Source organism: Salvelinus fontinalis, chromosome 14 (genome assembly GCF_029448725.1).
Source record: "Salvelinus fontinalis isolate EN_2023a chromosome 14, ASM2944872v1, whole genome shotgun sequence".
Classification (NCBI taxonomy): Eukaryota; Metazoa; Chordata; class Actinopteri; order Salmoniformes; family Salmonidae; genus Salvelinus; species Salvelinus fontinalis.
The window spans coordinates 10331555-10392502 of NC_074678.1; the positions used below are offsets into that span (position 1 = coordinate 10331555).

Consider the following 60948-nt stretch of genomic DNA (forward strand, 5'->3'; position numbering starts at 1 on the left):
TATGTATTCAGCTCTCCCAGGCTACTGTATGTATTCAGCCCCCCCAGGCTATAGTATGTATTCAGCTCTCCCAGGCTACAGTATGTATTCAGCTCTCCCAGGCTACTGTATGTATTCAGCCCCCCCAGGCTATAGTATGTGTTCAGCTCTCCCAGGCTATAGTATGTATTCAGCTCTCCCAGGCTATAGTATGTATTCAGCTCTCCCTCTCCCAGGCTATAGTATTTATTCAGCTCTCCCAGGCTATAGTATGTATTCAGCTCTCCCAGGCTATAGTATGTATTCAGCTCTCCCAGGCTATAGTATGTATTCAGCTCTCCCATGCTATAGTATGTATTTGGCTCTCCTTTGTTCAACCAGAACCTTGCTTGGGTTGAAATATGAATTCAACAGATGGCTTGACATTGCACTTTAGCATTTTGCCTGTTTGTACAATTTATTATGGATCCACATTACCTGTTGTCAAGGCAGCAGCTACTCTTCCTGTGGTTTATTATGGATCCACATTACCTGTTGTCAAGGCAGCAGCTACTCTTCCTGGGGTCTAGCAAAATTAAAGCAGTTATACAATTTAAAAAACATGACGATACATTCACAAGTTTCACAACACGCTGTGTGCCTTCAGGCCCCTACTCCACCACATGTGTTCAATACAAAATCCATGTGTACGTATGTACAGTGCACACTCTGATAGAGAGACCAGTCACTCAAAATGTCCTCTATCTCAGTATATCATCCGGTCTGTTTCAGAGACTAAATAAAGTCTCTGTCTCTCTCTCTTTATCTCTCTCACTGTCTTTCTCTCTCTCTCTCTCTCTCTCATCTCTGTCTATCTGTCTCTCTCTTTATCTCTATCTGTCTTTGTCTCTCCCTCTTTGTCTCTCGCTATCGCTTTCTCTGTGTCTCTCTGTCTCTATCTGTATTTATCTCTCTCATCTCTGTCTATCTGTCTCTCTGTCTCTCTCTTTATCTCTATCTGTCTCTGTCTCTCCCTCTTTGTCTCTCGCTATCGCTTTCTCTGTGTCTCTCTGTCTCTATCTGTATTTATCTCTCTCTGTCTGTCTGTATCTCTCTCTCTGTCTGTCTCTCTCTGTATATATCTGTCTGTCTCTCTCTGTATATATCTGTCTCTCTGTGTCTCTCTGTCTGTCAATTCAATTCAATTCAATTCAAGGGGCTTTATTGGCATGGGAAACATGTGTTAACATTGCCAAAGCAAATGAGGTAGACAATACACAAAAGTGAAACAAACAAAACGAATTAACAGTAAACATTACACATACAGAAGTTTCAAAACAATAAAGACATTACGAGTGTCATATTAAATATATACAGTGTTGTAACAATGTACAAATGGTTAAAGCACACAAGTTAAAATAAGTAAGCATAAATATGGGTTGTATTTACAATGGTGTTTGTTCTTCACTGGTTGACCTTTTCTTGTGGCAACAGGTCACAAATCTTGCTGCTGTGATGGCACACTGTGGAATTTCACCCAGTAGATATGGGCGTTTATCAAAATCGGGTTTGTTTTCGAATTCTTTGTGGGTCTGTGTAATCTGAGGGAAATATGTGTCTCTAATATGGTCATACATATGGGCAGGAGGTTAGGAAGTGCAGCTCAGTTTCCACCTCATTTTGTCTCTGTCTCTCTCTGTCTCTCTGTCTCTCACTGTCTTAGGTCTGTCTCTGTTCTGGACGTCCGCCAGTAAGAAAGGTTTCACTCTGCCAGACGTGGTGAGGCTCCTCTGCCAGCGCACTGCACAACTCTGTCGCCTTGACAACCAGAAGGGGAGCCTCGTTCCCGGTCACGATGCAGACCTGGTCATATGGGACCCTGAGAAGGAGTTTGAGGCTAGTATTACAGGAGAGGGATTCACTAAAAGACAAAGAACACGCACAGTCTTTCATTTTATCATTACTGTTCATTTGTTGGTTTTGTGCTCAGCTATTATTTAATATTTCCATTGATGACCTTCCACAGGTGAAAGACGCTAGTATACATCACAAAAATAAGGTGAGCAAACATTAAACCATGGGTACAATACCCTACACTATATTAAACTATGAACTATAACATTAAACCATGGGTACAATACCCTACACTATATTAAACTATGAACGATAACATTAAACCATGGGTACAATACCCTTCACAATATTAAACTATGAACGATAACATTAAACCATGGGTACAATACCCTACACTATATTAAACTATGACCGATAACATTAAACCATGGGTACAATACCCTACACTATATTAAACTATGAACGATAACATTAAACCATGGGTACAATACCCTTCATTATATTAAACTATGAACTATAACATTAAACCATGGGTACAATACCCTACACTATATTAAACTATGAACTATAACATTAAACTATGGGTACAATACCCTACAGTATATTAAACTATGACGAACAGTCCAGACTATACCTATAAAGCCTTCATAATCTGTTGAAGGCAATGATCCCGGTTGACGACCCCCCCCCTGTCTCTCTCTCCAGTTAACTCCCTACCTGGGCCTGACGTTGCTTGGGGAGGTGAGTGTCACCATCGTCCGAGGCAGAGTGGTGTACAAGCAGGGTTCCTTCTCTCCTACGCCCCTGGGGAAGCATCTCCTCCTCCCCCAGAGGAAGACCCAGGTCTCCCTGTGTGATGGAGAGAAGAGCGAGGGGACCCAGGTCTCCCTGTGACTGCCTGGAAAACAGTGGCAAGACATGTTACCGAGGGGACAATCCTGGCTAAATAAATACAATACAATGAAATAAATGGACCCAGGGATGTATGTCTCAAAGTTAATAGGCTTGACTGTTGTTGTAAGATGCTTTAATAAACAAAGTCATCTCTTTCAAAAGAAGATGTGTGTCTACATTACATTACTCCCTCCACCTAAATCGAGTAGATTCCATAGTACAACAGTTAAGGAACTAGAGGAGAGTGGTGGTGGTGGTGGTGGTGGGGTGGGGGGGGGTTTGGGGGGGGGTAAATCTCCTGTGCCCGCCCACTGCCTCTTCGTGTCACTGAGTAATCTCTGACCCAACAGACACGGTCAGAAATCTAGGAAGCATATCAGCTCATAAACACCCTGAATCAAAGATGACAGGGCAGAATACCATGATCACACAAACACATGTTTTACTAGTATATATCAAGGTCATCATTTTTTACCATGAGGTTTTAGCACTGAATGGAAAATCAGTATCTGCTGAATATGGCCTACAGTATAAGATATAACTGTATGACCTACTGAAGCAGCAGCGGTCGATGGTTAACCCCATGTGTGGTGAATAAATTAAGGGGAGGGGGTTCTCACTGCAGTACAGCCAGGGGAGGGGGTTCTCACTGCAGTACAGCCAGGGGAGGGGGTTCTCACTGCAGTAGATTCAGGGGAGGGGGTTCTCACTGCAGTAGAGCCAGGGGAGGGGGTTCTCACTGCAGTAGAGCCAGGGGAGGGGGTTCTCACTGCAGTAGATTCAGGGGAGGGGGTTCTCACTGCAGTAGATTCAGGGGAGGGGGTTCTCACTGCAGTAGAGCCAGGGGAGGGGGTTCTCACTGCAGTAGAGCCAGGGGAGGGGGATCTCACTGCAGTACAGCCAGGGGAGGGGGTTCTCACTGCAGTAGATTCAGGGGAGGGGGTTCTCACTGCAGTAGATTCAGGGGAGGGGGTTCTCACTGCAGTAGAGCCAGGGGAGGGGGTTCTCACTGCAGTAGATTCAGGGGAGGGGGTTCTCACTGCAGTACAGCCAGTGGAGGGGGTTCTCACTGCAGTAGATTCAGGGGAGGGGGATCTCACTGCAGTACAGCCAGGGGAGGGGGATCTCACTGCAGTACAGCCAGGGGAGGGGGTTCTCACTGCAGTAGATTCAGGGGAGGGGGTTCTCACTGCAGTAGAGCCAGGGGAGGGGGATCTCACTGCAGTACAGCCAGGGGAGGGGGTTCTCACTGCAGTACAGCCAGGGGAGGGGGTTCTCACTGCAGTACAGCCAGGGGAGGGGGTTCTCACTGCAGTACAGCTAGGGGAGGGGGATCTCACTGCAGTACAGCCAGGGGAGGGGGTTCTCACTGCAGTACAGCCAGGGGAGGGGGATCTCACTGCAGTAGATTCAGGGGAGGGGGTTCTCACTGCAGTAGAGCCAGGGGAGGGGGTTCTCACTGCAGTAGATTCAGGGGAGGGGGTTCTCACTGCAGTAGATTCAGGGGAGGGGGATCTCACTGCAGTACAGCCAGGGGAGGGGGATCTCACTGCAGTAGAGCCAGGGGAGGGGGTTCTCACTGCAGTAGATTCAGGGGAGGGGGATCTCACTGCAGTACAGCCAGGGGAGGGGGTTCTCACTGCAGTAGAGCCAGGGGAGGGGGTTCTCACTGCAGTAGATTCAGGGGAGGGGGATCTCACTGCAGTACAGCCAGGGGAGGGGGATCTCACTGCAGTACAGCCAGGGGAGGAGGTTCTCACTGCAGTACAGCCAGGGGAGGGGGTGTACTAGTTCTGACCAGGGCCCTGTTCCCTATGTAGTGTACTAGTTCTGACCAGGGCCCTGTTCCCTATGTAGTGTACTAGTTCTGACCAGGGCCCTGTTCCCTACGTAGTGTACTAGTTCTGACCAGGGCCATGTTCCCTACGTAGTGTACTAGTTCTGACCAGGGCCCTGTTCCCTACGTAGTGTACTAGTACTGACCAGGGCCCTGTTCCCTACGTAGTGTACTAGTTCTGACCAGGGCCCTGTTCCCTACGTAGTGTACTAGTTCTGACCAGGGCCCTGTTCCCTACGTAGTGTACTAGTTCTGACCAGGGCCCTCTTCCCTACGTAGTGTACTAGTTCTGACCAGGGCCCTGTTCCCTACGTAGTGTACTAGTTCTGACCAGGGCCCTCTTCCCTACGTAGTGTACTAGTTCTGACCAGGGCCCTGTTCCCTACGTAGTGTACTAGTACTGACCAGGGCCCTGTTCCCTATGTAGTGTACTAGTTCTGACCAGGGCCCTGTTCCCTACGTAGTGTACTAGTTCTGACCAGGGCCCTGTTCCCTACGTAGTGTACTAGTACTGACCAGGGTCCTGTTCCCTACGTAGTGTACTAGTACTGACCAGGGCCCTGTTCCCTACGTAGTGTACTAGTACTGACCAGGGCCCTGTTCCCTATGTAGTGTATTAGTTCTGACCAGGGCCCTGTTCCCTACGTAGTGTACTAGTTCTGACCAGGGCCCTCTTCCCTACGTAGTGTACTAGTTCTGACCAGGGCCCTGTTCCCTATGTAGTGTACTAGTTCTGACCAGGGCCCTGTTCCCTATGTAGTGTACTAGTTCTAACCAGGGCCCTGTTCCCTACGTAGTGTACTAGTTCTGACCAGGGCCCTGTTCCCTATGTAGTGTACTAGTACTGACCAGGGCCTTGTTCCCTACGTAGTGTACTAGTTCTGACCAGGGCCCTGTTCCCTATGTAGTGTACTAGTTCTGACCAGGGCCCTGTTCCCTACGTAGTGTACTAGTTCTGACCAGGGCCCTGTTCCCTACGTAGTGTACTAGTACTGACCAGGGCCTTGTTCCCTACGTAGTGTACTAGTTCTGACCAGGGCCTTGTTCCCTACGTAGTGTACTAGTTCTGACCAGGGCCCTGATCCCTACGTAGTGTACTAGTTCTGACCAGGGCCCTGTTCCCTACGTAGTGTACTAGTACTGACCAGGGCCCTGTTCCCTACGTAATGTACTAGTACTGACCAGGGCCCTGTTCCCTATGTAGTGTACTAGTACTGACCAGGGCCCTGTTCCCTACGTAGTGTACTAGTACTGACCAGGGCCCTGTTCCCTACGTAGTGTACTAGTACTGACCAGGGCCCTGTTCCCTACGTAGTGTACTAGTTCTGACCAGGGCCCTGTTCCCTACGTAGTGTACTAGTTCTGACCAGGGCCCTATTCCCTACGTAGTGTACTAGTTCTGACCAGGTCCCTGTTCCCTACGTAGTGTACTAGTTCTGACCAGGGCCCTGTTCCCTACGTAGTGTACTAGTTCTGACCAGGGCCCTGTTCCCTACGTAGTGTACTAGTACTGACCAGGGCCCTGTTCCCTACGTAGTGTACTAGTACTGACCAGGGCCCTGTTCCCTACGTAGTGTACTAGTACTGACCAGGGCCCTGTTCCCTATGTAGTGTACTAGTTCTGACCAGGGCCCTGTTCCCTATGTAGTGTACTAGTTCTAACCAGGGCCCTGTTCCCTACGTAGTGTACTAGTTCTGACCAGGGCCCTGTTCCCTATGTAGTGTACTAGTACTGACCAGGGCCTTGTTCCCTACGTAGTGTACTAGTTCTGACCAGGGCCCTGTTCCCTATGTAGTGTACTAGTTCTGACCAGGGCCCTGTTCCCTATGTAGTGTACTAGTTCTGACCAGGGCCCTGTTCCCTATGTAGTGTACTAGTACTGACCAGGGCCTTGTTCCCTACGTAGTGTACTAGTTCTGACCAGGGCCTTGTTCCCTACGTAGTGTACTAGTTCTGACCAGGGCCCTGATCCCTACGTAGTGTACTAGTTCTGACCAGGGCCCTGTTCCCTACGTAGTGTACTAGTACTGACCAGGGCCCTGTTCCCTACGTAGTGTACTAGTACTGACCAGGGCCCTGTTCCCTATGTAGTGTACTAGTACTGACCAGGGCCCTGTTCCCTACGTAGTGTACTAGTACTGACCAGGGCCCTGTTCCCTACGTAGTGTACTAGTACTGACCAGGGCCCTGTTCCCTACGTAGTGTACTAGTTCTGACCAGGGCCCTGTTCCCTACGTAGTGTACTAGTTCTGACCAGGGCCCTGTTCCTTACGTAGTGTACTAGTTCTGACCAGGTCCCTGTTCCCTACGTAGTGTACTAGTTCTGACCAGGGCCCTGTTCCCTACGTAGTGTACTAGTACTGACCAGGGCCCTGTTCCCTACGTAGTGTACTAGTACTGACCAGGGCCCTGTTCCCTACGTAGTGTACTAGTACTGACCAGGGCCCTGTTCCCTACGTAGTGTACTAGTTCTGACCAGGGCCTTGTTCCCTACGTAGTGTACTAGTTCTGACCAGGGCCCTGATCCCTACGTAGTGTACTAGTTCTGACCAGGGCCCTGTTCCCTACGTAGTGTACTAGTACTGACCAGGGCCCTGTTCCCTACGTAGTGTACTAGTACTGACCAGGGCCCTGTTCCCTACGTAGTGTACTAGTACTGACCAGGGCCCTGTTCCCTACGTAGTGTACTAGTACTGACCAGGGCCCTGTTCCCTACGTAGTGTACTAGTACTGACCAGGGCCCTGTTCCCTACGTAGTGTACTAGTACTGACCAGGGCCCTGTTCCCTACGTAGTGTACTAGTTCTGACCAGGGCCCTGTTCCCTACGTAGTGTACTAGTTCTGACCAGGTCCCTGTTCCCTACGTAGTGTACTAGTTCTGACCAGGGCCCTGTTCCCTACGTAGTGTACTAGTTCTGACCAGGGCCCTGTTCCCTACGTAGTGTACTAGTACTGACCAGGGCCCTGTTCCCTACGTAGTGTACTAGTACTGACCAGGGCCCTGTTCCCTACGTAGTGTACTAGTACTGACCAGGGCCCTGTTCCCTACGTAGTGTACTAGTTCTGACCAGGGCCCTGTTCCCTATGTAGTGTACTAGTACTGACCAGGGCCCTGTTCCATAAGTAGTGTACTAGTACTGACCAGGGCCCTGTTCCCTAAGTAGTGTACTAGTACTGACCAGGGCCCTGTTCCCTACGTAGTGTACTAGTACTGACCAGGGCCCTGTTCCCTACGTAGTGTACTAGTTCTGACCAGGGCCCGGTTCCCTACGTAGTGTACTAGTTCTGACCAGGGCCCTGATCCCTACGTAGTGTACTAGTTCTGACCAGGGCCCTGCTCCTTACGTAGTGTACTAGTACTGACCAGGGCCCTGTTCCCTATGTAGTGTACTAGTTCTGACCAGAGCCCTGTTCCCTACGTAGTGTACTAGTTCTGACCAGGGCCCTCTTCCCTACGTAGTGTACTAGTTCTGACCAGGGCCCTGTTCCCTACGTAGTGTACTAGTTCTGACCAGGGCCCTGATCCCTACGTAGTGTACTAGTTCTGACCAGGGCCCTGCTCCCTACGTAGTGTACTAGTACTGACCAGGGCCCTGTTCCCTACGTAGTGTACTAGTACTGACCAGGGCCCTGTTCCCTACGTAGTGTACTAGTTCTGACCAGGGCCCTGCTCCCTACGTAGTGTACTAGTACTGACCAGGGCCCTGTTCCCTACGTAGTGTACTAGTACTGACCAGGGCCCTGTTCCCTACGTAGTGTACTAGTACTGACCAGGGCCCTGTTCCCTACGTAGTGTACTAGTACTGACCAGGGCCCTGTTCCCTACGTAGTGTACTAGTACTGACCAGGGCCCTGTTCCCTACGTAGTGTACTAGTTCTGACCAGGGCCCTGTTCCCTACGTAGTGTACTAGTTCTGACCAGGGCCCTGTTCCCTACGTAGTGTACTAGTTCTGACCAGGTCCCTGTTCCCTACGTAGTGTACTAGTTCTGACCAGGGCCCTGTTCCCTATGTAGTGTACTAGTACTGACCAGGGCCCTGTTCCCTACGTAGTGTACTAGTACTGACCAGGGCCCTGTTCCCTACGTAGTGTACTAGTACTGACCAGGGCCCTGTTCCCTACGTAGTGTACTAGTACTGACCAGGGCCCTGTTCCCTATGTAGTGTACTAGTTCTGACCAGGGCCCTGTTCCCTATGTAGTGTACTAGTACTGACCAGGGCCCTGTTCCATAAGTAGTGTACTAGTACTGACCAGGGCCCTGTTCCCTAAGTAGTGTACTAGTACTGACCAGGGCCCTGTTCCCTACTTAGTGTACTAGTACTGACCAGGGCCCTGTTCCCTACGTAGTGTACTAGTTCTGACCAGGGCCCTGATCCCTACGTAGTGTACTAGTACTGACCAGGGCCCTGTTCCCTACGTAGTGTACTAGTTCTGACCAGGGCCCTGATCCCTACGTAGTGTACTAGTTCTGACCAGGGCCCTGTTCCCTACGTAGTGTACTAGTTCTGACCAGGGCCCTGTTCCCTACGTAGTGTACTAGTTCTGACCAGGGCCCTGTTCCCTATGTAGTGTACTAGTACTGACCAGGGCCCTGTTCCCTACGTAGTGTACTAGTACTGACCAGGGCCCTGTTCCCTATGTAGTGTACTAGTACTGACCAGGGCCCTGTTCCCTACGTAGTGTACTAGTTCTGACCAGGGCCCTGATCCCTACGTAGTGTACTAGTTCTAACCAGGGCCCTGTTCCCTACGTAGTGTACTAGTTCTAACCAGGGCCCTGTTCCCTACGTAGTGTACTAGTTCTGACCAGGGCCCTGATCCCTACGTAGTGTACTAGTTCTAACCAGGGCCCTGTTCCCTACGTAGTGTACTAGTTCTAACCAGGGCCCTGATCCCTACGTAGTGTACTAGTTCTGACCAGGGCCCTGATCCCTACGTAGTGTACTAGTTCTAACCAGGGCCCTGTTCCCTACGTAGTGTACTAGTTCTAACCAGGGCCCTGTTCCCTACGTAGTGTACTAGTTCTGACCAGGGCCCTGTTCCCTATGTAGTGTACTAGTACTGACCATGGCCCTGTTCCCTACGTAGTGTACTAGTTCTGACCAGGGCCCTGATCCCTACGTAGTGTACTAGTTCTAACCAGGGCCCTGTTCCCTACGTAGTGTACTAGTTCTAACCAGGGCCCTGTTCCCTACGTAGTGTACTAGTTCTGACCAGGGCCCTGATCCCTACGTAGTGTACTAGTTCTAACCAGGGCCCTGTTCCCTACGTAGTGTACTAGTTCTAACCAGGGCCCTGATCCCTACGTAGTGTACTAGTTCTGACCAGGGCCCTGATCCCTACGTAGTGTACTAGTTCTAACCAGGGCCCTGTTCCCTACGTAGTGTACTAGTTCTAACCAGGGCCCTGTTCCCTACGTAGTGTACTAGTTCTAACCAGGGCCCTGTTCCCTACGTAGTGTACTAGTTCTAACCAGGGCCCTGTTCCCTACGTAGTGTACTAGTTCTAACCAGGGCCCTGTTCCCTACGTAGTGTACTAGTTCTGACCAGGGCCCTGATCCCTACGTAGTGTACTAGTTCTAACCAGGGCCCTGATCCCTACGTAGTGTACTAGTTCTGACCAGGGCCCTGATCCCTACGTAGTGTACTAGTTCTAACCAGGGCCCTGTTCCCTACGTAGTGTACTAGTTCTAACCAGGGCCCTGTTCCCTACGTAGTGTACTAGTTCTGACCAGGGCCCTGTTCCCTATGTAGTGTACTAGTACTGACCATGGCCCTGTTCCCTACGTAGTGTACTAGTTCTGACCAGGGCCCTGATCCCTACGTAGTGTACTAGTTCTAACCAGGGCCCTGTTCCCTACGTAGTGTACTAGTTCTGACCAGGGCCCTGTTCCCTATGTAGTGTACTAGTACTGACCATGGCCCTGTTCCCTACGTAGTGTACTAGTTCTGACCAGGGCCCTGATCCCTACGTAGTGTACTAGTTCTAACCAGGGCCCTGTTCCCTACGTAGTGTACTAGTTCTAACCAGGGCCCTGTTCCCTACGTAGTGTACTAGTTCTGACCAGGGCCCTGATCCCTACGTAGTGTACTAGTTCTAACCAGGGCCCTGTTCCCTACGTAGTGTACTAGTTCTAACCAGGGCCCTGATCCCTACGTAGTGTACTAGTTCTGACCAGGGCCCTGATCCCTACGTAGTGTACTAGTTCTAACCAGGGCCCTGTTCCCTACGTAGTGTACTAGTTCTAACCAGGGCCCTGTTCCCTACGTAGTGTACTAGTTCTAACCAGGGCCCTGTTCCCTACGTAGTGTACTAGTTCTAACCAGGGCCCTGTTCCCTACGTAGTGTACTAGTTCTAACCAGGGCCCTGTTCCCTACGTAGTGTACTAGTTCTAACCAGGGCCCTGATCCCTACGTAGTGTACTAGTTCTGACCAGGGCCAATCCCTTTCTGTGCATCAAGCCTGTGCTGGTATGATCTGTCTCTGTTTCTCCCCAGGCCCTTGGCCAAACACAAGCCTGTGCTGGTATGATCTGTCTCTGTTTCTCCCCAGGCCCTTGGCCAAACACAAGCCTGTGCTGGTATGATCTGTCTCTGTTTCTCCCCAGGCCCTTGGCCAAACACAAGCCTGTGCTGGTATGATCTGTCTCTGTTTCTCCCCAGGCCCTTGGCCAAACACAAGCCTGTGCTGTTCTCCTACGGAGAATCCTCCACTGTAGTAGGTCATCCACTAGATGGCATTGGAGACATATGTCACAAATAAGAGCCCCTTAACGCACCTCTTCAGCTTCTATTTCAATATAAATAGTTATAAAACACAACAGGCATGATGACTCCTTGCTGTCCCCAGTCCACCTGGCCTTGCTGCTGTCCCAGTTTCAACTGTTCTGCCTGCGGTTATGGAACCCCTACCTGTCCCAGACCTGCTGTTTTCAACTCTTAATTACAAAAGTACAAAAGTACAAAAAAAGTATGAATGTATGTACTTGTAAGTCGCTCTGGATAAGAGCGTCTGCTAAATGACTTAAATGTAAATGTAAATGTAAAATTATCGGCTATGAAAAGCCAACTGACAATTATTCCTGATTATTATTTGACCATGCTTGTCATTTATGAACATTTTGAACATCTTGGCCATGTTCTGTTATAATCTCCACCCGGCACAGCCAGAAGAGGACTGGCCACCCCTCATAGCCTGGTTCCTCTCTAGGTTTCTTCCTAGGTTTTGGCCTTTCTAGGGAGTTTTTTTCTACACCTGCATTGCTTGCTGTTTGAGGTTTTAGGCTGGGTTTCTGTACAGCACTTCGAGATATTAGCTGATGTACGAAGGGCTATATAAAATAAACTTGATGGATTGATTGAACAGACAATATACAGCATAAAGTTACAGCATATTGAATAAAGTACTGTCTCTATGTTCTTTCTGCAAGGCACAACTGGATTATCTTGTTGACTTTGTGGCTTCAATGGGAGGGTGTGGTGGTGAAATAACAAGATAAAGTAATTCCATTGAATGGAATGTGGTTCCTTCATCACCTGAGGCGTTGTAAATCTACTGTCAGTGTTAAATCTCAGAAGCTCCTCTCAGTTCACACAGACACAATATAGTTCTAAGAACCCTTTATTCTGTTGAAATAAAACAACCATTTGATGCAATGACAGTATTATGACATCATCTTGTAATTTCACCACCATAAAATTGAAATCAAATCAAATGTATTTTATAAAGCCCTTCTTACATCAGCTGATGCCACAAAGTGCTGTACAGAAACCCAGCCTAAAACCCCCAAACAGCAAGCAATGCAGGTGTAGAAGCACGGTGGCTAGGGAAAAACTCCCTAGAAAGGCCAGAACCTAGGAAGAAACCTAGAGAGGAACCAGACTATGAGGGGTGGCCAGTCCTCTTCTGGCTGTGCCGGGTGGAGATTATAACAGAACATGGCCAAGATGTTCAAATGTTCATAAATGACCAGCATGGTCAAATAATAATAATCACAGTAGTTGCCGAGGGTGCAACAGGTCAGCACCTCAGGAGTAAATGTCAGTTGGCTTTTCAATGCCGATCATTCAGAGTATCTCTACCGCTCCTGCTGTCTCTATAGAGTTGAAAACAGCAGGTCTGGGACAAGGTTGCACGTCCGGTGAATAGGTCAGGGTTCCATAGTCGCAGTCAGAACAGTTGAAACTGGAGCAGCAGCACGGCCAGGTGGACTGGGGACAGCAAGGAGTCATCATGCCAGGTAGTCCTGAGGCATGGTCCTAGAGCTCAGGTCCTCCGAGAGAGAGAAAGAAAGAGAGAAAGAGAGAATTAGAGAGAGCATACTTAAATTCACACAGGACACCGGATAAGACAGGAGAAGTACTCCAGATATAAGACTGACCCCAGGTGGAATACCTAGGGAATCCCACATGGATTGTGTATGTGTGCCATTCAGAGGGTGAATGGGCAAAACAAAAGACTGAAGTGAACGGGGGTTATGGTAGTAGGTGCTAGGCGCACCGGTTTGTATCAAGAACTGCAACGCTGCTGGGTTTTTCACGCTCAACAGTTTCCCGTGTGTATCAAGAATGGTCCACCACCCAGAGGACATCCAGCCATCTTTACTCAGTTGTGGGAGGTATTGGAGTCAACATGGGCCAGAATCCCTGTGGGACGCTTTCAACACCTTGTAGAGTCCATGCCCCAATCATATAGCTCAGTGTTCAGTAGAACCATATAACACAGTGTTCAGTAGAACCATATAGCTCATTGTTCAGTAGAACCATATAGCTCAGTGTTCAGTAGAACCATATAGCTCAGTGTTCAGTAGAACCATATAGCTCAGTGTTCAGTAGAACCATATAGCTCAGTATTCAGTAGAACCATATAGCTCAGTTTTCAGTAGAACCATATAACACAGTATTCAGTAGAACCATATAGCTCAGTGTTCAGTAGAACCATATAGCTCAGTGTTCAGTAGAACCATATAGCTCAGTGTTCAGTAGAACCATATAACACAGTATTCAGTAGAACCATATAGCTCAGTGTTCAGTAGAACCATATAGCTCAGTGTTCAGTAGAACCATATAGCTCAGTATTCAGTAGAACCATATAGCTCAGTGTTCAGTAGAACCATATAGCTCAGTGTTCAGTAGAACCATATAGCTCAGTGTTCAGTAGAACCATATAGCTCAGTGTTCAGTAGAACCATATAGCTCAGTATTCAGTAGAACCATATAGCTCAGTGTTCAGTAGAACCATATAGCTCAGTATTCAGTAGAACCATATAGCTCAGTGTTCAGTAGAACCATATAGCTCAGTGTTCAGTAGAACCATATAGCTCAGTGTTCAGTAGAACCATATAGCTCAGTGTTCAGTAGAACCATATAGCTCAGTGTTCAGTAGAACCATATAGCTCAGTGTTCAGTAGAACCATATAGCTCAGTGTTCAGTAGAACCATATAGCTCAGTATTCAGTAGAACCATATAGCTCAGTTTTCAGTAGAACCATATAGCTCAGTGTTCAGTAGAACCATATAGCTCAGTGTTCAGTAGAACCATATAGCTCAGTATTCAGTAGAACCATATAGCTCAGTGTTCAGTAGAACCATATAGCTCAGTATTCAGTAGAACCATATAGCTCAGTGTTCAGTAGAACCATATAGCTCAGTGTTCAGTAGAACCATATAGCTCAGTATTCAGTAGAACCATATAGCTCAGTGTTCAGTAGAACCATATAGCTCAGTGTTCAGTAGAACCATATAGCTCAGTGTTCAGTAGAACCATATAGCTCAGTGTTCAGTAGAACCATATAGCTCAGTGTTCAGTAGAACCATATAGCTCAGTGTTCAGTAGAACCATATAGCTCAGTATTCAGTAGAACCATATAGCTCAGTGTTCAGTAGAACCATATAGCTCAGTATTCAGTAGAACCATATAGCTCAGTGTTCAGTAGAACCATATAGCTCAGTGTTCAGTAGAACCATATAGCTCAGTGTTCAGTAGAACCATATAGCTCAGTATTCAGTAGAACCATATAGCTCAGTGTTCAGTAGAACCATATAGCTCAGTGTTCAGTAGAACCATATAGCTCAGTGTTCAGTAGAACCATATAGCTCAGTGTTCAGTAGAACCATATAGCTCAGTGTTCAGTAGAACCATATAGCTCAGTATTCAGTAGAACCATATAGCTCAGTGTTCAGTAGAACCATATAGCTCAGTATTCAGTAGAACCATATGGCTCAGTGTTCAGTAGAACCATATAGCTCAGTGTTCAGTAGAACCATATAGCACAGTATTCAGTAGAACCATTTTGTGTACATTAACAACATAACAATCAGATACAGTAAACGTGTGTCTTTATTATCCATGGCAGAGCGCCAGGCTGCCCACAGTGACTACTATAGTAGTGTAACAGTATAACTTGACGTCGTCCCCTCACCCCGACACGGGCGCGAACCAGGGAACCTCTGCACACATCAACAACAGTCACCCACGAAGCATCGTTACCCATCGCTCCACAAAAGCCGCGGCTCTTGCAGAGCAAGGGGAACCACTACTTAATGTCTCAGAGCAAGTGACGTAACTGATTGAAATGCTACTAGCGCGTACCCGCTAACTAGCTAGCCATTTCACATCCGTTACACTCACCCCCCTTTCAACCTCCTCCTTTTCCGCAGCAACCAGTGATCCGGGTCAACAGCATCAATGTAACAGTATAACTTTACGTCGTCCCCTCGCCCCGACACAGGCGCGAACCAGGGAACTTCTGCACACATCAACAACAGTCACCCACGAAGCAGCGTTACCCATCGCTCCACAAAGGCCGCGGCTCTTGCAGAGCAAGGGGCAACCCTACTTAATGTCTCAGGAGATCACCAGCTACATCATGAAGAACCACAACCTAGAGATCTCTGGAGGACTGGGACCATCTGTTGGCCAGGTGAGTTAGGGGACTGGGCCCATCTGTTGGCCAGGTGAGTTAGGGGACTGGGACCATCTGTTGGCTAGGTGAGTTAGGGGACTGGGACCGTCTGTTGGTCAGGTCGTTAGAGGGCTGAGGCTGTCTTAGCCAGGACACATCTAGATTGCTGCTCCAGTTAGTTAGACTACCACAAATGTGCCACAATTTTGCAGGGGTACCTTCATGAAGCTCATAAGCATTGCAGGCAAAGCAAATGTCTTGCTGAGCTCACTCAATCATCCCTTTCCAGCACTTTGTATATATTTACTTTTGCTATACCTAGATGTAACTGGCAAAATAAAGGAAACACCAACATAAAGTGTCTCAATAGGGTGTTGGGCCACCACGAGTTGGCAGAATGCATCTTGCCATAGATTCTACAAGTGTCTGGAACAGGGATACATCATTTTTCCACAAGAAATTCCATCATTTGTTTTTTTGTTGATTGTGGTATCAGGCTATTGGTATCATTAAGGACAGTTACCTGTACAGGCCTATTGGTATCATTAAGGACAGTTACCTGTACAGGCCTATTGGTATCATTAAGGACAGTTACCTGTACAGGCCTATTGGTATCATTAAGGACAGTTACCTGTACAGGCCTATTGGTGTCATTAAGGACAGTTACCTGTACAGGCCTATTGGTATCATTAAGGACAGTTACCTGTACAGGCCTATTGGTATCATTAAGGACAGTTACCTGTACAGGCCTATTGGTATCATTAAGGACAGTTACCTGTACAGGCCTATTGGTATCATTAAGGACAGTTACCTGTACAGGCCTATTGGTATCATTAAGGACAGTTACCTGTACAGGCCTATTGGTATCATTAAGGACAGTTACCTGTACAGGCCTATTGGTATCATTAAGGACAGTTACCTGTACAGGCCTATTGGTATCATTAAGGACAGTTACCTGTACAGGCCTATTGGTATCATTAAGGACAGTTACCTGTACAGGCCTATTGGTATCATTAAGGACAGTTACCTGTACAGGCCTATTGGTATCATTAAGGACAGTTACCTGTACAGGCCTATTGGTATCATTAAGGACAGTTACCTGTACAGGCCTATTGGTATCATTAAGGACAGTTACCTGTACAGGCCTATTGGTGTCATTAAGGACAGTTACCTGTACAGGCCTATTGGTATCATTAAGGACAGTTACCTGTACAGGCCTATTGGTATCATTAAGGACAGTTACCTGTACAGGCCTATTGGTATCATTAAGGACAGTTACCTGTACAGGCCTATTGGTATCATTAAGGACAGTTACCTGTACAGGCCTATTGGTATCATTAAGGACAGTTACCTGTACAGGCCTATTGGTATCATTAAGGACAGTTACCTGTACAGGCCTATTGGTATCATTAAGGACAGTTACCTGTACAGGCCTATTGGTATCATTAAGGACAGTTACCTGTACAGGCCTATTGGTATCATTAAGGACAGTTACCTGTACAGGCCTATTGGTATCATTAAGGACAGTTACCTGTACAGGCCTATTGGTATCATTAAGGACAGTTACCTGTACAGGCCTATTGGTATCATTAAGGACAGTTACCTGTACAGGCCTATTGGTATCATTAAGGACAGTTACCTGTACAGGCCTATTGGTATCATTAAGGACAGTTACCTGTACAGGCCTATTGGTATCATTAAGGACAGTTACCTGTACAGGCCTATTGGTATCATTAAGGACAGTTACCTGTACAGGCCTATTGGTATCATTAAGGACAGTTACCTGTACAGGCCTATTGGTATCATTAAGGACAGTTACCTGTACAGGCCTATTGGTATCATTAAGGACAGTTACCTGTACAGGCCTATTGGTATCATTAAGGACAGTTACCTGTACTGGCCTATTGGTATCATTAAGGACAGTTACCTGTACAGGCCTATTGGTATCATTAAGGACAGTTACCTGTACAGGCCTATTGGTATCATTAAGGACAGTTACCTGTACAGGCCTATTGGTATCATTAAGGACAGTTACCTGTACTGGCCTATTGGTATCATTAAGGACAGTTACCTGTACAGGCCTATTGGTATCATTAAGGACAGTTACCTGTACAGGCCTATTGGTATCATTAAGGACAGTTACCTGTACAGGCCTATTGGTATCATTAAGGACAGTTACCTGTACAGGCCTATTGGTATCATTAAGGACAGTTACCTGTACAGGCCTATTGGTATCATTAAGGACAGTTACCTGTACAGGCCTATTGGTATCATTAAGGACAGTTACCTGTACAGGCCTATTGGTATCATTAAGGACAGTTACCTGTACAGGCCTATTGGTATCATTAAGGACAGTTACCTGTACAGGCCTATTGGTATCATTAAGGACAGTTACCTGTACAGGCCTATTGGTATCATTAAGGACAGTTACCTGTACAGGCCTATTGGTGTCATTAAGGACAGTTACCTGTACAGGCCTATTGGTATCATTAAGGACAGTTACCTGTACAGGCCTATTGGTATCATTAAGGACAGTTACCTGTACAGGCCTATTGGTATCATTAAGGACAGTTACCTGTACAGGCCTATTGGTATCATTAAGGACAGTTACCTGTACAGGCCTATTGGTATCATTAAGGACAGTTACCTGTACAGGCCTATTGGTATCATTAAGGACAGTTACCTGTACAGGCCTATTGGTATCATTAAGGACAGTTACCTGTACAGGCCTATTGGTATCATTAAGGACAGTTACCTGTACAGGCCTATTGGTATCATTAAGGACAGTTACCTGTACAGGCCTATTGGTATCATTAAGGACAGTTACCTGTACAGGCCTATTGGTATCATTAAGGACAGTTACCTGTACAGGCCTATTGGTATCATTAAGGACAGTTACCTGTACAGGCCTATTGGTATCATTAAGGACAGTTACCTGTACAGGCCTATTGGTATCATTAAGGACAGTTACCTGTACAGGCCTATTGGTATCATTAAGGACAGTTACCTGTACAGGCCTATTGGTATCATTAAGGACAGTTACCTGTACAGGCCTATTGGTATCATTAAGGACAGTTACCTGTACAGGCCTATTGGTATCATTAAGGACAGTTACCTGTACTGGCCTATTGGTATCATTAAGGACAGTTACCTGTACAGGCCTATTGGTATCATTAAGGACAGTTACCTGTACTGGCCTATTGGTATCATTAAGGACAGTTACCTGTACAGGCCTATTGGTATCATTAAGGACAGTTACCTGTACAGGCCTATTGGTATCATTAAGGACAGTTACCTGTACAGGCCTATTGGTATCATTAAGGACAGTTACCTGTACAGGCCTATTGGTATCATTAAGGACAGTTACCTGTACAGGCCTATTGGTATCATTAAGGACAGTTACCTGTACAGGCCTATTGGTATCATTAAGGACAGTTACCTGTACAGGCCTATTGGTATCATTAAGGACAGTTACCTGTACAGGCCTATTGGTATCATTAAGGACAGTTACCTGTACAGGCCTATTGGTATCATTAAGGACAGTTACCTGTACAGGCCTATTGGTATCATTAAGGACAGTTACCTGTACAGGCCTATTGGTATCATTAAGGACAGTTACCTGTACAGGCCTATTGGTATCATTAAGGACAGGTACCTGTACAGGCCTATTGGTATCATTAAGGACAGTTACCTGTACAGGCCTATTGGTATCATTAAGGACAGTTACCTGTACAGGCCTATTGGTATCATTAAGGACAGTTACCTGTACAGGCCTATTGGTATCATTAAGGACAGTTACCTGTACAGGCCTATTGGTATCATTAAGGACAGTTACCTGTACAGGCCTATTGGTATCATTAAGGACAGTTACCTGTACAGGCCTATTGGTATCATTAAGGACAGTAACCTGTACAGGCCTATTGGTATCATTAAGGACAGTTACCTGTACAGGCCTATTGGTATCATTAAGGACAGTTACCTGTACAGGCCTATTGGTATCATTAAGGACAGTTACCTGTTTAGGCCTATTGGTATCATTAAGGACAGTTACCTGTACAGGCCTATTGGTATCATTAAGGACAGTTACCTGTACAGGCCTATTGGTATCATTAAGGACAGTTACCTGTACAGGCCTATTGGTATCATTAAGGACAGTTACCTGTACAGGCCTATTGGTATCATTAAGGACAGTTACCTGTACAGGCCTATTGGTATCATTAAGGACAGTTACCTGTACAGGCCTATTGGTATCATTAAGGACAGTTACCTGTACAGGCCTATTGGTATCATTAAGGACAGTTACCTGTACAGGCCTATTGGTATCATTAAGGACAGTTACCTGTACAGGCCTATTGGTATCATTAAGGACAGTTACCTGTACAGGCCTATTGGTATCATTAAGGACAGTTACCTGTACAGGCCTATTGGTATCATTAAGGACAGTTACCTGTACAGGCCTATTGGTATCATTAAGTACAGTTACCTGTACAGGCCTATTGGTATCATTAAGGACAGTTACCTGTACAGGCCTATTGGTATCATTAAGGACAGTTACCTGTACAGGCCTATTGGTATCATTAAGGACAGTTACCTGTACAGGCCTATTGGTATCATTAAGTACAGTTACCTGTACAGGCCTATTGGTATCATTAAGGACAGTTACCTGTACAGGCCTATTGGTATCATTAAGGACAGTTACCTGTACAGGCCTATTGGTATCATTAAGGACAGTTACCTGTACAGGCCTATTGGTATCATTAAGGACAGTTACCTGTACAGGCCTATTGGTATCATTAAGGACAGTTACCTGTACAGGCCTATTGGTACAATCATGGCAAGGCAACATTATTCCTCTTAGGAGAGTCCAGACAATCAATAAAATCCTATGTGCAACCGGCTCACTGACCTGTCATGTGACGCTTTCCCCAGGTGCTGCGTGTGGGACTGATGGGGTGTCACAGCAACATAGACAGTGTTGACATGGTGCTGGAGGCCTTGAGAGATGCTCTCACACACTGTCATCAGGGCAAGGTATAGACATGGCTCACACACTGTCATAAGGGCAGGGTATAGACATGGCTCACACACTGTCGTCAGGGCAAGGTATAGACATGGCTCACACACTGCCGTAAGGGCAAGGTATAGACATGGCTCACACACTGTCATAAGGACAAGGTATAGACATGGCTCACACACTGTCATCAGGGCAAGGTATAGACATGGCTCAAACACTGTCATAAGGGCAAGGTATAGACATGGCTCACACACTGTCATCAGGGCAAGGTATAGACATGGCTCACACACTGTCATCAGGGCAAGGTATAGACATGGCTCACACACTGTCATCAGGGCAAGGTATAGACATGGCTCACACACTGTCATCAGGGCAAGGTATAGACATGGCTCACACACTGCCGTCAGGGCAAGGTATAGACATGGCTCACACACTGTCATCAGGGCAAGGTATAGACATGGCTCACACACTGTCATCAGGGCAAGGTATAGACATGGCTCACACACTGTCATCAGGGCAAGGTATAGACATGGCTCACACACTGTCATCAGGGCAAGGTATAGACATGGCTCACACACTGTCATCAGGGCAAGGTATAGACATGGCTCACACACTGTCATCAGGGCAAGGTATAGACATGGCTCACACACTGCCGTCAGGGCAAGGTATAGACATGGCTCACACACTGCCGTAAGGGCAAGGCCAAAGTCTGTATCAACATTGTAAACCATCTCTGACAAGTTCTAACATGCTAAAACATGTACTGACATAAGAGTAAGGTATAACATGGCTGTCTCGAAGTCAGTTTAAGTTGTCTTTAATATCAGAGAAGAAAAATATATATATTATACACGTTGAATCTGACAACTGGGATAACTGGGGACCAGGGTTCAATTCCCATGGGGGGACCAGGATGAATATGTATGAACTTTCCAATTTGTAAGTCGCTCTGGATAAGAGCGTCTGCTAAATGACTTAAATGTAAATAATAAACACAGTATGGCTTATTTGTTACCTCTGACTCAAGTGTAAACTTCTAATAAAATACATATGTGATTGTGGGGTTTTTCTTTCATTTGATAAAATATATGCAATGTTCTTAATACTTTCAAAGGCTATTTGTGTCTCTCTTCTCCCAAAGCTGTGATACGATTCTGTCAACACTAGAGGGTGGGCTCTGCTTTACCCAAAAGTGTTACTAGGGGTTTATTTTGAACGAGTGTTTGGTGCACGTCGAATTGGGTCTTCGTGATTTCACAGCCGGTGCGTTGTAAGAAATCCTGTCGGTAAATGTAGCCCCATCATAGGGTAGGGATATATTTTGGAGTAGACTGTGATTGAAGAAGTGTGATGGGTTTTCTTAGTTGACGTGTTTCATTTTGTATGATGTCGTTTCCACTAAATGTTTATGTTTGTTCAATACCCCGTCCAGCTGGTGGCGGTAATGCACCATTAACATTGGATGCCAACCACCGTTAAACACCATAGAAGTATTTTGACGTGAGGAAACCACCAGAAGTCGAGCCACATTCCTTACTTGTTGCTATTTTGTTATTGAAATATTTCGCTATTTATAATGACATGCAGAAGAGGGGCTCTCATTGTGCTTGAAGGAGTGGACAAGGCAGGGAAGACTACACAATGTAACAAGCTAGTCCAAGCACTGCAGGACAGCGGACAGAAAGCTGAGATGATGAAATTCCCTGGTAAATTAACTTTATTATCCGTGGCTGCTAATTGATCAAAATGAAAAGTATTTTCCTCTATTGTGTGGTTTGAAGACGCATTGATTGCTAATTTACCTAGATCCAAATTCGTTTTGCCTTGCCCTGTTCCCCCGTCTGGGTGGAGTTTGGACCACATGGCGATGCAACGTGAATTCGCCTTTGATTAAATGCTCTTCCCGTATTATTCTTGTTTGTACAGAAAGTACTACAAATATCGGCCAGTTGATTTGCTAATTTACCTAGACCCAAATCTATCGGATTATACAAACTCGTTTTGCCTTGCTCTGTTCCCCGGTCTGGGTGGAGTTTGGTCCACATGGCGATGCAAAATGAATTCGCTTTTGACTAAATGTTCTTCCTGTATTACTCTTGTTTGTACAGAAAGAAGCACAAAGATCGGCCAGCTGATCAACTCCTATCTTGAGAACAAAAGCAACCTGGAGGACCATACAGTGCATCTCCTGTTCTCTGCCAACCGATGGGAACTAGTGTAATACACTCTTAACATACAGAGGCATTGGATCATCACATCAAATTGTATTGGTCACATACACATGGTTAGCTGATGTTAATGCGAGTGCAGCTAAATGCTTGTGCTTCTAGTTCCGACAGTACAGTAATATCTAACAAGTAATCTTAACAATTTCACAACAACTACCTTATACACACAAGTGTAAAGGGATGAATATGTACATGTCAATATATAGATGAGCGATGGCCTTGCAGCATAGGCAAGATGGTGTAGAGTACTGTATATACATATGAGATGTCGTAGAATTACATAGAATACACAACGTTCCTTCCAACCGGCACATACTATAGAACGGAAGTCAGTCCATTCCGTACAAATGTGCGCAACCTGCGACATTCTAACAAGGCTGCAAAGAAAACTAATGGGACTGTAGCGACTGTGTTGACTTCAAAATCTGGGGTGTGAACTAGGTTTCTATTCAAGCGTTGATCGACATGGTAATGGTTCTATAGTATTGGAGAAAAGTAGAAAAAAACGGACCCTCCGTTACATCGTGATGTGTCATGCCGTAACGTACAGCACGCATAAAGCAACTATTTCTGTCTTACAATCTCTCTCCACCAGGTGTAGGATTTTTTGCGTCATCACTGCAAGCGATCATGACTCTCAAAGCCGCTGTTTACTTCTGAAGATCACTTTAGCACCGCCCTAAAAACCCTATTCAAATTCGACACAACCCTTCAAATAGGTATGTAATGACGCATTATATAAACTCTTTATAGTGTTTTATTTACATTTTAGAGGCGATAAGGTGATAAGTTGGACAGATCGATCGAGTGAGGTGAATGCACCAATTTGTAAGTCGCTCTGGATAAGAGCGTCTGCTAAATGACTTAAATGTAAATGTAAATGAGTGAAAAAAAAGCCGTTTCCCCACACGACATCTGTCCTTCTCACTACCACGCATTAGTTTCGCTTCCCCACCCGCCATTTTTAAAAAGACCCGACGGAGCTCATTGCCTTCTTGAATCATGCAGAAACGGGCAGCGTGGAGGTCTCATCATTGATTTTGTTGGAAAGGGGAGAAATTGTGCTTTACAAATGGTATTGAGATTACAGTTGATCTGGAGGAAGTATAACGTTTTTGGGGCGCTAAAATAAGGTCAATTGTACGGACCAAGGCGATGTACCAGAGTGAGTTGGTCTACGTTATGAAGGTGAGTACCAAGTCCGTGACCGATATAACGTAAGCTAGCTAATTTAACTATTAACTGTAGCTAGCTAGTTACTCAGTAAACTGATGTAACGTTTGACAGTATCTACCTGAGAATGTGTGTATTTTCGTTAGCTTGGTTATGCTTGCTAGCTAAAATTCATTGTTATTCATATCTTCTAGACAGTATCTAACAAAGATACATGGACAGGGGAGATCACTGTGAGGGATGCCTGTCACAGGTCTATGAGGAAGAGTGAAACGCCACACCGCATGAGAGTAGGGAAAGGTTATAGATAGCTACTAGGGACCTTGTTAAACATCTCCTGTGCGACACTATCATTATGGTGGAGACATTGTCAACATTTAGTCTTATCAATAGATAGATCTTAGTGATGGGTCCCAATGCCCACTTAACAGGTTATTTGATAAAGATCTGTTGATGAGGTGTTTGGTAATTGTGTTACTGAGACACAATGTATTCCTGTATAGTTAAATGAGCCCCTAGTTAAGACTAGACACTTCTATGTTTATTGTTATTTATGGGCCGCATCATTCTTGTTTCTCACCTCAGTCTTTCCTCACACGTATCTTCACAGATGGTGTTAAAGCACGCTGTACCAGTGATCGTGGTCCAATGCTCCTGTGTTGCAGGAAGTGCTATGTGCAATCCTCCGTTGGCCCTTCTTTACCAGACAGCGCACTAGTTCCGTAAACCTACTAACTCGTGTGCTGATGGAAAAAGGTAAGTTGGAGGTTCCTAGAATGGAAACATTTTAAAAAACATTTTCTTGTGATTTATTATTTTTTGTATCCAGATAAGCCTTAACAGTGGCGTCTTAGGAACCATATTTGAATCCATTTTATTTGAACTTTCGGGCTTGTGCTGTTTCTGGAGAAGTTACATGAGCCTTTGTCATAGTGTGATCTCTCTAACAAGGTTTTAAAATGTTTTGCAGGAGTTCTCTCTACAAAGCCCTCTGGATACATGCCTGACATGGACCTTCTCCGCTTCTCAGAAAGGTATGCCAACTTTTCTCCACTTACTGCCTCTCTTTTGACAATGGAAATGTCAGCTGACGTGCCCCTGGGCCAGTGCAAGCTGGCAGTCTGCTGTCCTATCAACTTCCACAGCCAAAGACCTGTGAAATTGTGAAGATTGACAATAGCCCTTCTCCACCAATACTTCCATTTAGATGGCTACATGAGTACTGCACGCTGAAGAATGTAAACTTCTTTCCGTGTGGCTTCGTAGTGCACCTAGATGCTCCGTGGTTAGGATCCTCTCCAGACGGCATCATATTTGATCCCAGTGTGAGACCACACTTTGGACTCTTAAGAGGTCAAGTGCCCAAATGTACCAAGTTATGTTGACTGCCCTTACCTGAAGATACAGAATGGAGAGCTCCTTACCTGATGATACAGAATGGAGAGTTGAAGTCCATACCTGAAGATACAGAATGGAGAGTTGATGTCCTTATCTGAAGATACAGAATGGAGAGTTGAAGTCCTTACCTGAAGATACAGAATGGAGAGCTCCTTACCTGAAGATACAGAATGGAGAGTTGAAGTCCTTACCTGAAGATACAGAATGGAGAGTTGAAGTCCTTACCTGAAGATACAGAATGGAGAGCTCCTTACCTGAAGATACAGAATGGAGAGTTGAAGTCCTTACCTGATGATACAGAATGGAGAGTTGAAGTCCTTACCTGAAGATACAGAATGGAGAGCTCCTTACCTGAAGATGCAGAACGGAGAGTTGAAGTTGAAGAGATCTCATGCTTACTACCGGCAGGTGTAAGGTCAAATCCTTCTCACAGGTTGTAGCTGGTGTCATCTGTGCACAGGAGGAGATCCTAGTTGAAAGGATATATAAAGATCTACAGTTTGACCACTTGTTTTTACCACTACTTGCAGGAGTGTCTTATCTCGCATGAGCGCCAAGTTTAGTGGTTTCATGAAAAATAAGTATTGATGCTCTTGTGACAAACTACAGTAGAATATATTTGTTTAAAAACAATGTATTTCAGCAAATGTTCAACAGTTTAATTAATCAATTCCACATCTCTAACGTTGTATTCAATCGTACATTCTGTCTATTCTGTGTTTACTTTATTTCTTTAAACCCCTAAAATCATTGCCTAATTAAAGCCAATACAAGCTCCATACTAACTGATATTCACTACAACACAAATGATTGATACATGTCATAGCAAAACACATTATTATTTTGCTGCTAGCAAATAAACACATGTACATTTACACTGGCTTGGCCCATGCTCTGACCAAAGGTCCGCTTTGATAGTTGATCAACAGGCACGCTTCTGCAAATAACTGGTTGATGCTGCCTGAGATGGTCAGGGGGGATGACTGTGTCAAACAGCCTGTCTGAGATGGTCAGGGGGGATGACTGTGTCAAACAGCCTGTCTGAGATGGTCAGGGGGATGACTGTGTCAAACAGCCTGTCTGAGATGGTCAGGGGGATGACTGTGTCAAACAGCCTCCTGAGATGGTCAGGGGGGATGACTGTGTCAAACAGCCTCCTGAGATGGTCAGGGGGGATGACTGTGTCAAACAGCCTGTCTGAGATGGTCAGGGGGGAGGACTGTGTCAAACAGCCTGTCTGAGATGGTCAGGGGGATGACTGTGTCAAACAGCCTCCTGAGATGGTCAGGGGGGATGACTGTGTCAAACAGCCTGCCTGAGATGGTCAGGGGGGATGACTGTCTAACAGCCTGCCTGAGATGGTCAGGGGGGATGACTGTCTAACAGCCTGTCTGAGCTGGTCAGGGGGGATGACTGTGTCTAACAGCCTGTCTGAGATGGTCAGGGGAATGACTGTCAAACAGCCTGTCTGAGCTGGTCAGGGGGATGACTGTGTCTAACAGCCTGCCTGAGATGGTCAGGGGGGATGACTGTCAAACAGCCTGCCTGAGATGGTCAGGGGGATGACTGTGTCAAACAGCCTGTCTGAGCTGGTCAGGGGGGATGACTGTGTCAAACAGCCTGTCTGAGATGGTCAGGGGGGATGACTGTCTAACAGCCTGCCTGAGATGGTCAGGGGGGATGACTGTCTAACAGCCTGTCTGAGCTGGTCAGGGGGGATGACTGTGTCTAACAGCCTGTCTGAGATGGTCAGGGGAATGACTGTCAAACAGCCTGTCTGAGCTGGTCAGGGGGATGACTGTCTAACAGCCTGCCTGAGATGGTCAGGGGGGATGACTGTCAAACAGCCTGCCTGAGATGGTCAGGGGGATGACTGTGTCAAACAGCCTGTCTGAGATGGTCAGGGGGGATGACTGTCTAACAGCCTGCCTGAGATGGTCAGGGGGATGACTGTCAAACAGCCTGCCTGAGATGGTCAGGGGGGATGACTGTCTAACAGCCTGCCTGAGATGGTCAGGGGGATGACTGTCAAACAGCCTGCCTGAGATGGTCAGGGGGGATGACTGTCTAACAGCCTGCCTGAGATGGTCAGGGGGATGACTGTGTCAAACAGCCTGTCTGAGCTGGTCAGGGGGATGACTGTCTAACAGCCTGCCTGAGATGGTCAGGGGGATGACTGTCTAACAGCCTGTGTTCCTTTACTCTGCAGATCATTCTTTCAACATGCAGCCTGGCAATGGACTGGGTCTCCCTTAACCTCATGCGCTGGTATCTGTGTGTCTTGACAGAAAGGCCTTGCACGGAACAATGTCATCTACGAGAAAGCCCTTATCCACCATAACGGCCATGTCAGGGGTGAGTAAGGAACTCATTCCGGACTGCTTGAAGATCTCCTTGTCACTCACAGATCCAGCATATGATGACACAAAAAATGACAGCTCCGTGTGGTGACATTCCCAACATGCCCTTAAAGGTACAGTGTGACTTGTAGGAAGAGAACACCTCACTCTGCAGTAGTAGTGAAGATGGTGTCTGGCAGCAGAGTTCAGTGCAGTCCATCACTACCTGGGTGTCTGGATAGTCCTTCAACTCGGGTGGGATTTGATGGTTTCCTTGGGGATCCATATATCCGTGCTGATCCAAGCAGACAGTAGAGGAAGTTGGCCCAAGAGATGATAATCCAGCTCACTGTCGATTGGTGGATGCTAAACCGATGGGCTAAATCCTTCTGCTTTCAGACCCAGCGACAGATGAGTCATAAAACAAGAAGAACTCGTCGATTAATGGCAGTGTCTGAACGTAAAGAAACCCATTTTAGTACAATATAGTCCTTTATATTGGGTCCATAATAATAAAAAGTAAATAATGTTTAACAATTATACAGTAAGATCAAAAAAATATTCTGTTAAATATTTAAAGAAGTTGTCCCTTACTGGTTTTCTTCCAGTAACACTTGTTTCAGATGGATTGGTGCTTGTTGACTCTTATAAACTCGGTCTCTGCTCCCTGCTCAGTCAAGTGCCATAAGGCCATCCGGTGGGTGTAGCTTGCAAATCTAAAGATGGACTCAGCGTATTTTAATACCAAAAAAGCTCATTACTATTATTGCCCATCTTCTCTAAGCATCAAGTAACACAAGACATGACCTAGCTGCTATTGTAGCCTGTTTTTCTTGTTACTGCAATTGGTACTGTAATTCACAGCAGCGAATTTGTTTTAAATGTTTCATTATTTATCCTGGGAAGTGGACTAAGAACCAAATCTTATTTGCAGCAATGACCTGGGAGCATTTTGGGGGGTTAACTGAAGACTATGTAAAGACAATATACATTCAATGTGCCTACTTATGCTAAAATATTCTAGCCTAGTTTTAAATGACAATGAACATTTTCTTAAAGGTAAGATGGACTTTGGGGTGATAATAATAAATAGTAAAGCTGGATAATAATAATATAAAATAATTACTGTACCTTGTGTAAAAACGTATATCCTTGTCAGAACCAGCAAATCGCTGTAGACCAAAGCCGTGTTGAGCGGTCAGTTTCTCCAGCTTGGCTCGAAGATCCTCAATTTCTCTTACGTGCTCATGGTTTGCCATTAGGGCCATGTTCAGAGACTGATGGTTTGCCATTAGGGCCATGTTCGGGGACTGATGGTTTGCCATTAGGGCCATGTTCAGGGACTGATGGTTTGCCATTAGGGCCATGTTCAGGGACTGATGGTTTGCCATTAGGGCCATGTTCAGGGACTGATGGTTTGCCATTAGGGCCATGTTCATGGACTGATGGTTTGCCATTAGGGCCATGTTCATGGACTGATGGTTTGCCATTAGGGCCATGTTCGGGGACTGATGGTTTGCCATTAGAGCCATGTTCAGGGACTGATGGTTTGCCATTAGGGCCATGTTCAGGGACTGATGGTTTGCCATTAGGGCCATGTTCATGGACTGATGGTTTGCCATTGGGGCCATGTTCATGGACTGATGGTTTGCCATTGGGGCCATGTTCATGGACTGATGGTTTGCCATTGGGGCCATGTTCATGGACTGATGGTTTGCCATTGGGGCCATGTTCATGGACTGATGGTTTGCCATTGGGGCCATGTTCATGGACTGATGGTTTGCCATTAGGGCCATGTTCGGAGACTGATGGTTTGCCATTAGGGCCATGTTCGGAGACTGATGGTTTGCCATTAGGGCCATGTTCAGGGCTACGGGTTCAGAGACTGCACAGTAATCATGTGTCTGGACCGGATCAGAGACGGCTCAGTCCATAGGCAGCGCACCTTGTTCTTCATCCTCAGTCAGAGCAGGAGGTTCCAGTCTTCTTTCCCAAACACCAGGTCTGTTTTGAATGTGCCAGTTCCACGCGAAGACTAGGAACAACACCTTTTTGTTTTAGATATTGTCGCCCCCCCCCCCCCCTCACACACACAATTTTTCCCTCAACGATGTCACACTTGACGAAATGTGTACTACACACCTTTGTGTGTTTGGTGACAGTAAAGTTGTCGCGACGTACTGCCACCAACCACCTTTTTCTGAGCTCTACGTCGACCGGGAAACGATGTAAGCTCCCAATACCATTACATTTGGAAGAAACTGAACACAGAGGCACTGAACAATCTTCATTAGCACCTCCTTCGCGGGGCTGTAATTTAAACGTAGTCATTGCGAACTATTTCAGTCAGAAATGCATCGCCGACAGTTAGATCTCTAGTAAGCTAATGATTTTTTATAATAGCAGAAATCGTTCCGGAAGTAAATTAAAATGTTGTTGGCGGTATAAAGCCTATTGACTGGCCATCTCGGTGAAAAAATGTGATTTGACATTTGTTAGTTTAGATTTGTTTATCACATTTTTATTTGTAAAAGTAATATAAACACAACACATTTTATACGATCAGATAAAAAAAGATTTGCACTACACATTGAATTATTGAACAATTACATTTTATTTTAACTAGTGAACCTACACATTCGGAACAATTATAGTTTTAAGCAGTGTATTGGTAGTTAACATGCTACCTAACTGATCAACAATTATAGGTACAAGCTAATAACAAGGTATATATGCTATCTTATTGAACAAGCAACTTAACTCATAATGATGTGTGCGCTAGGCATCTCTCTCCAGGTTGTTGTGCTGCTCGGTTGGCTAGCTGCTCAATGGTTTCCTCCAGATATTGCCACTGTTCTCGCTCACACTGCCACCATACGCTGTGTGTCTCCGACAGCTCAAGAAAGTCCACTCCTTGCATACGTACTGTAAATATGATGAATCATAGATTGGCAAGGAAATCCTCTTCATCTTCACATAGCATACAAAGAACACCACACCTAACAGCAAACACCAAAACAACTACATCTTTAGGTACATGTACATGTAATGTTGGACAGGAAATGCTACTTTGATAACAGGAAACACTGTCTGCAGGGTTAGATTTAAATGTCTACAAAATGGCAAAATCTAACATTACCTAATTTTCACTATGAGTAAGTCTCCAAATGGTTCTCCTTCTGAAGAAGTGCTCTGGCCTGGGAAAGAGATCACGTAAATCCTCCTTAGAGAGGCTGGGCAGCATGTCTGTGCTTATATTAGCAGCTGAAAAACACATTTAACCACATGGTAAATAGTTAAGTAATTAGCAACTAAATCATAGTTTAGATGCAAAGTGTCAGGTTGATATAGGTTATGAGACATTAGCATATTGTCTACCCTTTCCAGTTAATGCAGGAATGATTTACCAAGCTAGCTTATGTTTTCTTTCTTTTTCGTAAGGGGTGGATCAGCTTAATATTGTGGAAAGATTCCTTCCATTAATGTAATTGTCTGCATCATTTTCAATCTCCTGTATATTTTTCGGGTAAATATATATATCCATATACATACACGGATGCATAGATGTACACACACACACACACACACACACACACACACACACACACACACACACACACACACACACACACACACACACACACACACACACACACACACACACACACACATATATATATATATATACCTATATAGACATACATACTTTAAGAATACACCTTTATTATTCCCCACAAACCCTACCACCGATCCCCCAATTGGAGTAAACTAACAAACACTTAGGCTTCTACCTTCAGTTTATACATCTTATACACAGTTTACAGACACAATCTAATTTACAAGTTAGTTTGTTTCTAGTCCTTCCTCTATTTCTGATGTCCATCCAGTTTGATTTATATTTGTAATTGTGCTATTTCACAAAAGTTCTGAACCTATATACATTTTACAGACACCATATGTTTTACATTGTTTATCTTGTTATTAGTCCCACCCTTCAGCTCCATTCAACCCCTCCCATCTATCTCTCAACACCATCCATTTTGGATTTCTATTTGCCATATATTTTTCAACTGTGCTGTGATGCTTCACAAAAGTACTGAACCTTTCTATTCTCATAATTTCTACAGATTGTAAATTAAGAAAATACATTTTTGCTAAAATTATTATTATATTATTGATTGATTGAATATGGCTTTTCAAATCACCTAGTATTGCTATATGCAGCGTTAGTTCTAGGTAAATGTTCCAATTCTTCAGCCATTCCTGGACCTGTGACCAAAAACGAGCTACATATGGACAATACCAAAATAAATGATCTAATGACTCTGCCTCCTCACAGCAAAATCTGCAGAGCTGGGAAGATTGTATCCCTCATAACATTCTATTGGTTGCAAGAATTTTGTATAGTAATTTAATTTAAAAAATTTGAAGTTTTGAATCCGACGTTTTGCTTATCAATTCATAAACCATGCGCCATGGAAACGGTACATCGAAAATCTCTTCCCAACTATTTTGCCATTTATATGGCACAGCTGTCTGTTTTTGGTCCTTAAATGAAATTGGTATATGTTTTTATTTATCACACGTTTCTTTAACCATTTATGTTCTTTAATACAGGGCCGACATACAAGTTCCTTACTTTCTCCACCTTCTACTTGCCTCTTCCATTTTTGTGGTAATGCTGAAATTAATTAGTTGTAATTTTGGGTAGAGCAGACATTTCCATATGTCTGTTAGCTGCATGTGTGACAACTCCACCAGTCCCATTTATGATATCATTCACTAAAAGTATGCATTTCTTTGAAAAATATTTTTATCAATTAGTATGAGTTTAACCACTATTTGTTGTATTATTTGTTTTGTCTTTTCAAGTGGATTAAACTGAATTTGCAACCAACTTTCTAAGGCTTATTTTTTTACCAGTATATCGTTGACGTTAATTACTTTAAACCAAAAGATAGTTTCATTAGCTTGCACTAACGTTAATGCTAAATTGTCGTCCATATTGAAAGTCTTAGTTAATTTATGCTAAAATTTAGCTTCGCCGTCTTTGGTGCCATTTCTATTTATTTTCTAATTGTCAGTAGAAAGGGTGCCAAAGACGGCGAACCTAAATAATCGACGGTGTCAGTCATTAGGGCACATTTACACCTCATTAACACTATTTCCGGCAATAAAACACTATCAACGTAACCAAAGTTCAAGTGTTTAACTGAATGGCCGTTTGTGCAGTTATCTGTCAACAGTCAACGTTATCTAGTTAAAATTAGCATGTTAACTTGGTTTGCCAACTTTTAAATTAAAACAAACGTTACCTTGCTAAGGAGAACGGTAGACGGGTATAAACAAATGAACATTACCTTTTAAATACTGTGGTTGATCTCTGATCCATGCCAGGATACGTGTCACTACTTTGTGTTGGTCTACACGTCGTCAGGAGAGGACGGTAACCATTCATAATTTAACTAAAAAGTTATTTGTGTAAATATGTTCATCTTTGTGGTGCGAAGTTTGTTACAATCTAAGATGGATAATGATAATTAATGTAATTAACGGTTATTATAACACCTGTAAAGCGTGAGTGATACATGTATAGTTAAAAGTCGCAGTGCTGTTATACTCTACTCCAATCAAATTACTTCGTCGTATTATAAATACTTGTGAACATTTTCAGTTCTTTCCGAACTTTTACTTGCGTTTGCTTTTAGTAACATTCAAAATGCTTTTGACGGTGCGTTATCTGCTGTTATTGAGCCATATCAATAGATTGCACAGTCGCAGCCCTGAGTTCTGGTTGCTCCGTGGTATTGACGGATGCACTGAGGAATCCAGAGTGTACAATTCCTTCTATCATCATTTAAAGAGAAACCACATTCAACACTTACTTGAAGGCACCCGAACAGATGAACAGCCATCGGAGGAAAACCAAGTACAACCGGAACAAGTATTTAGTAAGCATTTTTTTTTTCTGGATTTACAAAAATAATTTTATTAACCGACGATACACGGACCAAAGTCATACTATCCATAGGCTATACGATATTTTTTTTGCTATAGTGACTCTTATGGCTAAAGCTGGATTAATGTGAAAATAATCAATGATAAATAGGAACAAAACACTTAAATAGCTCTTGTTGAAACTAAATACAATTTCAAATAATAATATTTTTTCTTTGTGTGGTACACAGGACAACATTCAACCTGATCAGCTCCTAGCGAACTCTTGCATCAGTGATCAGCAACTCCATACATCTGACTCAGGTGAAGGGCAAAGGGGCATTGACCAACATGAAGCTGTCACAGTGCAACAAGTAAGGTACTCGGTTGGTGGCAATCTGAAATTAACCATATTTTAAATACTTAGATGTACTAATAGCATTCATAGTCATTCTTCACAACCACTTCTCCTGTTACAAACATTATACTTGTCATGAACTAGTAATGTCCAGCCTCAGGATACTACATTCAATGTCAACATTTTTAGGATCTGACAACACATGCCACTGCTTTTGTGATAAATGCCAGAGCCAAGCATCGTCTCACACAGGTAAGATGCTTTTTCCGAGCAGAACACAGCATTTGGTTTGTTACATTATGCAGAGCATGTTTGTAGTGGTTCAGTGATGGTCGAGTTCATTCTCAGTGCTAGGTTGTCCACCTTACTATTGTCGATCCCTTATGTCCTTATGTTAATGAATATGTCATAAGCAAAATCTAAATATCATAGGTATACATGATGGTGTGTTCCAACCTCCATGATTGATTTTTCTCTCCCTCTCTCTTTCAGAAAGGTGTGAATGACATTGTCGCTGGGGTACAGCAGTATCAATCATCACTATTGGACAACCTCAGGAGGCAGTGCTGAAGAAGCATTCAGGAAGCACATCAGGTCAACTTGGAAAAAGGTGCAATGGATATATTTGATCAATATCATTGACCCTTTTGCTTGCGTTGCAACACCATTTAGACAGGACAGTGTTATTAAGAAGCAGTTTAGGTGTTTGGACGCAGAGGAAATTCAAATCGCTCGAACCACAGGCAAGATGAAATGTAGAGGATCAAAATACTTTTTCTTCAAAGACAAATGATTTTATAATGTACCATTTAGTCAAAAGTCTAGAACAGTTCTTATCACACCCAAGGATTTTGTCTGTGGTTGAAAAGGGGCCTCAGGATGTGCAGGGGGAAGTTGTTTTCATGACATTGTTGATGGCGCTCTTCTAAAATCACATCCCTTATTTTTCAGAGAAACCAAAGGCTTTGCAGATTGTTCTGTACACGGATGAAATGGAGATCTGTAATCCACTAGGATCCTTTGCATCCCCCAGAAAACAAGTTGTTAATGGTGTACTACACCCTAGGAAATATAAATCCAAAATACAGGTCTAAACTGGCTGCTAGCAGGCTACTTTGGCATGGCTAGATCAGCAGACCTCCCTCAATCTGGTGGAGATGTAATATTGAATAGAATCAAGGAAGAGATGGATGCATATGTAACCGATGTGAAATGGCTAGCTAGGTAGCGGTGGTGCGCGCTAGCAGCCTTTCAGTCGGTGACGTCACTTGCTCTGAAACCTTGAAGTAGTGGTTCTCCTTGCTCTTTGCGAGTGCCGCGGCCTTTGTGGAGCGATGGGTAACGACGCTTCGTGGGTGACTGTTGATGTGTGCAGAGGGTCCCTGGTTCGCGCCCGGGTCGCGGCGAGGGGACGGATTAAAGTAAAACTGTTACACATTGTACAGTGGGGTTAAAATGCAAACTATTAACGGAGAGAAAACGATATATGGTGCCATGGTCTCTCTCTCTGTGGAGACACCCTGACACAACATGAACTAGCAGGGTTCAAAGAGGGTTTGTGGGCTTTGCGTGGGCTTTGCCTACAGGAAGTGCAGACACGGTGAGTCTTCTTTTAAGGACATACAGTCACTTTTCAATAAGGATGCATATATGTAACAGTATAGCTTCCGTTCCTCTCCTCGCTCCGACCTGGGCTCGAACCAGGGACCCTCTCTGCACACATCAACCACAGTCACTCACGAAGCATAGTTACCCATCGCGCCACAAAAGCCACGGCCCTTGCAGAGCAAGGGGAACAACTACTTCTAGGTCCCAGAGCGAGTGACGTCACCGATTTGAAACACTATTAGCGCGCACCACCGCTAACTAGCTAGCCAATTCAAATCGGCCTCACATACACTAAAAGGACATTGGAGAAGCATGTCAGACAGTGTGATGAAATAGAAAAGGTACAGACTGACTTGCATCGCAACAGCCTGAGAACAACAAATGGGATCAATAGAAGGAGCAACTTAGTTGAATTCCCAGCCTTTGATATCATACAACACACTTCGCAAGACATTATGCATGTAATTCTGGAGGGCGTAGCCCCATTGGAAATCAAATGTGTTTCGAATCATCTTGTTGTGTCAGGACAGATTGATCTGGACTCAGTGAATTCTGCTATTCTTGGTTTCCCCTCTAGATGTTAGAGATCGGCCCTCCCCAATTTCTGTTAGTACATTAACGTCAAGTGATGGTAAACTAAAACAGTCATCTGGGCAAATGCTTGTCCTGCTAAGGATATTGCCATTTGTTTTGGAGACTTTGGAAGTCAATGCATATATATACACAAGACTGATAATTGAGCTAATAGAGATTGTACAGATGGTATTTGCACATGTTCTTTCCATTGCGACTGTGTCTACGTTAAAGTTTCATTTGAAACATTGAACGGAGCTTTTTCTAGACCGCATCGTTACACCTAAACAGCATTACATGATACATTTGCCATCACAGATAAAGTCATTGTGTCCAATGGTTAGACATATGTGTATGTGGTTTGAGTCTAAATATTGTTTCTTTAAACAATGGGCTTCCAAGCTCAATTTAAAAAATATTTGCAAGTCTTTGATCAATCAGAACCAAATATATGAAAGCTGCCAAAATGTTGACGGTTCAATGCACCCAATTGTTTCAAATGAAATGTAGACGGGACCTGTATCAGAGGTTAAATAAATACAACATTTGTGTGGAAAATTAAGGGACTTCCTAGGTTTCAATGAAGTATCAGTCAAATGGCTTGTAATAAATACATAATTCAGAAGTCCATGATCTTTGCCAAAATACTGAATGGTAATATGCCAGAATTTGGACTGGTCAAAAACATATTTTTTGGTTGATTCTAGGCTTTATTGTTCTATACGCTTTGATAGAAACGTGGTGGCTTATCAAGTTGAGGTCCCACACCTTGCACAGGCCACTGAGTTAGTGGATGCTGAAAAGCTGTTTGATTTTTTTTTTTTTACCTCTTATTACACAATTAGCAACAAGAGCCAAACAAATGTACAAGTTAAATACCATCTTGGGGATGTAATAGAATTGTTCAACAGTTCAAATGACTGTGTTCCCCAGATATGAAAAGTGTACTGTCTTTGTTCTGTACTGTATTTTGTCTACATGATTGCTGTGTGTAAGATTGCCAATAAAACAATGAATTCCATTTGGTTATTATCTGAAGAGATGAAATCATGACTTTGACAAAGCAGTTTTGTACTTGTCCGTGTTGATCAAACAGCTTTGTAATTCTAATTTCGAGCATTAAGTTACTCGGGAACCACTAAATAAAACTAACCAGTTGTATTATCTTAAGATAATTAAGGACAAAAAAGCTTGAAACTAGTGAAATGCTCTAACATTAAAAACTGCCTGGTAAGAAGAAATATCTTGTCAGAAAAATCAAGCATATTGCTTTTTGATTTAATCTTACTTTTGCAGCCAGGCATGTGTGTTGTGACTGCGTGTGTGACAAAGAAAATCGTTTTTTGTGTCATATAGAGGGGAAATGCGTGCATTTCAGCATTTGAGTCACTTTTCAAAAGTTGCTAATTTTAAAAGTAGCTAAATTTGTTGCTAGGTGCTGTTTGAAAAAAATAGTTGCCATGGTTGTCTGAAAAGTTACTAAATCTAGCAACAAAAGTGCTAAGTTGGCATCACTGAACGTAGGGTATGTAAACATTATATAAAGTGGCATTGTTTATAGTGAGTAGTGATACATTTTTTACATCTAATTATTAAAGTGCCTAGAGATATTAGATGTTGTTGAGCTGTCATAAGGAGTAGGAAATGATGTGTTATTAGCTGTGGTTGTGAGTGTCTTGGTCCTTTCCCTCCAGGCCTCTGATGAAGGAGAAGTTGGAGCAGGGCATCAGTCTGGTGGTGGACAGATACGCCTTCTCTGGTGTGGCCTTCACCAGCGCCAAGCCTGTGAGTTCATTAAAAAACAATACACACAGCTCTCACCAGCGCCAAGCCTGTGAGTTCATTAAAACACAATACACACAGCTCTCACCAGCGCCAAGCCTGTGAGTTCATTAAAAAACAATACACACAGCTCTCACCAGCGCCAAGCCTGTGAGTTCATTAAAAAACAATACACACAGCTCTCACCAGCGCCAAGCCTGTGAGTTCATTAAAACAATACACACAGTTCTCACCAGCACCAAGCCTGTGAGTTCATTAAAACAATACACACAGCTCTCACCAGCGCCAAGCCTGTGAGTTCATTAAAACAATACACACAGTTCTCACCAGCGCCAAGCCTGTGAGTTCATTAAAACAATACACACAGCTCTCACCAGCGCCAAGCCTGTGAGTTCATTAAAACAATACACACAGCTCTCACCAGCGCCAAGCCTGTGAGTTCATTAAAACACAATACACACAGCTCTCACCAGCACCAAGCCTGTGAGTTCATTAAAACAATACACACAGCTCTCACCAGCGCCAAGCCTGTTCTGTATGTACTGTCTTTGGCTGCGTTTTGCTCTGCCTGAAATACCCCCTCCTGCATTGTTGTCGAACTCGAGTCTGGTCTCGAGACCACACATTGTGTGTGTCGGTCTTGTCTCAGTTTGGAATACATTTGTACTCTGTCTTGACTTGGTCTCGGACAGTGAGGACTCAACATTTCTTCCCAAGAATACAAACAGTGTAGCTATTCCCTCCGCAAAGCAATCAAACAAGCTATGCGTCAGTATATTGACGAAGTAGAGTCGCAATTCAACAACTCAGACACGAGACGTACAGTTGAAGTTGGAAGTTTTTCACAATTCCTGACATTTAATCCTAGTAAAAAATCCCTGTCTTAGGTCAGTTAGGATCACCACTTTATTTTAAGAATGTGAAATGTCAGAATAATAGTAGAGATTTATTTCAGCTTTTATTTATTTCGTCACATTCCCAGTGCGTCAGAAGATTACATACAGTCAATTAGTATTTGGTAGCATTGCCTTTAAATTGTTTAACTTGGGTCAAACGTGTCGGGTAGCCTTCCACAAGCTCCCCACAATAAGTTGGGTGGATGTTGGCCCATTCCTCCTGACAGAGCTGGTGTAACTGAGTCAGGTTGGTAGGCCTCCTTGCTCGCACACGCTTTTTCAGTTCTGCCCACAAATTTTCTATAGGATTGAGGTCAGGGCTTTGTGATGGCCACTCCAATACCTTGACCCTCATGATGCCATCTATTTTGTGAAGTGCACCAGTCCCTCCTGCAGCAAAGCACCCCCACAACATGATGCTGCCACCCCCGCGCTTCACGGTTGGGATGGTGTTCTTTGGCTTGCAAGCCTCCCCCTTTTTCCTCCAAACATAACGGTGGTCATTATGGCCAAACAGTTCTATTTTTGTTTCATCAGACCAGAGGACAACCTAAGTGTATGTAAACTTCTGACTTCAACTGTATATGGCAGGGTCTACAGTCAATCACTGATTACAAAAAGAAAACCAGCCCCGTCGCGGACACCGTCTTGCTCCCAGACAAATGAAACAACTTATTTGCTCGCTTTGAGAACAATACAGTGCCATGGACATGGCCCGCTACCAAAACCTGTGGGCTCTCCTTCACCGTGGCCAACGTGAGTAAAACATTTAAACGTGTTACCTCTTAGGGATCCCCTACGGCTAGAATCCCGTTAACGGAATCCATTTGACAACATCTGGTAAATTGCAGAGTGCGACATTCAAAAACACTAACTTCGTAATATTAAAATTCATGACGATACAAGTGTCTTACATCATTTAAAAGATAAACTTCTTGTTAATCCAGCCGCTTTGTCAGATTTCAAAAAGGCTTTACGACGAAAGCATACCATACGATTATCTGAGGACAGCGCCCCGCATACAAAAGCATGAAAAACATTTTCCAACCAAACAGATGCATAACGAAAGTCAGAAATTGCAATAAAATAAATCGCTTACCTTTGAAGATCTTCATCTTTTTGCAATCCCAAAGGTCTGTTACACAATGAATGGTCGTTTTGTTTGATAAAGTCCTTTATATCCCAAAAATGTCAGTTTATTTGGCGCATTTGATTCAGAAATACACCGGTTCCAACTCGCCCAACATGCCTACAAAGGATCTAATAAGTTACCTGTAAACTTGGTCCAAACATTTCAAACAACATTTCTAATCCAACCTCAGGTACCCTAAAATGTAAATAATCGATAAAAATTCAGACGGAATAAACTGTTTCCAATACCGGAGAAAAACAACACGGAGGGCGCAGTCATTCACGCGTGCCAAAAGACTAGAGTCCACCTGAGTGACACTTACAAAGAATATGAATACTTCTTCATTAAAAAAAAAAAACATTGAACAGTTTCTAAAGGCTGTTGACATCTAGTGGAAGCCATAGGAACTGCAATCTGGGTCCTAATAAATCAGGTTTCCCATAGAAAATCATTGGAAAATTCAATGACCTCAACAACAAAAAATTCCCTGGATGGATTGTCCTCGGGGGTTTGCCTGCCAAATCAGTTCTGTTATACTCATAGACATTATTTTAACAGTTTTAGAAACTTCAGAGTTTTCTAATACTACCAACTATATGCATATCCTAGCTTCTGGGCCTGAGTAACAGGCAGTTTACTTTGGGCACCTCAGTCATTCAAACTTCCGAATACTGCCCCCTAGCCTTAACTTCTCTAGGATAGGGGGCAGCATTTTCACGTTTGGATGAAAAGCATACCCAAATTCAACTGCCAGCTACTCATCCCCAGAAGATAAAATATGCATATTGTTAGTAGATTTGGATAGAAAACACTCTGACGTTTCTAAAACTGTTTGAATTATGTCTGTGAGTATAACATAACTCATATAGCAGGCGAAACCCCGAGGACAAACCATTCAGATTTTTTTTTTTCATTAGGTCACTCTTTTCAATGAGATTACAGATTTCTAATTTAACTTCTTGCAGTTTCTACCGCTTCCACTGGATGTCAACAGTCTTCAGAAATTAGTTGAGGGTTTTTGAAGAAGTACGGCCATTTTGAATCAGGGTCACTTGAAGTGTCCTGTTAGATAGAGGCGCATGACCAGAAAGCATGCTACAGATTGTTTTAATCCTGTATTGAACACAGATCATCCAGTCTTCAATTTTATCGATTATTTAAGTTAAAAAATACCTAAAATTGTATTACAAAAGTAGTTTGAAATGTTTTGGCAAAGTTTACAGGTAACTTTTGAGATATTTTGTAGTCATGTTTCACGAGTTGGAACGGGTGTTTTTCTGGATCAAACGCGCCAAATAAATTGACATTTTGGATATATATCGACGGAATTAATCAAACAAAAGGACCATTTGTGATGTTTATGGGACATATTGGAGTGCCAACAACAGAAGCTCGTCGAATTATATTTTTATTTCACGCCTGCAGGGTTGAAATATGCTTATCTCTCTGTTTACTATGGTGCTATCCTCGGATAATAGCATCGTTTGCTTTCGCCGAAAAGCCTATTTGAATTCTGACATGTTGGCTGGATTCACAACCAGTGTAGCTTTAATTTGGTATCTCGTGTGATTTCATGAAAGTTGATTTTTATAGTAATTTATTTGAATTTGGCTTTTGGCCAAGTGGGACGTTAGTATCCCTCATATCCTAGAGAAGTTAAACAGCCATCACTAACATAGAGAGGCTGCTGCCGAAATACAGACTCAAATCTCTGGCCACTAAATAAATGGACTTAAAAGGTATCACTAGTCACTTTAAATAAATCCACTTTAATAATGTTTACATATCCTAATTTTTTTACATTTTATTTCACCTTTATTTAACCAGGTGACCATGATGTCATAATGATAGTTTAACCAGGTGACCATGATGTCATAATGATAGTTTAACCAGGTGACCATGATGTCATAATGATAGTTTAACCAGGTGACCATGATGTCATTGATAGTTTAACCAGGTGACCATGATGTCATAATGATAGTTTAACCAGGTAGGCTAATTGGGAACAAGTTCTCATTTATAACTGCGACCTGGCCAAGATAAAGCAAAGCAGTGCGACAAAAAACAGAGTTACACATGGAATAAACAAACGTACAGTCAATAACACAATATAAAAAGTGTATATACAGTGTCTGCTAATGAAGTAAGATTAGGGAGGTAAGGCAATAAATAGGCCGTAGTGGCGAAATTTAGCAATTAAACACTGGAGTGATAGATGTGCAGAAGATGAATGTCCAAGTAGAGATACTGGGGTGCAAAGGAGAAAGAAAAAAAAATAGCAATATGGGGATGGGGTAGTTGGATGAGCTATTTACAGATGGGCTATGTGCAGGTGCAATGATCTGTGAGCTGCTCTGACAGCTGATGCTTAAAGTTAGTGAGGGAGATATGAGTCTCCAGCTTCATTGATTTTTGCAATTCGTTCCAGAGAACTGGAAGGAAAGGCCAAGTAGGAAATTGGCTTTGGGGGTGACCAGTGAAATATATCTGCTGGAGCGCATGCTACGGGTGGGTCTTGCTATGGTGACCAGTGAGCTGAGATAAGGCGGGGCTTAACCTAGCAAAGACTTATAGATGACCTGGAGCCAGTGGGTTTGGCGACGAATATGAAGCGAGGGCCAGCCAACGAGAGCACACAGGTCGCAGTGGTGGGTAGTGTATGGGGCTTTGGTGACAAAACGGATGGCACTGTGATAGACTGCATCCAGTTTGCTGAGTAGAGTGTTGGAGGCTATTTTGTAAATGACATCGCCGAAGTCAAGGATCGGTAGGATAGTCAGTTTTACGAGGGTATGTTTGGCAGCATGAGTGAATGATGCTTTGTTGCAAAATAGAAAGCCAATTTTAGATTGGAGATGCTTAATGTGAGTCTGGAAGGAGAGTTTACAGTCTAACCAGACACCTAGGTATTTGTAGTTGTCCACATATTCTAAGTCAGAACCGTCCAGAGTGGTGATGCTAGGCGGGCGGACAGGTGCGGGCAACGATCGGTTGAAGAGCATGCATTTAGTTTTACTTGCATTTAAGAGCAGTTGGAGGCCACGGAATGGCATTGAAGCTTGTCTGGAGTTTAGTTAACAGTGTCCAAAGAAGGGCCAGAAGTATACAGAATGGTGTCGTCTGTGTAGAGGTGGATCAGAGAATCACCAGCAGCAAGAGTAACATCATTGATGTATACAGAGAAAAGAGTCGGCCTGAGAATTGAACCCCGTGGCACCCCCATAGAGACTGCCAGAGGTCCGGACAACAGGCCCTCGATTTGACACACTGAACTCTATCTGAGAAGTAGTTAGTGAACCAGGCGAGGCAGTCATTTGAGAAACCAAGGCTGTTGTCTGCCGAAAATAATGCAGTAATTGACAGAGTCGAAAGCCTTGGCCAGGTCGATGAAGACGGCTGCACAGTAATGTATTTTATCGATGGCGGTTATGATATCGTTTACGACCTTGAGCGTGGCTGAGGTTCACCCGTGACCAGCTCAGAAACCAGATTGCATAGCGGAGAAGGTACGGTGGGATTCGAAATGGTCGGTGATCTGTTTGTTAACTTGGCTTTCAAAGACCTTAGAAAGGCAGGGTAGGATAGATATAGGTCTGAAACAGTTTGGGTCTAGAGTGTCTCCCCCCATGAAGAGGCCTTTCAATCTTTGTGGATCTCAGACTAAACAAAAGAGAGGTTGAACAGGCTAGTAATAGGGGTTGCGGTGGATAATTTTAGAAGAGAGGGTCCAGATTGTCTAGCCCAGCTGATTTGTAGGGGTCCAGATTTTGCCGCTCTTTCAGAACATCAGCTATCTGTATGCAAACCAGGTATTGAAAAAGTTTGTTTCTTGGTTAGTTGGCTATTTGCGATGCTCAATCCAGTCATTCACTGTTTGGATGAATAAAGACTTGAATAAAGACAAACAAACCTTCCCAATTAAATGTTGACTGTAATGTTAGCTTACCTGACAGAACGATTTAATGCTGAGCTGTGTCAATGGGGAGGACATTTTGTTTTGCTCAATTGAATTAAAAGGGCAACTACACTCTCCAAAAATATATAAAAAGTTTATTTATCCCAGACCTGAAAAATGGTCTCCTGACAGTTGAAGCATTGTTGTGGACTTAGAACACATTTTTGTATTTTTTGTTGTTGTTTTGTTGTGGTACCTTCACCAGGCACCACTACACCACTGCATAGGGCTGATGGAAAGACAGCAGTCTATTCACCAGGCACCACTACACCACTGCATAGGGCTGATGGAAAGACAGCAGTCTATTCACCAGGCACCACTACACCACTGCATAGGGCTGATGGAAAGACAGCAGTCCAGGCACCACTACACCACTGCATAGGGCTGATGGAAAGACAGCAGTCTATTCACCAGGCACCACTACACCACTACATAGGGCTGATGGAAAGACAGCAGTCTATTCACCAGGCACCACTACACCACTGCATAGGGCTGATGGAAAGACAGCAGTCTATTCACCAGGCACCACTACACCACTACATAGGGCTGATGGAAAGACAGCAGTCTATTCACCAGGCACCACTACACCACTGCATAGGGCTGATGGAAAGACAGCAGTCTATTCACCAGGCACCACTACACCACTACATAGGGCTGATGGAAAGACAGCAGTCTATTCACCAGGCACCACTACACCACTACATAGGGCTGATGGAAAGACAGCAGTCTATTCACCAGGCACCACTACACCACTGCATAGGGCTGATGGAAAGACAGCAGTCTATTCACCAGGCACCACTACACCACTGCATAGGGCTGATGGAAAGACAGCAGTCTATTCACCAGGCACCACTACACCACTGCATAGGGCCGATGGAAAGACAGCAGTCTATTCACCAGGCACCACTACACCACTACATAGGGCTGATGGAAAGACAGCAGTCTATTCACCAGGCACCACTACACCACTGCATAGGGCTGATGGAAAGACAGCAGTCTATTCACCAGGCACCACTACACCACTACATAGGGCTGATGGAAAGACAGCAGTCTATTCACCAGGCACCACTACACCACTACATAGGGCCGATGGAAAGACAGCAGTCTATTCACCAGGCACCACTACACCACTGCATAGGGCTGATGGAAAGACAGCAGTCTATTCACCAGGCACCACTACACCACTACATAGGGCTGATGGAAAGACAGCAGTCTATTCACCAGGCACCACTACACCACTACATAGGGCCGATGGAAAGACAGTCCATTCACTCTGACATAAGCCAGTAGGTCCTATGCCATAACGAGCAAGTTGATGTTTGTCTGCCCGAGCAGGGTTTCAGTCTGGACTGGTGTAGGAATCCTGACATGGGGCTGCCCAAACCAGACCTGGTGATGTTCCTTCAGCTCAGCCCGTCTGAGGCCGCTCTGCGGGGTCAATTTGGGACAGAGAGATATGAGACCACCGTCTTCCAGAAAGCCGTACAGCAGAAGTTTGAACTTCTGATGAAGGACCCTTCTGTCAAGTGGCAGGTAAGAAGCCGTGTCCTGATTGTCCACACTTCCTATGTTTGCACTTTCACACTCCCTGTCATTGATTTAACAATGGTGGAAACTCCCCTCCAGCCAATGACTACACCTATCCAATACTTTAAATCTATTAATGGGAGTGTGCAAGTGCACACTGGGAGAATCTGGAGATTTGTCCATTGGTTTGTCCCACCGTGATATAGCACGGTACCAACATGTTACATTGTGGCCCCTCTTCAATATGTTGTTGTCATCTCCTAGGTGATTGATGCAGCCAGGAACATTGAAGATGTGCACGCTGACATTAAGAACCACAGTGTTGATGCCATCAACGCAGCAGAGAACGAGCCAATCGGGGAGCTGTGGAAGGAGATTACACCTGACAGTGCCTAGTACACAAGGAGAAGTCCGAAGATGGGTAAAAGACTTGAATATGAAACTGCAAAACTGTATGTTACGATATTTAAGTGGGTATAGTCAACTCTTTCAAATCATTATTTCACACAAAAAAAACACAAACAAGTCAATTTAAATAAATGTCCAAGCTGTAAATTTATTTCTTATTTTGTCCTTATTAACATTTCAAATGGTCTGTTCATCATTCATCTTTGTGTATTGAGTAAATCAATGAGCCAGTGTTTTTGTACAGAGAGATTTAACATAACAACGATACTCTGAATGAACAAGATAATCTATTTGGATCTGCGAATTTCACTCAACCAAATGTTGGTTTACATCCCGTTAATACAGACTTCAGATATCAGTGACCTAAGCAAAAAGTATAGTAGTAAACCGTTATGGATTATACACTAGTCAACTGTGTTATGGGGAGGGGGTGGGTAAAGGCACCATATCACTTGAAATATTAAGACTTAATGGAGACATGTGAAGATGCACTGAATTGGTCCTGAAAGCTCCCACTACCTTGTATCACCACTTCCTAGCAAGGAGTCTCCTCATTGGACACAGGGCAGTCAGTGGCTGTTCAGAAGACAACTGTGTGACACATCACTACGCCATCGTTGCCAGGCTGGCTAGTGATATCTCCTGGCCCCTATGGCTTCCCTTCTGATACAGAGAAGAATCGTTGGGGTTCTGCCGGGACATATGACTGTATTCGATCATCACAGGGACAGAATTTCAAACTCTTCATCCTCAGAATCAAAGAACCGCTCCAACCTATCAGAGTCTGAGAAATCTAGGAAGGGGGGGGGGGGGGGGGGGGGGAATGATGGATTCATCAACAGTATCACAACGTCAAAAGAGAAATGAAATCACCTCAGACAACATATTAAATCACTTCATTGTCCAACCCAAATTTAGGCCAGGATTCGATCAAAGACGTGTTGTAGCGAAGCACACAGCGCTTGGCATTTAAAAGGTCATTTACACTTGAGCTGACATCTGCAGGGATAATTGCCTTTAAAAGGCACTTGTTGACAACGCACCTCTGAATGAATCCCAGCCTCAATCTCTAAAGAGAACTAAATCACAATATCCCTTCCTCGACCACCCCCCCCACAGGTCAAGAGAATGTAGGTGTGTTTGTGTTTGATATTTACCAGGGTTGAGGTTGAGTGTATCTACAGAACAGGCGAAGTGAGATGGTTGACAGTCTACCAGTTCAAACATGGGCAGTCCTGCTCTAGTGTGGGACAACTGAAGAAAGAGCAGAACAAATTATGGTTAGTACACCCTGGGAGAATTGCGACGAGTCCATGCTCGCAGGACCACAACAAAACCAACTGCCCCGATTTAAAGGAACCATTATTTAACCAGGTTAAAAGAACTATTTTTCAGCTGGGACAACTGACACCCCCTAACCGTTCTGAAAAGAGGTTTTAAGTGCTGAGGTGAATTGATAACCTCCTATAATTTGTATCCCTTTGATGAAACATCGTACTGTACCTTTCGGAAGCGCATACACCAGTCATCAAAGTCGTCCTCCGTTCTGCAGAAGAAACCCTGGTGAGCATCAGAGGGAAAAAAAAGGACAAACATCTGATTTACTGTGTCAGCAAAATAAAACACAATGTCACAACTGAAATCACACCTAACCAACGTAGGGGCAACGTTTAGTCAATTCACTTCAAATAGTGGTCAGCAAAATAATATTAAGATTTACCTGCTGCTTGCTAAAAAAGTGTAAGCAAGCTGATGCATTGCTCGAACTTTGACCTCAACCCACATGGCCCTAAGTCTCTGGGTTCTCTTACCACTGCGATGGAGGGGTCTATTTCACAGATGTGCATGCGGCACGGCGGGTGCTGACAGTGGTAAGTGTCGTCAGGAACCTGACTGTCCTCACAGGGCTCTACTGCAGGCTGGGTGGTGTGGGGGTCCAGGTAGATCAGCTCCTCTCCTGGGGGCCAGATGCAGGACAACAAGCTTAGCAGAACGAGACCATTCAACAGAGCCATTAAAGTACGACTTTACGTATTTTAGCTCCTAGTGAGCAGAGGGTCGCAATATTGCAAAGCATGAAGTATCTATTTTAATTGGACATAGACTAGATATAAATAACTAGAGGAGACCATAGACTGGATATAAATAACTAGAGACCATAGACTAGATATAAATAACTAGAGACCATAGACTGGATATAAATAACTAGAGACCATAGACTGGATATAAATAACTAGAGACCATAGACTGGATATAAATAACTAGAGGAGACCACAGACTGGATATAAATAACTAGAGACCATAGACTAGATATAAATAACTAGAGACCACAGACTGGATATAAATAACTAGAGACCACAGACTGGATATAAATAACTAGAGACCACAGACTGGATATAAATAACTAGAGACCATAGACTGGATATAAATAACTAGAGGAGACCACAGACTGGATATAAATAACTAGAGACCATAGACTAGATATAAATAACTAGAGACCATAGACTAGATATAAATAACTAGAGACCATAGACTAGATATAAATAACTAGAGACCATAGACTAGATATAAATAACTAGAGACCATAGACTAGATATAAATAACTAGAGACCATAGACTAGATATAAATAACTAGAGACCATAGACTAGGTATAAATAACTAGAGGAGACCACAGACTGGATATAAATAACTAGAGACCATAGACTGGATATAAATAACTAGAGACCATAGACTAGATATAAATAACTAGAGACCATAGACTAGATATAAATAACTAGAGACCATAGACTAGATATAAATAACTAGAGACCATAGACTAGATAAATAACTAGAGACCATAGACTAGATATAAATAACTAGAGACCATAGACTAGATATAAATAACTAGAGACCATAGACTAGATATAAATAACTAGAGGAGACCACAGACTGGATATAAATAACTAGAGGAGACCACAGACTGGATATAAATAACTAGAGGAGACCACAGACTGGATATAAATAACTAGAGGAGACCACAGACTGGATATAAATAACTAGAGACCACAGACTGGATATAAATAACTAGAGGAGACCATAGACTGGATATAAAAAACTAGAGACCACAGACTGGATATAAATAACTAGAGGAGACCACAGACTGGATATAAATAACTAGAGGAGACCATAGACTGGATATAAATAACTAGAGGAGACCATAGACTGGATATAAATAACTAGAGGAGACCACAGACTGGATATAAATAACTAGAGGAGACCACAGACTGGATATAAATAACTAGAGGAGACCATAGACTGGATATAAATAACTAGAGGAGACCATAGACTGGATATAAATAACTAGAGACCATAGACTGGATATAAATAACTAGAGGAGACCATAGACTAGATATAAATAACTAGAGGAGACCACAGACTGGATATAAATAACGAGACCATAGACTAGATATAAATAACTAGAGGAGACCACAGACTGGATATAAATAACTAGAGGAGACCACAGACTGGATATAAATAACTAGAGGAGACCATAGACTGGATATAAATAACTAGAGGAGACCATAGACTGGATATAAATAACTAGAGGAGACCACAGACTGGATATAAATAACTAGAGGAGACCACAGACTGGATATAAATAACTAGAGGAGACCATAGACTGGATATAAATAACTAGAGGAGACCATAGACTGGATATAAATAACTAGAGACCATAGACTGGATATAAATAACTAGAGGAGACCATAGACTAGATATAAATAACTAGAGGAGACCACAGACTGGATATAAATAATGAGACCATAGACTAGATATAAATAACTAGAGGAGACCACAGACTGGATATAAATAACTAGAGGAGACCACAGACTGGATATAAATAACTAGAGGAGACCACAGACTGGATATAAATAACTAGAGGAGACCATAGACTGGATATAAATAACTAGAGGAGACCATAGACTGGATATAAATAACTAGAGGAGACCACAGACTGGATATAAATAACTAGAGGAGACCACAGACTGGATATAAATAACTAGAGGAGACCACAGACTGGATATAAATAACTAGAGGAGACCACAGACTGGATATAAATAACTAGAGGAGACCATAGACTGGATATAAATAACTAGAGGAGACCATAGACTGGATATAAATAACTAGAGACCATAGACTGGATATAAATAACTAGAGACCACAGACTGGATATAAATAACTAGAGGAGACCACAGACTGGATATAAATAACTAGAGGAGACCACAGACTGGACATAAATAACTAGAGGAGACCACAGACTGGATATAAATAACTAGAGGAGACCACAGACTGGATATAAATAACTAGAGGAGACCATAGACTGGATATAAATAACTAGAGACCACAGACTGGATATAAATAACTAGAGGAGACTACAGACTGGATATAAATAACTAGAGGAGACTACAGACTGGATATAAATAACTAGAGGAGACCATAGACTGGACATAAATAACTAGAGGAGACCATAGACTGGATATAAATAACTAGAGGAGACCATAGACTGTATATAAATAACTAGAGGAGACCATAGACTAGATATAAATAACTAGAGGAGACCATAGACTGGATATAAATAACTAGAGGAGACCACAGACTGGATATAAATAACTAGAGACCATAGACTGGATATAAATAACTAGAGGAGACTACAGACTGGATATAAATAACTAGAGGAGACCATAGACTGGATATAAATAACTAGAGGAGACTACAGACTGGATATAAATAACTAGAGACCATAGACTGGATATAAATAACTAGAGGAGACCATAGACTGGATATAAATAACTAGAGGAGACCACAGACTGGATATAAATAACTAGAGGAGACCATAGACTGGATATAAATAACTAGAGGAGACCATAGACTGGATATAAATAACTAGAGGAGACCACAGACTGAATATAAATAACTAGAGGAGACCATAGACTGGATATAAATAACCAGAGGAGACCATAGACTGGATATGAATAACCAGAGGAGACCATAGACTGGATATTTCTATAAAGTAATGTTAGTGTACAGAACATACCAACATAGCCTATGAAGTAATGTGCATGGTTGGGTTTCCCCCCGATGACACCCAGGGACTGGGGCAGCTGGAAGCACTGCTGTGAACGAGACACAGAAAGTGGGGACAGAATTTGACCTTGGCTGTATACATGGAAAAAGATCATTACACTTTAGTTTGTTGGTTGAATATTAGCCTGGGCCCAGATAGGTTTGTGTTATATAGCCAACTCTCATGGCATGACAACAACCATAAAAGTTGGTAAGACAGCACAAACAGATCTGGTACCAGGCTCTTTCTCTCATTCCCACCTTCAGGGTCTCGATGTAGGCCTCGTTGATATCGCTTAGGCCCAGCCTGAGAGGAATGAGGAGGAGCAAGGGCTTCCAGAGAGCTGTCTCTTCCTCAGCCAGGGCGCAGGCCCCTTCCAGGCAGCCGTTACGTTCTGGCATACCCCCCTGGAGATCCACACACGCTGCTCCACCATAGTCCAGCCAGGGCATACACAACCGCTCTGGGGAGAATAGCAACATTACATAACATACAGTGCAATCGGAAAGTATTCAGACCCCCTTTGACTTTTTCCACATTTTGTTACGTTACAGCCTTTTTCTAAAAATGATTAAATTGATTTTTTTCCCCTCAATATACACACAATAACCCATAATGACAAAGCAAAAACAGGTTTTTAGAATTTTCGGCTCATTTATTTAAAATAAACTGAAATAGTACATTTCCATAACTATTCAGTACTTTGTTGAAGCCCCATTGGCAGCGATTACAGCCTCAAGTCTTCTTGGGTATGACGCTACAAGCATGGCACATCTGTATTTGGGGAGTTTCTCCCATTATTCTCTGCAGATCCTCTCAAGCTCTATCAGGTCTCTCCAGAGATGTTAGATCGGGGTCCAGGCTCTGGTTGGGCCACTCAAGGACATTCAGAGACTTGTCCCGAAGCCACTCCTGCATTGTCATGGCTGTGTGCTTAGGGTCGTTGTCCTGCTGGAACTTGAACCTTCGCCAGTCTGAGGTTCTGAGCGCTCTATAGCAGAGTTTCATCAAGGATCTTTCTGTACTTTGCCTCGATCCTGACTAGTCTCCCTGCCCTGCCGCTGTGCCTTTTACTGAGGAGTGGCTTCCGTCTGGCAACTCTACCATAAAGGCCTGATTGGTGGAGTGCTGCAGAGATGGGAGAACCTTGAACAAAGACAACCATCTCCACAGAGGAACTCTGGAGCTCTGTCAGAGTGACCATCGGGTTCTTGGTCACCGTTTTTTATATACACTTGCTAAAATTTCTAAAAACCAGTTTTCGCTTTATCATTATGGGGTATTGTGATGTCATTATGGGGTATTGTGATGTCATTATGGGGTATTGTGATGTCATTATGGGGTATTGTGTGTAGATTGAGGGGGGAAAAAATATTTAAATCAATTTTAGAATTAGGCTATAACGTAAAACAAAACGTGGAAAAAGGCAATGGATCAGAATACTTTCCGAAGGCCCTGTACACGTCTATACATACACAACCACTCTGGGGAACAGGACAGGAGGTCAGCTTGAATTAGAGTCTAGCTCATCTCATCTCAATAGCCTGTTCCCATCTACTATTATGGTGGAGATTGGTCCATATTCTGCACTACACTCAATACAGAACTGGATGAACGCTAACGTGAGTAGGACTAACAGTTGATGGCTCCTCCTCTTTAACCACGTATGAGTAGGACTAACAGTTGATGGTCCCTCTTTAACCATGTATGAGTAGGACTAACAGTTGATGGCTCGTCCTCTTTAACCACGTATGAGTAGGACTAACAGTTGATGGTCCCTCTTTAACCACGTATGAGTAGGACTAACAGTTGATGGCCCCTCCTCTTTAACCACGTATGAGTAGGACTAACAGTTGATGCTCCTCCTCTTTAACCACGTATGAGTAGGACTAACAGTTGATGCTCCTCCTCTTTAACCATGTATGAGTAGGACTAACAGTTGATGGCCCCTCTTTAACCATGTATGAGTAGGACTAACAGTTGATGCTCCTCCTCTTTAACCACGTATGAGTAGGACTAACAGTTGATGGCCCCTCTTTAACCATGTATGAGTAGGACTAACAGTTGATGGCCCCTCCTCTTTAACCATGTATGAGTAGGACTAACAGTTGATGGCCCCTCCTCTAACCACGTATGAGTAGGACTAACAGTTGATGGCCCCTCCTCTTTAACCACGTATGAGTAGGACTAACAGTTGATGGCCCCTCCTCTAACCACGTATGAGTAGGACTAACAGTTGATGGCCCCTCCTCTAACCACGTATGAGTAGGACTAACAGTTGATGGCCCCTCCTCTAACCACGTATGAGTAGGACTAACAGTTGATGGCCCCTCCTCTAACCACGTATGAGTAGGACTAACAGTTGATGGCCCCTCCTCTTTAACCACGTATGAGTAGGACTAACAGTTGATGGCCCCTCCTCTAACCACGTATGAGTAGGACTAACAGTTGATGCCCCTCCTCTTTAACCACGTATGTAGGGCTAACAGTTGATGGCCCCTCCTCTTTAACCACGTATGTAGGGCTAACAGTTGATGGCCCCTCCTCTTTAACCATGTATTAGTAGGACTAACAGTTGATGGCCCCTCCTCTTTAACCACATATGAGTAGGACTAACAGTTGATGCCCCTCCTCTTTAACCACGTATGTAGGACTAACAGTTGATGGCCCCTCCTCTTTAACCACGTATGTTCTATAGATTGATGAGGTACTGTGTTAATCCTGTAATACCATGACTGTGTTCACTACTCACTGATCTCTTCGATCACCACAGTGTTGTCCATAGCAACGTGTACAGCCAGGCGACTCCAAGAGTCAAACACAGTTAGTTTCCTGAGGGGGAAGACAGGTGATATTCAACAGAGTGTAGCAGTCATCATGTGTATCACACACTGTGCAACCATAGCCTGAGTGCCAGTCTGTTTTTGTGCTAATGCCAATGTCTGGCTTGACAAGGACAGCAATGGATATTGGCAAGAGCACACACAGATCTGGAACCAGGCTAGTGCAGCCATCATCTGTACCACAGAGTTGGTCATTATCTAGACTGGAGACTGTACTTACTTCAGTACCTGTGCCACTGTGTTCGGTCCGTACCACTGGCCTACAGACTTCCCCTCCCCGACTCCCATCTGGGCTGCAGTACACAGACACACAACTGATGTTAGTAGGATCCTAATAATGATGTCATCTGGGCTGTAGTACACAGACACACTAATGATGTCATCTGGGCTGTAGCACACAGACACACTAATGATGTCATCTGGGCTGTAGCACACAGACACACTAATGATGTCATCTGGGCTGTAGTACACAGACACACTAATGATGTCATCTGGGCTGTAGCACACAGACACACTAATGATGTCATCTGGGCTGTAGCACACAGACACACTAATGATGTCATCTGGGCTGTAGTACACAGACACACTAATGATGTCATCTGGGCTGTAGTACACAGACACACTAATGATGTCATCTGAGCTGTAGTACACAGACACACTAATGATGTCATCTGGGCTGTAGTACACAGACACACTAATGATGTCATCTGGGCTGTAGCACACAGACACACTAATGATGTCATCTGGGCTGTAGTACACAGACACAAATGATGTCATCTGGGCTGTAGTACACAGACACACTAATGATGTCATCTGGGCTGTAGTACACAGACACACTAATGATGTCATCTGAGCTGTAGTACACAGACACACTAATGATGTCATCTGGGCTGTAGTACACAGACACACTAATGATGTCATCTGGGCTGTAGTACACAGACACACTAATGATGTCATCTGGGCTGTAGTACACAGACACACTAATGATGTCATCTGGGCTGTAGCACACAGACACACTAAAGATGTCATCTGGGCTGTAGTACACAGACACACTAATGATGTCATCTGGGCTGTAGTACACAGACACACTAATGATGTCATCTGGGCTGTAGTACACAGACACACTAATGATGTCATCTGGGCTGTAGTACACAGACACACTAATGATGTCATCTGGGCTGTAGCACACAGACACACTAAAGATGTCATCTGGGCTGTAGTACACAGACACACTAATGATGTCATCTGGGCTGTAGTACACAGACACACTAATGATGTTTTATCCTAATAAAGATAGATGTTTGTTTTACCAATGATGTCATCCTAGTAAATATAGTATCATGCTATTGGTGTCAGAAATACTGCCCATTCCTTTCTGAATATAAAGTATGACAGTCTAAAGATGTGCATCGTTGTATAAGATTTACAAGTCAGTATTCACCGATTTGATGTAAAGAATAGTAACCATCTTTCTTGTCAAGGAAGGCGTTGAGGATACCGACGTAGTCTTCTCTCTGAGACTGGCCTCTCACCCATCTCCAGTCTGCTTAACAAACACACCATTATCAATGGCTGGTTGAAACCCCTTTGTACAGAACACATAGTACAAGTGCAATAAGAGATTTGTATCCACAACAGTGCCGGAGATTATTTAGGTGAAGTACATTTGATAACTTGAACGATAGAAGTTAATGTTGGAAGGGGTACACACAATAACACTAGCTGTATGCTTCAGGGAACAGATTACGGTACAGAATTAGAAAAGCAGTCATTCATTACCTCGGCCTAGATGTCTGCGGACCAGGGCCTCGCCTAGGATCATCTGTCCACATCGTAGCATGCAGCCCCAGCCTGTGTCGGACGTAGGCCCTGTCCCTCCTGGAACACATTGAAACAATCTGCAACTTCATAGGCTAATCTTATTGGCATTACAATCAAAATGCTATGGTACTGTAGGCGTATTAGTAACGTCCTAGAGTTTATTCTGTGGCCTGCTACAGTAGGTTTAGGCTACTCACCAATGGGTGGGAAGTTTTTTCTGTAGGTGAACCATAGTCGTGAAGTGACATGTGAAAGAATGTCTTCCTTTTCTGGATAAGCAAAAACAATGAGTTAGCTAAGAAGCATGCCTTCTGTTGCTTAGAGTAGGCCTTTATGCACTGTCTGCTGCTTAGAGTAGGCCTTTATGCACTGTCTGCTGCTTACAGTAGGCCTTTATGCACTGTCTGCTGCTTAGAGTAGGCCTTTATGCACCTTCTGCTGCTTACAGTAGGCCTTTATGCACTGTCTGCTGCTTACAGTTGGCCTTTATGCACTGTCTGTTGCTTACAGTAGGCCTTTATGCACCTTCTGCTGCTTACAGTAGGCCTTTATGCACTGTCTGCTGCTTACAGTAGGCCTTTATACACTGTCTTCTGCTTACAGTAGGCCTTTATGCACCTTCTGCTGCTTACAGTAGGCCTTTATGCACTGTCTGCTGCTTACAGTAGGCCTTTATGCACCTTCTGCTGCTTACAGTAGGCCTTTATACACTGTCTTCTGCTTACAGTAGGCCTTTATGCACCATCTGCTGCTTACAGTAGGCCTTTATGCACCGTCTGCTGCTTACAGTAGGCCTTTATGCACTGTCTGCTGCTTACAGTAGGCCTTTATGCACCGTCTGCTGCTTACAGTAGGCCTTTATGCACCTTCTGCTGCTTACAGTAGGCCTTTATGCACCGTCTGCTGCTTACAGTAGGCCTTTATGCACCATCTGCTGCTTAGTAGGCCTTTATGCACCTTCTGCTGCTTACAGTAGGCCTTTATGCACCTTCTGCTGCTTACAGTAGGCCTTTATGCACCTTCTGCTGCTTACAGTAGGCCTTTATGCACTGTATCTGTTTGTTCTGTACTTCATTTATGTGTATACAATGATGATTTACTGAGGATCACATCAAATGTTATTTGTCACATGTGCCGAATACAACCGGTATGATGTTATACCGTGAAACTCTTACTTACAAGCCCTTAACCAACAATGCAGAGTAATAAAATGCTAAATAAACTAACTAAAAAAAACACAACAGTGACACCACCTTCCCTCTTGCATTACATATCAGCAACATTGTAGGTGACAGTAGACTGCCTCAGTATATGTGTGTTTAGAGATGTCGACGATGGTGACAGTAGACTGCCCCAGTATATGTGTGTTAGAGATGTCGACGATGGTGACCAGTAGACTGCCCCAGTATATGTGTGTTAGAGATGTCGACGATGGTGACAGTAGACTGCCCCAGTATATGTGTGTTAGAGATGTCGACGATGGTGACAGTAGACTGCCCCAGTATATGTGTGTTTAGAGATGTCGACGATGGTGACAGTAGACTGCCCCAGTATATGTGTGTTAGAGATGTCGACGATGGTGACAGTAGACTGTCCCAGTATATGTGTGTTAGAGATGTCGACGATGGTGACAGTAGACTGCCCCAGTATATGTGTGTTAGAGATGTCATGAGTATGACACGACTCCCCTCGAACGCCCAGAAAACTCTGATTCAAACTCCCATTAGACAGCTCTGCAAGCGTTATGTCAAAATACCTTCGTTGACATCTTAATTTACTCCCGTTACGGCCGGTATATATTTACAACAAAGTTCCAAATAAAAATGTACAAGCAACCGAGAAAATGCCTCTTTGGCACCTCCAATGGCAGCTGTTGTAAACTCCGACCTGTGTGTGGAAGTAATGAGTGATTAGAGGTCCTGAATACGCATTTTCTCAGTTGCTTGTAAATGTTTCTTTGGAATTTGGGGGGGGAAGTACATACCGGCCGTAACGTGAGAAAATTAAGATAGATACTCAACGAAATTCCATATTTGGTGAGTAACGAACATATTATAACATATGCAGAGCTGTCTAATGAGAGTTTGTATCAGAACATTCTGGGCGTTAGAGAGGAGACGTTATACTCATCGTCGACATCTCTAACACACATATACTGGGGCAGTCTACTGTCACCATCGTCGACATCTCTAAACACACATATACTGGGGCAGTCTACTGTCACCATCGTCGACATCTCTAACTCACATATACTGGGGCAGTCTACTGTCACCATCGTCGACATCTCTAAACACACATATACTGGGGGAGTCTACTGTCACCATCGTCGACATCTCTAAACACACATATACTGGGGCAGTCTACTGTCACCATCGTCGACATCTCTAAACACACATATACTGGGGCAGTCTACTGTCACCATCGTCGACATCTCTAAACACACATATACTGGGGCAGTCTACTGTCACCATCGTCGACATCTCTAAACACACATATACTGAGGCAACAGTACACCCGTTTTATGATCCCATGTCTTCAGTACCTGTGAGTGCATTGAATTCTTTCCCCAAGATCCACACAGGCTCTGAGGTCTCTGGAAAATCGTCAAACTCTCCAAAGCCAAGTGTGTCGTATGTGAGAGTAGCTGAAATATAAAAGTACATCTGATTCAGAACACCTTGTTACATGGCTCTCACATACACACTTGAACAAGGAATCATAAATGAACACCTTCCTAATATTGAGTTGCACTCCCCTTTGCCCTCAGAACAGCCCCAATTTGTCAGAGCATGAATTCTACAATGTGTCGAAAGCATTCCACAGGGATGCTGGGCCATGTTGACTCCAATGCTTCGCTCAGTTGTGTCAAGTTGGCTGGATGTCCTTTGGGTGGTGGACCGTTCTTGATACACACGGGAAACTGTTGAGCACGAAAAACCCAGCAGCGTTGCAGTTCTTGACACAAACCGGTGCACCTGGGACCTACTATCATACCCCTTTCGAAGGCTCTTAAATCTTTTGTCTTGCCCCTTCACCCTCTGAATGGCACACATACACAATCTCAATTGTTTCAAGGCTTAAAAATCCTTCCTTAACCCGTCTCCTCCCCTTCATGTACACTGATTGAAGTGGATTTAACAAGTGACATCAATAAGGGATCATAGCTTTCACCTGGTCAGTCTGTCATGGAAAGAGCATGTTGTACAGTCAGTGTATATTTACTTCAGTAACAGGACGAGTAGATAGCTAGCTTCCGAGCACTTTCAGCACTGCAAAACATACTCAGTGCAGTTTGACAGTTGAGCTTGCTGGCTAGCTAGCCAAGGATGGGATTGCGACAGAGAATGACATTGCAAATACAGATTTGGCTTGCTAGCTACGTGACCATCCTTTCAGCAGTTGTTGGTAGGTAGCTAGTTAGTTTGCTAGTGACAACGGACAATAACGTTATGTTACATGGGTGTAGACGACAAAAGGTGATTTGTCTTGGGAGTCAGGGACCCAATTATGCTAACGTTAAACTGATGTCAAGGACAGAAAATAGCCGCAGCTAAACATGGGCTTTATTTCACCTTAGTTGGTCGTTTTCAGTCCAAAATATATAATGATTGCTAGCTTAGCTAGCTAGTTCACCAGCAAAATGTTTTTCATAATCTACCAAACTGACATCTGCTGATTTTAGCCTGTGTGTCTGTTCGCTAGTAACAGTATCTGCCTAACAGACAAGCTAAGACTATTTTGATTCACATTAAAAATAGATGTATACCTCAACTGATGTACAAATTGGAATCCATTATGAAATAGCTAAATATGCCGTGCCTTTGTTCAGAGGGACTCTAAAACACAAAAGTGTTAAATCATTGTTTCCTTAAGAAATCTTTCCTTACCTGCATCCATCCTGATAGTTCTTCACCCTATCTTGTTGTTGTTGGTTTGTCCGACAGTGCGAAATATCATACGGCCAATGAGAAATCAATACTGCCGAAATCACCTTGCAGTATCCAATAGGATTTCCTGTTTTGGGCGGGGCAACTATTTCGTCCAATAGGAAGCCGCAGAACTCATCTTAGGCGGAACATTTTCGCAGATCTGTCGGTGTTGATTAGGATGCAAGGAAAGCAATTTCAACTCGCTTTCTTTGCCACTTATAGTATGAAGATCAGCGAAACTTGGCAAGCGGACTGCCTGCCAAGAACAACTAAAGTAAACAGGAAGTTAGAGAATAAAGGAATTTGTCCAACGTGTCCGTCCCGTGATCACTTGTTTACGGTCATGCATAGTTGGAATATATACACTGCTCAAAAGAATAAAGGGAACACTTAAACAACACAATGTAACTCCAAGTCAATCACACTTCTGTGAAATCAAACTGTCCACTTAGGAAGCAACACTGATTGACAATACATTTCACATGCTGTAGTGCAAATGGAATAGACAAAAGGTGGAAATTATAGGTGTAACGGATGTGAAATGGCTAGCTAGTTAGCGGGTGCGCGCTAGTAGCATTTCAATCAGTTACGTCACTTGCTCTGAGACTTAAGTAGTGTTGCCCCTTGCTTTGCAAGAGCCTCGGCCTTTGTGGAGCGATGGGTAACGATGCTTCGTGGGCAACCGTTGTTGATGTGTGCAGAGGGTCCCTGGTTCGCGCCCGGGTCGGGGCGAGGGGACGGTTTAAAGTTATACTGTGACATTGATGCTGTTGACCCGGATCACTGGTTGCTGCGGAAAAGGAGGAGGTTGAAAGGGGGGTGAGTGTAACGGATGTGAAATGGCTAGCTAGTTAGCGGGTGCGCGCTAGTAGCATTTCAATCAGTTACGTCACTTGCTCTGAGACTTAAGTAGTGTTGCCCCTTGCTTTGCAAGAGCCGTGGCTTTTGTGGAGCGATGGGTAACGCTGCTTCGTGGGTGACTGTTGTCGATGTGTGCAGAGGGTCCCTGGTTCGCGCCCGGGTCGGGGCGAGGGGACGGTTTAAAGTTATACTGTTACATAGGCAATTAGCAAGACACCCCCAAAAAAGGAGTGATTCTGCAGGTGGTGACCACAGACCACTTCTCAGTTCCTATGCTTCCTGGCTGATGTTTTGGTCACCTTTGAATGCTGGCGCCGCTCTCACTCTAGTGGTACCATGAGACGGAGTCTACAACCCACACAAGTGGCTCAGGTAGTGCAGTTCATCCAGGATGGCACATCAATGCGAGCTGTGGCAAAAAGGTTTGCTGTGTCTGTCAGCGTAGTGTCCAGAGCATGGAGGCGCTACCAGGAGACAGGCCAGTACATCAGGAGACGTGGAGGAGGCTGTAGGAGGGCAACAACCCAGCAGCAGGACCGCTACCTCCGCCTTTGTGCAAGGAGGAGCACTGCCAGCGCCCTGCAAAATGACCTCCAGCAGCCCACAAATGTGCAT

The 60948-nt window shown here is 44.0% G+C and overlaps 3 protein-coding genes and 2 long non-coding RNA genes across 7 annotated transcripts in view; 3 read left to right on the forward strand and 2 right to left on the reverse strand.

Annotated features, from left to right (window-relative positions):
• zgc:103559 (Allantoinase, mitochondrial) overlaps positions 1 to 2870 on the forward strand; it is a 24240-nt gene extending 21370 nt beyond the window's left edge. Inside the window, exons 9-11 of the mRNA XM_055943927.1 lie at positions 1682 to 1854; positions 1985 to 2017; positions 2518 to 2870. Of these exons, the coding sequence (XP_055799902.1) occupies positions 1682 to 1854; positions 1985 to 2017; positions 2518 to 2706 (395 nt within the window). The 3' untranslated portion in view covers positions 2707 to 2870. The remainder of the gene's footprint in view (positions 1 to 1681; positions 1855 to 1984; positions 2018 to 2517) is intronic.
• Positions 2871 to 21924: 19054 nt separating this feature from the next.
• dtymk (deoxythymidylate kinase (thymidylate kinase)) lies at positions 21925 to 45928 on the forward strand. The gene is made up of 5 exons (XM_055943931.1): positions 21925 to 22169; positions 22572 to 22680; positions 37772 to 37862; positions 45178 to 45375; positions 45634 to 45928. The coding sequence occupies exons 1-5, from the start codon at positions 22040 to 22042 to the stop codon at positions 45763 to 45765; spliced, it is 660 nt and encodes a 219-aa protein (XP_055799906.1). The 5' UTR covers positions 21925 to 22039; the 3' UTR covers positions 45766 to 45928.
• LOC129869479 (uncharacterized) lies at positions 30518 to 33033 on the reverse strand. Its single transcript, XR_008761914.1, has 3 exons — positions 32962 to 33033; positions 30741 to 30865; positions 30518 to 30600 (listed from the first exon to the last, which is right to left on the reverse strand). It is a non-coding gene; the product is annotated as an uncharacterized LOC129869479 (long non-coding RNA).
• LOC129869478 (uncharacterized) lies at positions 33161 to 35655 on the forward strand. Of its 2 annotated transcripts, none has more exons than XR_008761913.1 (4): positions 33161 to 33917; positions 34086 to 34148; positions 34389 to 34506; positions 34848 to 35655. It is a non-coding gene; the product is annotated as an uncharacterized LOC129869478 (long non-coding RNA). The 2 variants fall into 2 exon arrangements; XR_008761912.1 differs by having other exon boundaries at positions 33161 to 33912.
• Positions 45900 to 59539, reverse strand: atg4b (autophagy related 4B, cysteine peptidase). 2 transcript variants are annotated; one of them, XM_055943930.1, is made up of 13 exons: positions 59431 to 59539; positions 58086 to 58187; positions 55741 to 55812; positions 55502 to 55600; positions 55164 to 55265; positions 53943 to 54015; positions 53632 to 53711; positions 51140 to 51342; positions 50850 to 50928; positions 47589 to 47734; positions 47281 to 47337; positions 46935 to 47031; positions 45900 to 46570 (listed from the first exon to the last, which is right to left on the reverse strand). In XM_055943930.1, the coding sequence occupies exons 1-13, from the start codon at positions 59438 to 59440 to the stop codon at positions 46497 to 46499; spliced, it is 1194 nt and encodes a 397-aa protein (XP_055799905.1). In that variant the 5' UTR covers positions 59441 to 59539; the 3' UTR covers positions 45900 to 46496. The 2 variants fall into 2 exon arrangements, with proteins under 2 accessions (XP_055799905.1, XP_055799903.1); XM_055943928.1 differs by lacking the exon at positions 59431 to 59539 and having other exon boundaries at positions 58086 to 58221.
• Between the last annotated feature and the right edge of the window lie 1409 nt (positions 59540 to 60948).

Bases quoted from the DNA above. Each gene is read 5' to 3' on its own strand.
- dtymk (XM_055943931.1), top strand. From the start codon at position 22,040: ATGACATGCAGAAGAGGGGCTCTCATTGTGCTTGAAGGAGTGGACAAG. The intron at 22,170-22,571 runs GTAAATTAACTT...TTGTTTGTACAG, and splicing joins TGAGATGATGAAATTCCCTG to AAAGAAGCACAAAGATCGGC. The intron at 45,376-45,633 runs GTAAGAAGCCGT...GTCATCTCCTAG, and splicing joins ACCCTTCTGTCAAGTGGCAG to GTGATTGATGCAGCCAGGAA.
- atg4b (XM_055943928.1), bottom strand. From the start codon at position 58,206: ATGTACTTTTATATTTCAGCTACTCTCACATACGACACACTTGGCTTT. The intron at 50,929-51,139 runs GTGGGAATGAGA...TCTCGTTCACAG, and splicing joins CCTACATCGAGACCCTGAAG to CAGTGCTTCCAGCTGCCCCA. The intron at 47,032-47,280 runs GTACAGTACGAT...CTCTTTCTTCAG, and splicing joins GGTGTATGCGCTTCCGAAAG to TTGTCCCACACTAGAGCAGG.